At 37.9% G+C, this 72,089-nt stretch overlaps 2 long non-coding RNA genes across 2 annotated transcripts; one reads left to right on the forward strand and one right to left on the reverse strand.

Annotated features, from left to right (window-relative positions):
- Positions 1-6,016: 6,016 nt before the first annotated feature.
- On the reverse strand, positions 6,017-24,880 carry LOC135599090 (uncharacterized). Its single transcript, XR_010481829.1, has 2 exons — positions 24,615-24,880; positions 6,017-6,428 (listed from the first exon to the last, which is right to left on the reverse strand). It is a non-coding gene; the product is annotated as an uncharacterized LOC135599090 (long non-coding RNA).
- A 5,686-nt stretch (positions 24,881-30,566) lies between these two features.
- LOC135599091 (uncharacterized) lies at positions 30,567-34,763 on the forward strand. The gene is made up of 2 exons (XR_010481830.1): positions 30,567-32,602; positions 34,543-34,763. It is a non-coding gene; the product is annotated as an uncharacterized LOC135599091 (long non-coding RNA).
- The last annotated feature ends 37,326 nt before the right edge of the window (positions 34,764-72,089 follow it).

The following is a 72,089-nucleotide window of genomic DNA, read 5'->3' on the forward strand; positions in this document are numbered from 1 at the left end:
ACCCAGTTCAAATTTGGAGCTCAAAACGATCAAATCCCGGAATTCCGGGATCAGGCGGTTGCACCTCCTAACTGGGGCGGTTGCACCGCCTGGCAGAGCTCGAAGACTGAGCCTCTGAGAGGTGCTACCTCTGTCAGGGGCGGTTGCACCACTCTGCCAGAGCTCGAAGACCGAGCTCAGGCGGTTGCACTGCCTGACTGGAGAGGTTGCACCGCCTTGCAGAGCTCGAAACTTGAGCTCTGGCGGTGCTACCTCCTGACAGAGGAGGTTGCACCGCCCAGTCTCGCTCGGAGACTGAGCCCTGGGCGGTTGCACCTCTTGGCTGGGGTGGTTGCACCGCCCAATCTCGCTGGGAGACATAGCCTGGGCGGTGCTACCTCCCTGCCTGGGCGGTTGCACCTCCCACAGCAACCTGGGTCCAAATGGGTTGAACCATTCGACCCAATTTGAGTTCTTCAGGGGCCCAATTGCCCCAGGATTAAGCTAATGGGATCACCTCCTATTTCTAACTTAATCAAAGTGCTAACTACGATTATTTCCTAAGACATATTCTGCAGCTTGCTTCGGTGCGTCACTCGCTTCTTCCGGCGAGTTTCCGGCGAACTTCCGTCGATCATCCGATGAACCCTCGGTGATGCTCCTGCGGACTTCCGGCAAACTCCTGGACTGCGACGATCCACTTGGCAAGTTCCGACGAGCTCCTTTGGCAAGCTTCTGGACTTCTCAGATTTGTTCCCGCAGAACCTCTGACGACTGTCCGAACTTCCATCGAGCTCTCGAACTCCCAACGTGATCATTGTCATGACTCTGGCGCAACTCCTGCTACATGTCTTTCTTCCATCGTAGTTAATCCTGCACACTCAAAACAAAAACTTCGATCGAGACAATTAATCCTAAGCAATTAACCAAGTTGTCCGGCATGTCATTGGTCCCTCGACGCTTCGTCCGATTCTTCGGCGCATCGTCCTTTCCTGCAGCCTATTGCCCAATCGGCCAGTTGACTCCGCAACTCCGATATCCTTGGCACAATACCCGCTCTTCTTGGCCCGATGCCCGAGTCCACGACCCGAAGCCTTCTGTCGATACGTCAACCGATCCACCGGCCCGACGTCCAATCTTCTGACATGTTCCTCCGGCACAACATGATGTTCCTGCTTTAATTGTCTCATCCTAATCGAAGCACCCTACGTCACTCAAAACGCAGATTAAATCATAAACATATATCAAGGAGTTTCATCATCAAAATACGAGATTCAACAGAAACGATTTTATCTTACGAAAGTTTTTAAACCATTATGATTTTACCACTATACTAATTCACCCCCCCCCCCCCCCCCCCTCCCCTCTTAGTGCCGACCCAGATCCTAACAGAACTATACCTTAGTGGCTCTCAATGATAAGGTAAATGACTCACCCGAAACCCCTTTACTTTACTATGAAATTACTTGATGCCTTTCATGAGTTATTTTCAAATTAGTTAGTAAAAAATAAAAAAATACAAAAAAAATTATCATGCTTCTTTTTTAGTTATTTAAAAAAAAAACTTAAAAATTTGAACATGACAATTGCATGTTATGTCCTAGCACTAAGCATAAAAAGTTAGATCCATTTAAAAAGAAAAATATATTATTACGACAAACAAAATGATTTTGATTGAAAATGCTTTATGTTTAATGAAATCATGCTTGATGTTTTAATAATGTAATGATGTAATGAAAATGTTAAAGGGTTTGGTATCATGCTTGATGATTTTATATTATGTATAAGGATTTGAAGTAATGATGATTTGAAATCTTATGTTTTGGAATTTTGTGTTACACTTTTGATTTTGATGATTTTTATGATAAATCTTATTTTTCAAGTTTAAACGATAATGCATGGTTTTGGCATAAAAGACAAATGCATGCTTATATGAAATAAATCACATAAATTGAAACAACTAAAAAGGGAATGCATTTTGAAAATTTCTCTATCTCTATCTTATCGATTTTTTAAAAAGAAATTGATAAATCTATTTATGTCATTTAGAATGCCTTGAAAGTGATTTTGATGATTTGATAAATCGAATTAATTGAAAATAATGATGAATGTTTTGAAAATAAATATTTGTATCATGCTTGATAATTTTACATTTTAAAATTATGAATGATGAGTTGAAGTAATGATAGTTTAAAAAATATTTACTCAAATGCATGAATCGATAATCTTTTTATCACATAAATCATGATTCCTTTGCTTGATAGCTCGATATTTCTTATGCATGAATCAAGTTCTTCTTTCTTCTTGTCGTTTACTAAAGAGGAGATTTTTTTTATGAATCATGATTTTTCTTGTGAATTATAACTTGAAATTTTTTAATATATGAATCATGATCTTGACAACTTGAGATTTTTTTTATAAATCAAAATATTTGATCTCCTAAGGTTTCTTTTTATTATTTACTAAAAGGAAGATTTGTTAACATAAATCATGTCTTTTGGTATTCATGACTTATTCCTTCATAATCTTTGATATTATATCCTTCATGATATGATTCATTTGTATTTATGGCTTGTATGCCTCGTGTAATGATTGAAATATTTTACACTATTATATCGTTCCCTTCTTTTTTATAACAAATGGGGAGAAAGAATTGCTAGCTCTAGAAAAGCAAAACTTGCTAGCTTAATCATTTTAAAAGAAAAGCAAAGATTGCTAGCTTGCACATTGCAAAAGGAAGAAAAATTGTTAGCTTGTACATTGCAAAAGGAAGAAAAATTGCTAGCTTGTAATCTCACGCAAAATGCAATATTTCCCATCTCAAAAAGAAAATCTTACTAGCTTGCGCATCACAAAAATCAACAAAAATGTGCTAGCTTACACATTGTAAAGAGATGCAAAAAATTGCTATCTCAAAAGAAGTAAATATTGCTTACTTTCACAAATTTTCTAGTTTGCATGTTCTAAAGTGATGATATATGCAATGATGTTTCAAAAACTTAAAATTATGCAATGATTTGAAGTTGTGTCTCAAAAGTTGCTAGTTGCACTTCTCTTTTTTATTGATGACAAAGGGGGAGAAGATATGATGATATGATAATCATACATGATAGGATGTAATATACTTTGATATTTTGATACCATGATGATTTGAAATATTTATGATGATTCATACAATACTTATGATAATGATGCATGTAATGCAATGATATGCATATAATGTGTTGCATATAATCATGATTATAATTGCTTTAACTTGAATTCAAGGTTCTATCAATATGTAATATTGATAGGGAGAGTTTTTGTAGGAAAATCTAGGGGGCGACATCACATGCATAGCGAAAGAACATAAAACAAAATCGTTAAATTTCCCAAAGATTTGTTCGTCGTCATGCGAAGATTGGTGCACAAAATCTACGAAACTTAAAAGTCACGTGTGAGATAGATTATGTTACCTAGAAAGATCATATATCTCTGAATCCCTATAGATCTCTAAGAGATGGTGAAGAAGGTCAAGCCTCCTCCTCTCTAGCGGTGATCCATACAGTAGGGCTACGATGATTCTCCTCAAAGCTTCAGGCTAGCTATCTGAGGAGAAGAAGGGGAGGAGAATAGGAGATGGTATTCCCAAAGTTGCTCTAGCCTATGAACCATTGGTTTTCTCCTATTTATAAAGGTCCTCTATCAACTTAACCCTAATAGATCATGCCCTATTGGGTATTGGATCTCCATCCAACTATTTAAGCCTCTTAGATTAGTGGATCTCTATCTAATAATCTCTCATTGGCTCTTATTGGAACTCATCCATAGGATTCAATAATTCATGGGCTTATTATATATCAAATAAGATATATGCTCCAGTAGATATCTCATATCCAAACCTCTACCCATAGTAATGCCTACCATATGTGTATGACCCTCTAGGCCCAATATCGAGCTGGCTATGATATGTGGTTAGGCATAACCTAGCCCAAATGATTAGGTATGGTCTAATTCATATGGTTAAGCATGACTCAACCTATGTTGTCAAATATAACCCAACTCATGTGGTCGGGCATGACTTAGCTCATGTGGCCAAGTATAGCTTAGCACGTAACCCAGCCCATGTGGTTAGGTATGATCCAACACATGGATAAGCATGACCCAACGTATGTGACTAGATACGACACAGCCCATGTAGCTAAGTATGATATAACCCATGTGACAAGCTATAACTAAGCCTATGTAGTCAAGTACAACGTAACCCACATATCAAAAATTTATTATTAATTTTTTGATATATATGTTTTATAATGAATCGATATATTTTATATTAAATTATTGATATTTTTATATATTTCATAAATATTAAATATTATTTTTATAATTTTTCAAAAGTTCCTAATTTTAGTAAAAAAATATTTAGTGTTGTAAAGATAGAATTTGAATTCAAAGTCGATGAGATGTGACACTACTAAACACCCCACACTACCGCCCCCCCGCCCCCCAGCCCTGAGTAAGAATCGAGCTCAAAATGGGACCAGATCAAATAACGATAGACCAAGGTTCTAATGGTTGCTTTCATGTGCTGGTGTACGTGTGCTTGGGATGTGCTGCTGTGGTAGATGTGGGCTCTCAATCAAGTCTTGAAACAATTCATGGTAGAAACTTTCCCAGTGTATCAGTAAATCTGATTGCTTAATGCCGATCAACTTTCCGAAGAACGGCAAATGTACAGTGGCTCAAAGTTTTTGCTCGTTTATAACAGCTTTATGCAAACACATTAACAAGGATGATGTTCATTCTACTATTGAAGTTGTAAATTTTATCGTCACTTTGTATCGCCCAATAGCTTTTTGCATTGTATTACCGGGTTTTTTATACGTTGAACCTCTGTACTTTGATTATGTCCATTTCATAATTACTGGTGTCATTCTCTTCTGTTGGCCATTGTTCGTCTCCCCGATGGCTTCATCTGCTTCTCTTGTTACCTTCATGCGCCATGGGCTCAATAAAGGTGAATGATTCTTTGGCAACTTTGCCAAGCATATGATCGAGAAGTTCCTTCCCTTCACTGCTTTGTTGCACAGTGAACTTGGTCGTCTCTATGATGATAGGCTCGGAGAGGTGCATTGGGCAGTTGATTTACGTCGTTGGTTTGCTGTCTATGAACACCAAACATGTGGATTATTATTATGCACAAGATAAAGAGAGAATAACAACTGACACGGATGTGGAAGATTTTGACTCGCCCTAACTGCTAAAAAAACTCCGCACTCATCATTACACAATAAAGAAAAAGAAGAAATGGTGTCTAACTCTTTATTTATTTATTTCCCTTCTACTATAAAATGTTGAGTAAATCTGTGGATTGCTTTGGACCAAACATGAGAGGAGGATTAGGTCTGTTTCGATTCATGATCGATGCATTGCCAACAATTTTACAAGTTACAATGGCCAGGCTGTCCAGTCCTAGTGCACCATTTGATGATGTGGTACCATGTGATTGGCTAGGTGTAAGAGTAGTGGACCAAATCTATAAATACATTTTGAAGCCATCAAATAATGTACCATATTAGGTATTGCCTCGATAATGAATGTTCACAGGTAGAATGATGGCATCCAAATAGGAATACCATTTGCATCGGAAACCTCGCATTTTGAAACGCTTTACATTTACAGAATAAAAAACCAACAGTAGAATTGTGGATTAACAAGAAGGGTGTACAGTATCTACAGTATACCTGCTGACTCCTTGTCTCTCTCGTCTCATGCTGACACGGAATAAGCCTCGTGTATTTTCCCTGCAATGTCTTTTCATCTGTGCCCCAATTCTAGAGACGCAAGCAGATCTATCGTTTGCCATGACATTTTTCTCGATTAGTACACAGATTGGATTTATTAAGAATGCCATTCAAATCACCAAATATGTACATAATTGCAGAAACTTCTTTTATAGTCAGCTTCCTACTTTGTCTGGTTAATTCACAGACTACAGCAGGTCTTCTTTCTCTACACGAAGCATCACTTTCTTTCTTCCAATACGACAGTTCTCAGGTAAAGGAAAACTACTATGTAAAGTGACACTTTCCATTTTCCTGTCAAATGTTGTGTAATGGACGATTTCCAGATTGAACTGGAGTCACTAAGATACACCTACAGTCTACCACGTAACTCCATACAAAAAAAAGAAGGAAAGAAGCATAGGTCTCTAATAACATAAGTACTACTTTCGTTTCCAGAGAAAATAATACTCACCAGGACATGTGAAATGCACCATTATTGTTATAGCAAGATTCACATACAGGAGAAAGCATCACCTGTGATGAAAACACCAGGGAAAATATTACTACTTCTGATTCATGGCCCAATTCTCTAAGGTCTTGAGAAGCAGATTTCTCCTAAAAAGGCCAAAAGTCTTCACCACCAGGCTTCTTTACAAAGATCTGATTGTACTCAGGTCGTGATGTCTGAAAAGGGTTAAAACTTTTAGAGAGATCAATGATGAATAAAAATTCCACGGACACATACATGCAGTTTACAACTAAGACACACGTTGTATCCATAAATCATATGTTGGGATGTGACATGCTAATGCAACAAACACACACATAACTGTGACATTTCATGAATCAGCAAATATTGCTGATTTTAGAGTCCTTTCAATTCTGACGCACTCTATATCAAGCATGAATCATCTTAATCATTTTAAAAAAAAAAGGCAGAATAACAAATACATGAAATGACTCCAGCCAATAGACCTGGCAAATATAGACAGACTTCTATTTGTGGGCTGTTCCACCATAACCGCAGGTAGGGATGGCTCACCTTTGAACTTCTCGATATGCCAGTCAAGGTGCGTAGTGTAACAAACAAGTCCTTTGTATATGTTTGTCCATCAGCACTATTGCAGAATCAACTTTGCATCACTCAATTTAACATCACAGTTTTTTTTCACACGATGTCTTTGGAAAGACCACCCATCTACCTCGACTATTCAATGGCCTCAACTAAAATGACCACATAAACCTTGGCAAAAAGATAAGCGAAAGTGCAATGCAATGGAACTTTTGTGGTCAGGGTTTATTCCTCATTAGCCTAGTGGCAGATCAAATGATAATTCACATCATTTTCTGATGACTCAGCCAGTACTTAATATGTAAGCCACAAATGTTATCAAATTGTCCATATTTCAAATTATTTTAGTTGCAATAAAAATATAAAATAATGTGGAAGGAGGGTAGACTAATGAACTATGCAACCATGTCTATATTAATGTCAACTTACTTGTCTAACAACAATAGAATCCCATAAGTTAGTTTTCGGCTGAAGCCTCGGAATCTAGATGCACCTCAATGTATCGTCATCTTCTCCTCTTCGATGATGTATGCTCTTATGCACAATATGTAAATGTTGATGCCTCAAAGAGGCACCTCCTTGAATGAGTCTTTCCCTTTATACAAATTTTGTGAGGCTAGCTATTGAACAATTCCTTAAAAATGGCATCTTTACTACCAGAAAATGTTGATGAAAGTTTAAATAGAATTAATTCTAAATTCAAATTAGGGAAACAAATCTTACAAATTAAAAGTTCTATATTAAGACTAAGACTAAATATATAAGATGTACTATTATATATAGTAAGACAAGAACTAAGGATATAGTTAAATCGAATAAACAAGATGTTCCAATAGGTAAAAATTTCAAATATCTTACAATAATTATTCAACAAGATGAAGAATTTGATAAACATATCATTCATATAGTAAAAAATGGATGATTAAAGTGAAAAGAGAAGTTAAGAGTCTTCTGTGACCACCGAGTATCCTTAGATTAAAAGAAAGTTTTTACTAGACACTTGTTAAGCTATTAACTCCTTATGAGTCTGAGTGTTGGACAGCTAAAAAATTATATATATATATATTATTGTTAAGATGATAATACTGAGGTGGATATATAAAATTACTACAACAACAACAAAATCGTAAGTCCTGACTATTTAGGATCGGCTACATGGATCTTTTTTCGACCATTGAGATCCGTAAATATTCATATGTTAAGATTATTTAAATCTTTATTTATAATTTTTATTTATATATTTTTAGGTCTTTTTTCACCTTTCCTCATGTTACTAACAATAATCTTTTCGCCTCTTCTAATTAACACAACTTATGTCTCCTAATCAAATGTTCATATCATATTAAATGATACTCTCTCATTTTATCCTCTATTGAAGTGATAATTAATTATTCATAATTAAAAATATTTGTTTCTATCTTTCCTAGTAATTCCACACGTTCACCTCAACATTCTTATCTCAATAACACAAGCCTTTTTTGTATATGTTGCTTCTTTACTTCCCAATACTCAAATCCATAAATTATTACTAGTCTAACAATTGTTTTATAAAATTTTTTCTTTAGTCTCAAAGACACCAAATGATCACATGATTCTTAATGCCTCTCATCATTTTAACATTATGTTTTCGCTCTACAAATAACATCTTTATTAATCTCTTCATCTTATTGAATAATTGATCCAAAATACCTAAAGCCTTTACTTAAAGGTACTTTTTGCTCATCCAATTTAATTGTATGATACTATTTAATTCAAGTATTACTAAAACTATATCTCATATATTCAGTTTTAGCCCGACTTAATCTAAAGCATTTAGTTTCTACGTATTATCTTTATAGTTTATACCTCAAGCTTAGAATTAATTTCATTTATACTCTCATCAACTAAGATAATATCTGATGGAGAACCATCTAGCTTTATAAAGGATTTCAAAAAAAGTTATTCCAAGCAAAGAAATCAACAAAAAGTCATCAATTAGTTGGCCTAGAATATCTAAAAGTTGTAAGAAAAATTGAAGAGTCTTTTGATCTTTCTAGGTGCTAACCTAGGGATTCCTTTTGTATTAAGTGTACTCTTATATTAAGTGCACACCTTTATTATTAAGGTGTCCTAAAAGCCATATTTTGAAATTCTAAAAGGCATACATATTTCCTAGGAGATTTTCTTAAGAATCATTGCTTACATTGATTGTATCAAGACTCCTAAATCCCTATAAATAGTGGGGCTTGCCAATGGATCAAACATTTCATATTTGAATGAAAAAAGACTTGTATCTTCTCTCTTCTAGTCTCTTACACTCCTCTCTTGCTATCTTGCTCTCTTGCTTTCTCTTTAATTCTCTCTTCTCTCTATTCTGAATAACAACATTTTGGTATCAGGGCCATCAAAAAACCTGCCCTGTACCCTATTGGGTTCCAACTAGCAGCAAAAGTTTTGATCAACACTCAAGGATTCTTGCACCTCTAACGTCAACCCTTGCATGTGGAGTTGGATTTTGGGGTGACTATCCCTACAAAATTGGTGGACCACTTAGTTCTCGGTGCCTGGTAAGTTTTTTTTAAACTTCACTATATTTTTGTCGAAAAGAAAAATTATTTATTTCATTAGAATGTGGTTTTCATCGGTTCTCCCCCATTTTCTCCTTTTTTTCTATTTATCACCCTCTCTCTCCCCTTTAGCTACAATTACAATACCACTAGATTTTAAACCTTAAAAAGTTGTCCTAAAAAAAAATAAAAAATTAAGAAAAAAAGTGAGAGAACCATTTGAAACATTGCATTTCTACCTTGTGCATTGCAACAATTAACAACATTATTACCAAAAGACAAATTGTCGATAGTATGGGAATCATGTCTAAGCAAGAGAAACCAAACCAATCCTGATCAATCGCTAAACCAACAGAGTCAGATAGATACCCTTAGGACCAAACTAGGAGATCATGATACATGTGTTGAACCAATTATACGACTTAATGACCTAAGTCATAAGAGCTCTCCAACACCTTGAAAAACGACCTACGAATGAGGAGGTTGATGAGTTAGTTAGGCAACATGTCCATTCTCCACAATCCACAACTTCAAATCAAGGAATTTTGCTTACTGCCCAAGCTCCACTTCGAACGAATCTTAGGTCTACCTATAAGGCACTTATTCACAATCATGCTCAAACAATTCTTGATGACGAAGCTTTTGACCTTAATGATGAATTCCTAGAACCTACTAAAAATCAACAAACCCAAGTAATGGGCCAACGAATTAGGTTTGCTGACAATCCGGGAGAAATGGCTAAAAGAGTCAAAGTGGATGTGCTAGACTTTGATGGTAGTTTTGACCCAAATATGTTCGTTGACTAGTTAGATAGTATAGAAGACTACTTTGAGTGGCATGGAATAATGATATTAAACATGTATGATTTGCAACAATGAAAATGGTGGGGTTCGCTAGGAAATATTGCCAACATGTCCAACGTAATATTGAACACTGTCGAGAGTCTCTCATCACTCAATGGGAAGTCATGAAACAAAAACTAAAGAAAAAATATTTGCCAACCTACTTTCACAGCCATCTAATTGAACAATTGTTAACCTTAAACAGTTGAATTTTAGTGTGGTAGGTTATTTAGCTTGATTTGAAGAACTTTCACTTAGGTGTGAAATAAAGGACTAAATCATCATTGTCCGAAGATTTGTTAATGGGTTAAGGTTTAACATCCAACGAGAAGTCTCTTTAGTTTCCCTAACACCATGGAGAAAGCTTCCCGACGAGCTCTTGAGATTAAGTATATCAAACTCTATCCAATTCGTCAAGCATCTTCTCAATTTCTCGACAATAGCACTATTTCTCAATCTATCCCAAAAAGTGGTTCTATCAAGTCAAAAAAATCCCCACTACTAGCAATAATCTTGGCCCAACCATGAATCATCCAACTCGTTCAACCACTGATTCTCATTATTGCCATAATAGAGGTCACATTGCCTCTCAATATCCTCAATATACCCTTATCGTAAAACAACCCAGGATCAAATCAAGTAAAACAAGTAGTTGAATACGAAGCCCACTCAGGTGACGAAAATGGACTAAAAATTGAAGATGCCCATGTTAATATTGTATGTATTATTCTCTTTACTAGTAATGATTCAAATTAATGGAGACGAAAAGTATCCTTCATACTTTTATCCGAAATGGGAAAAGAACTTGTAAGTTTGTTATAATGGGGTAGCACTATGAATGTGGCCTCAAAATCTGCTATCAAGAGACTAAACCTTAAGGTAGTCACATTCAACCCCATTTAAAGTAGCCTGGGTTGACAAAACCACTTTACCTATGACTGAGAGATGTTTGGTACCAATCAAAATAAGCAATTACCGGGATGAGAATTACTATGACTTCCTACCAATGCCATGCCCACATTCTTTTAGGTTGGGTTTGGTTATATGACTTTGATGTTATCAACCATGGAATAGAAAACACCTATGCTTTTCGATACAAAGGCAAAAACATCACCTGCGACCAACAAAATCATCATAAAAAGTCAAATTAGGAACTCCCTAGTCTCTTCCATAAGCCCCAACTACCAAGGGACTCTACTTACTGAATCCTAAATCTTTTAAAATAAAGAGTCTAGACAACAAATTTTGTATGGCCATCATTACCAGAGAAATGTTTGGCCCTTGCACTATTCCTGACCTAACTCTTGAGGTTAAATCCTTATTAGATGAATTATTTGATGGCATATCCTCATAATTACCTAGTAAGTTGCCACCATTATAAGGAATCAAATATGTCATTGACTTTGTCCCAGGATCGCTGCTCTTTAATCTCTCATATTATAGGATGAATCATAAGGAGAGAGTCGAGGTAAACAAGCAAGTTAAAGAACTTTTAGATAAAGGATTTGTGTGACACAGCCTCAATCCTTGGCTCCTTGCATTATCTTTGCCTTGTTAACCCCTAAGAAAGATAGGTCTAGGAGGATATGTATCGATAGTTGAGCGATCAACAAAATAACAATCAAATATCACTTCCCGATTCCTCAACTTGAAGATATGCTAGACCTTCTCGTTGGATCTAGTTTGTTTTTGAAACTTGACCTAAGAAGCTGATACCACCAGATTCGTATTAGACTTGGTGATGAATCAAAAACAACATTTAAAACTCAAGATAGCTTATACGAGTAGTTAGTCATGCCCTTTGGTTTATGCAATGCCCTAAGCACTTTCATGCACTTCATAAATCAAGTTTTACAACCCTACAAAGGCAAATTTATTGTAGTCTGCTTTAACAACATCTTGATAAAGATCAAGATACTACCCTTCAAGTTGCTAAGCTTTGTTAATTTGAAAAAGTGGTCGATCATGCAAACCCATGTCCTATTCCTAGGCTTCATCATTTCTACCCAAGGTATTGCCACTGATCCAGAAAAGATCTGCGTCATTTTATAGTGGCCTGAGTCTAAACCTTTTATGAGATTCAAAGTTTCCATAGATTAGTCTCTTTTCATAGGAGATTTATTATAGGGTTTAGTTCTACCATGGCACCTATCATTGATTGCCAAAAGAAGGGTGAGTTTTTTTGGACCCTGGCCACTACTAAAGCTTTTGCTAACATCAAAACGAGAATGACGACCACTCCTATTCTTAGGCATCCTGACTTTAGTAAACCTTTTGAGGTCACTTATGAGGGGTAATTACAGATTACCCCCTATAATTAACTACATTTAGTATCCCAATCCCTGTACTTTCAAAAGTTACATTGAGATTCTTATACTTACGAAAGTGAAATATTTAACCACGTTGCTCCAACAAAACCCCTCTCTATTTCTTGATTTCTAATCTTGTGAAATTACTTTTTTAATCATTTATAAGGATCTCAATGTTTCATTTTCGTAAATATAGAGATCCCAATATAATTTTTGAAAGTGTAGGAACTGGGATACTAAAGATAACTAATTACAGGGAGTAATATGTAATTAGCCCCACTTATGATGTCTTTGGTATTGGCAAAAGAGGAATTCTAAGTCAAGAGGGTTAATTTATCGTCTGTTTCAATAAGAAACTCAATGATGCAAAACAATATTATTCTACCTACGATAAAGAATTATGTGATTGTGCAATGTCTTAGGTATTGACGATATTTTCTTCTATCGCAAGAGTTTGTCTTATTGTCTGACCACTAGATCCTAATGTACTTAAAGGCCCAAAAGAAGTTAAATACTCGATATGCCAAGTTGTCACGGACTTAGCTGGTTTTGCCTAAGTCGTGCGGCACTCTTGTGTGTTCGTCCACAAAGGTCAGCCTCCCCAAAGCCTCCCATGGTCCCTTAGGACCCACAAAAGAGAAAACGGGTTAGAGAAAATGCCTCACTCGGGATCCACAAGCAAACATTCCAGGAAACACTTCATAGACAATGCAAATTATAAACAGACTTTACAAGCTCTGAACAGTTGCACAACAAAGGGTCAAAATGATCCATTACAGACCGAAAATCTCTCACAAGTGTCCACATGACACAACATTTATTTACAAGCCTAAAGCTACCACCAAACCCAACTAAAATGGGACTATTAAGCCTTCGGCCATCCCTCTACATGTTGTGCAAAGCATGAACATACCAAAAGACACGAACATACATAAGCATTAAATCAAACATCCTGTTTCGAAGTTTGTACGTGACATTCTCCCCCACTTATTCCTTCGATGTCCTCGTCGAAGCCTTTGTGAACACTGCAACTCTTCGCCTTTACTGAGTCTTCAATCTTCTGCTCCAGTTGCAATGTGCCTCTTGGCTCCCAGTTGCTCTCCGCTGCTGTTTTTGAGTGGTCGAACCTTTGATCCGCCATGCTGCTTCAACTCACCAATGACTCTGACTCTGGTGTGGGGTTGGCTGAGTTGTGTTGATCCTTGTTGATTCCTGCGGATCCTCCAAATGAAGGAAAAGACCATCCTTACTATGCGTCAGTCTCTCAGATGCCTCATGCTGCTTGAACTGGGTGGATGCTGGTTGGAGCTTTAACGAGCATCGCCTCGCAAACTTTGACCCCCTGCTTCAACACCTCGGTATTCTCCAAGCAGATCCCTTTGGTCGATGGAAAGACAGACTGCAACTCCCATACATGGCCTCTGCCATCACGTTATAGGGTTTGCAACGATTCTGTTCTCCTTAGCTTCCTTGGTAACAACATTCGCTTACTCGACCTTGTCCTCTGACGTGTCGGGCTCCCTTAAGCGAATATGGGCTTTGGAGCAGTCCAACTCTCCAACTGCTTCGATCATACCTCTACATGATTAAGTCCCTCCAATGGGACTTACTGGCACTTGCATTCAAACTTTTTCCTTAGTGAAACACAGCCCCCATATGCTGATGACCAAGACTTACATCCGATGCAAAATTCAATGCACGCACGGAAGAGCCGCCTCTGCCGTACCGTGGCCTTCACTCCTTGAATCCATAGCCCTTCTTGCCGTCGTGTTGTTCACCGAAGTGGAGCTTCCAGTAGCTCTCGATCATACCTCCGTATGATCTAGTCCCTCACGGAACTATGTCGTGTGCATCGCATTGCCACGAACTGTTCCACCACGATCCCCTGCACCATGTCACCTCCTGGTGACATCTCTATTGCATTCTGATCCTTATGGGATGAACTCGAATTGTGATCCCTCTATGTGTGGCCTCTGCCAATACATCGCAGGGTCTCTTCCACCTTCGATTTTGTTCGCTCCTTTGGCACTTCATCCACCCACTCTTGGGTCACACTTAGATGAAGCACCGCTCTAGGACAGTCCATCGCCTAGTAGCTCCCGAAGTCCACCGACTTCGCTGAAAATGGTGCAACATTGTCTCAATCCTGGGCCTCTGCCCCTACCAGCACAATCTATGCTGCGCACCGCTTCCTGCCTAGCAACTTGACTGGTAAATCTGTGGCATATTCTTCAAGAGTACTCGCCTCCGCGTCCTCTTGCCCCGTGCTAAGGCCTTCTAAACCCAACTTCGCCTCCGCAAATTGAGTCACCTTAGTTCCTCCATCAAATGCTTTTTCGAGATAAGGTGCATGTGCCCAGAAGCTCCCTTCGTCTTTGGCACCATGCAAGATGAATCTGCTCCGTCAGAATGAAGGACCCATGGAACAACATGATCCTGCTCTTGCCTCTGCAAGAGTTCATGTCCTTCACCTCCATCCAAGGAAAGCACTGTGCCTCCGCTCCATGTTCCATCTTCTATGTTGTCTCCCTTCATGCGGCTTGGGTACTTCACCAAGTTACACCCAAGTTGCTCCGCTCCTCGTTTTTGCATTGAGTTGATGGTGGCCCTCGCGCCCACCATTCCACGGGTCAGCCCTCCCTTGAGTCTGATCTCCATATCGACTTCAAGTGTGCCTTCGTTTGTGTTGCATTGGGTCGCTCCCCCACTTAATCTCGCAATGCATCCACCAATGCATTCTCTCGAGCGAGATCATGCGATGACTCCTCGCCGCTTGCTCAATCCATTGAGCTTCGTGGAGTTGTTGTTTGTTGAGGTACTCCTCAACATGTGAGGTCTGTCCCACATGATTCTCTCTCTGGAGAGCCGGGACTTATTCCTCCTGGATAACTATCCCGTTGGAGCAACATCTCTCTTCGTTTCGGAGACCACCATCCCCTTGGACTACTCCGATTTGCTGAACAAACTGTGCATTGTTCTGCCTCCTACAAACGCACTTGCTAGATTGCGACTCCACGTCAATACAGCCCCCGCTGCACCACTCAAGGCCTAACAACATGCTGAACTCGTTGCACACTTCAACCTCCTACGGACGTATCCTTCACATGCCGAAGAGAAAGTTTCAATGCTCCATGGCGCCGAGTTTCGGTTGCCTTGGGATGGCCGCGAACATTCCATCGTCCGTATACAAGCCCATGTATGAGTACTGAATTCTTTGAGTTAGCAATTTCCCTCACCTCTGTGAGCTTTGCACAACTCTTTCGGTCGCTGAGCAACTCATTCCACCTTGCATGGTCTCATCCTTTACCAAGCGCCTCGCTTTCCTTGAGCACCATCAAGTATAGTTGTCAACGTTGAGCCGTAGCTCAAACTCAGCCATCCCAACCTTTGTGGGCTCCACATTCTTCCAAGCTTGCCTGTTCTCGTGGTGCCTCTTGCGCGAAGGGTTGGCCATTCCTATAAATGTCAATCTCAGATGCTCGCTCCTCCGAGCGACTCCTTTTCCCTACATCTCCATGCCCGTTTTCCCCCAAACGATCGCGCGTGTGCTAACTGCCCTCAACGCGGCCCCGTTAGGTCCCCCACATTTGCATGCTAAGTGTTTCTATGAGTGCTTGTCCCGCTTTGATACCATCTGTCACGGACTTAACTAGTTTTGCCTAAGTCGTGCGGCACCCTTGCGTGTCCGTCCGCAAAGGTCAACCTCCCCGAAGCCTCCCATGGTCCCTTAGGACCCACAAAAGAGAAAACGGGTTAGAGAAAATGCCTCACTCGGGATCCACAAGCAAACATTCCAGGAAACACTTCATAAACAATGCAAATTACAAACAAACTTTACAAGCTCTGAACAGTTGCACAACAAAGGGTCAAAATGATCCATTACAAACTGAAAATCTCTCACAAGTGTCCACATGACACAACCTTTATTTACAAGCCTAAAACTGCCACCAAACCCAACTAAAATGGGACTATTAAGCCTTCGATCGTCCCTCTACGTGCTGTGCAAAGCATGAACATACCAAGAGACACGAACATACATAAGCATTAAATCAAACATCCTGTTTCGAAGTTTGTCCGTGACAAAGTGGGGTGAGTTTCTTAATGAATACTCTTTTGTAATTAAGCATTATTCTAGCACTCAAAACAAGGTTGTTGATGCCCTTAGTCGAATTTCTACAATCTTGTCTACCATGAGTATCAAGGTAATACGATTTGAGCAATTAAAGAAAGAGTATATACCCAATGTTTAGAATTTAATCACATCTATCAAGAAATCCAAAATAGAAACTATCGTGAGCATATAGACTTCATTCTTAGGCATGGTTACCTTTTTCGATCCACTAGATTATGTGTTCCCCATTCCTCCCTTCGAGATTTATTTGGGAAATACATGCAAGTGGATCAGCAAGTCACCTAGGCCGAGACAAAACCATTGCATTAATCAAGGATAGATTTTACTGATCGTCTTTAAAGTGATAGGTTGCTCGAGTAGTGTTGTAGTGTCACACTTGTCAAATTGTCAAAACTCACAAACGCAATACTGACCTATACACCCCATTACTTATTCTATACTCATCATAGCAAGATGTAAGTTTAGATTTTGCCCTTAGACTTCCCAAAACAGCTCGTGGCCATGACTCTTCTGGTTGTTGTTGATCGATTTTCAAAAAATGACCCACTTTATCCCATGGAATAAGACCAATGATGCCTCACACATTGCTAAATTATTCTTTCGAGAAGTGGTTAAATTACATGATTTGCCCTCAACCATAGTGTCCGATAAGGATGTAAAATTTGTTAGCTATTTTGAAAAACTTTGTGGAAACTATTTAGCACAATATTGAAATTCTCTTCAACCTTTCACCCCAGACTGATAGTCAAATTGAGACTATTAACCGTTCCTTAGGAAATCTTCTTAAATATTTAGTTGGGGAGAAACCGAAAAATTCGAACTTAACCTTACCCACAACAGAGTTTGCATACAATAACCCAATCAACCGCTCCATTGAAAAAAGTCCATTTGAAGTTGTCCTCAACTATACTCCTCGTACACCCATTGACCTTGCACCCCTTCCACTTGACTATCGTGCCTCAAAACTAGTTCACTCCTTCAATCAACATATCCATGATTTATATGTTGAGATTCGATATAAAATTGTCCTAAGTAATGAAAGTTACAAACTTGCTGCTAATGCACATCGTAAGAGTTAAAGAGTTTCAAATTGGTGATTATATCTTGGTTCACATTTGTCCTGAGAAATTTCTTAAAAACTCATTCGAGAACTTGCATGTCCGAGCCATTAGTTCTTTCCCCATTATCCATAAACTAGGATTAAATACATATATGCTCAATTTACCTTCTGACTTAAATATTAGTTCAATTTTCAATATGGAGAATTAAACTCCATATCATGGTATTTTTTAGCCTCCTTTGTCTACTAGTATTCTTACAAGTGACAATCCTCTCAAAGCATAGACTCTCTCACGACACAGGGATGACATAGAAGTCATTCTTGATGACCGCCTTGTTACATCTGCTACTAGCATTACTCAACACTTCCTTGTCAAGTGGCATGATCGTCTAGCTTTTGATGCCACTAGGATTTTATTGGAGGAACTTTATGACTTTGCATCAGAATTATTGGACCAATACTTTACAGATCACTCCCCGGAGTCGAGTTTTTTTCCACCATGGGAGAATGATGGAGCAGTGTCTGCCATACCGAATCGTACCGCCCGGTACGGGCGGTACATACCGGTCCGACAGGCCAACGGTACGCAGACCGCCCGGTACCAGTCCGCACTGTAGCAGTGCTACAGTGCTCGGTACACCTGGGTGTACCGCTCGATACACCGTACCGTACCGGTACCGAGCCCAGGTCGAAATACCGGTACGGTATGATATTGCGAACCTTGTGATGGAGAACCATCTAGCTTTATAAAGAAATTTAGAAATGTTTATTTTAGGTAAAGAAATCAATAAAAAATTATTAATTAGTTGGCATAGAATATCTAAAAGTTGTGTTGAAAATTGAAGTCTTTTGGTTTTTCTAGGTGCCAACCTAGGAACTCCATTTATATTAAGAGCACTCATTTACTATTTGGGTATCCTAAAAGTCATATTTTGGAATTCCAAAAGACATACATGTTTCCTAGGAGATTATTCTTAAAATTCATTACTTACATTGATTGTATCAAGGCTCCTAAACCCCTATAAATAGTGAGGCTTGTCAATGGATCAAACACTTCATATTTGAATGAAAAAAGGCTTGCATCTTCTCTCTTGTAGTCTCTTACACTCCTCTCTTGCTTTCTCTCTATTTCTCTCTTCTCTCTATTCTGTTTTACATTAATATCATTAGCAAATAACATACACAATAATGGTCTATTCTATAAATGACTAATAAGTTCATCTATTATCAATGTGACAAGGTAAGAGACATAAAACAGATCCTTGATGTAATCTTTTACTAATAGGATACTCACTGGATGCACTCCCTATAATCTAACAATAGTAGTATTATTATCATACATAACCTTAATAACATCAATATAATTAATGAATACATGTTTCTTTTCTAAAATCCATAATAATAAATCTCTATTCTCTAAATTAAAAAATCCATATACAAATCTTTTATCTCTATAATTTTCATTAATTGTTTTGATAAATAAATAACTTCTATTGTGCTCTTTCAAGCATTAAATCAAATTGTTTTTCAGAGATATTTGTTTCAAATCTTATCTTACTTCCGATAACTCTTTTCCAAAGTTTCATAATATGTCTCATGATTTTAACCGTCTATAATTAGAATAATTATAAATTATCACCTATATTCTTGTAAATTAGCACTAAGAAACTTTTATTCATCAAACATCTTTTGAACCTTATAATATTGTTAACTAAACTAATTAATCAAGCTACTCCTTAATCTCTTAAACTTTTCTAAACCTCGATAGGGATAACAACAGGTCTCCCCCTTAGTTATTTTCATCTTTTTAAAGTTTTTTTTACTTCAATAACTCTAATTTTTATGAAAAAATCCATGATTATTAAATCTATCACTATTATATATCGTTAAAGTCATTTATGGAATGTTCATTAAATAATTTATAAAAATAATTTCTACATCTTTTCTTAATTTCGTTATCATCAACAAGTATTCTTTCATCTTCATCTTTAATACATCTAATATTATATAAATTCTTACGCTTTCTTTTCCTAGCTTTAGCAATTTGATATATATTTTTTTTTCATTTTTAGTATCTAATTTCTTATAAAAATTATTATAAGCTTTACGCCTTGTCATCCTAACCTCGTTTTTAGATTCCTTATATCTTTTTATTGTTTTCTCCTTTTTACAATTTTATCAATCTGCAAAACATGATCTTTTAGTAATAATTGCTTTTTAAACTTCCTTACACCACCACCAACTCTCTATTAAGGCTACACCTTTACAGTTTCGCCAAAGATATCTTTTGTTAAGCTCTTAATTTTATTGATTATCGTAGTCCAAATAATATTAATATTGTCATATTTTAGGTTCTAAGTCATCTCCCTTTTCATCCTATTATTAAAAATCCTTATACTATCATCTTTAAAACTTCACCATCTATCTTTATCTTCTTCGATTTTCTACAACAAATATCTTATACCATTAATCCATGTTGATTCGTCAAAATTTCGCCGGGTATAACTCTACAATTCTTACATATAACTTTATCAACCTTTTCTAGTAAGAAAAAAGTCAATCTAACTATTTGTAATCACACTTATAAGTAATCAAATGTTTATCTTTTTTACTATTTATTATACCACCACTTTTATTTCACTCCTCATAACCAAAGTCCCTTGCATCCCTTTAAATTCAATGTATGTTTTTTCTACATGATCATTCAAATCTATCATCCAATTATAAGCTTTTCCGTATAGGTATTCCTTAAATGAGATCATCTAAATTTTCCAAAAATTCTCTTTTGATTTGATTATCTAGTCCAACTTAAGGGGCATAAACACTTATGACATTCAAGGCATCTTCTCTTAAGACAAATTTTAGAATTATAATTCTATCTCTAAATATTTTCACATCTACAACATTGTTCTTAAGACTCTTATAAACCATAATTCCTACACCATTTCTGTGTTTAACTTTTCTGATATAGCAAATTTTAAATCAAAGCAATAACTTAGTTTCTCCTACCAACTTGGCAAATTTTAACCATCAATCTAGCTAGAATTCTCTCTTACCAACTTAGTTTCTTGTAAATAAATAATATATATTCTTCTAATCATAGTATCCACAATTCTAATCTTTTTCCTAAAAGTATTCCTATGTTCTATCTTGCTAACATAATCCTTTGTTCTTGAACTAACTTCTTTGCTTGCATAAGCCCAAAGCAATAAGAGAATCCTTGCCTACTTTGCACCACATCTAGGTGCCAATGTGATGGGCCACTTTCGAGCAACTTCCTAGTCCATCGTTTGCAATTCAGGACACCTAAGTAGTGAAGGTACCTTGCATTACTTTCAGTTGACAACCTAATCATAAATTGAAATTTGATTAAGATCCATTTGCATGATATCTGATGTAGTTTTACACTGGCTGTTTATGTGTGAAATTACTAAAAAAAAATGGTGTCATTTGTGAAAAATTAGGTGTATATTTTATGTATAAAATAAGAAAGAAGAAATCAAGATAGTATGGACTTGTGTTTAAGAGGCTTACAGATGCTACAGTTAGAAGTTATGAGATAACTAGTGTTTGATGGCATAAGGAGATATAGAGAAAGACCTAAGACGATGTTAATAAATACTATAAATAAAGATTCAATTTAACTGAAGATATTGCTTTTTCCAGACCTCAATGGCAATAAAAGATCTAGGTAGCCAAACCCAAATAGTTAAAAGTTATAACATTGTAGCTTGTTGTTGTTGTTGTTGTGAAGTTACTAATGTTTGTTTCCTTCTCAATCCATTTAATAAGCTTAGCCTTAGCATCTTTTCACTTCATTTTATAAGCTTAGCCTTAATATCTTCTCATTGCTATAGTTTCCAAAATGTACCAACTATATACTTCCTTTGGCACCATGCAAAAACACTCATAAAGAAGAGTCAAATATAGGTCAACAATGTCATAACTTTTAGGTTATTATCCCATCATAATTAAAAAAAAAAGCTATTATCTTATCTGACTACATATAAAAAAGACCATTTTACAAACAGAGTAGCTTCCATTTTACACCATCACCTTAGCTATGTCTATAATGATAGTGGCTAATGGGCCCATGTTTATACCCTCATCCGTTCTTCTACCGATAAAGTGAGATGAGGGGTGGGTTCAAAACTTGGTAAAGAATTGACCAAATATTAATACTATAAACCATCTATTTCTTATCAATGCTTCACCAATGGCAAGGTCAAGCATAAGCACATCCTCCTAGAGAGTCAAAGAACATACAGAAATCCTCCAACTCAATCCTCCAAAAACTGATTCATGACCACCTTTTGCGGAACTCAAGTCTATAGTTAGCAACATCAGTCACTGCTTGATCAGTATGCTATACAACAATAAGTATCAAATTGAATTTGTCTGATTTTTCATCCTTATAGAAATCTCCAAAGGAATTTGTTTGAGTAAATCAAACCCAATTGGTGTTAGTTGATTTTGTCTAATTCTAGCCAATTGACTACCACAAAAGAAGAAAAAGTGGGGAAGAGCAAAAAGAAGCAAAAGGATAAGACAGAAGTTAAGTTAGAGGGGAAAAAAGAAACATTTGTATATGTTTGTGAAACAGTGAAGAAGATCCTGCTATTATGCATTTGTCACTTACTACAACAACTGCATTTGTCATCTACCAGCATTATGGTAAATTTATTTGAGTAGCACTGTGTAAGATAAAAGAAAGGATATGGGGAGAAAAAATGGGAGGACCTCTTAAGGAAATAGGCATTCTACATCAAGAAAGAAGACATCATGAAATTTGGAATTAATATCAAATTCATAGTCACTCTTGTTTGTCCAAATGATTTTTTTTGTTAATCTCTGTATTAGCCTCGACTTTATCTGCATGGTAATTTGAAAAGCACTAGGGCTACAAATGGGACCCATTGCTAACATCTAAGTTCTCAGTTGACAAATTTTGGATCTTTCTGCATAAATTATAAAACATTTTTTACTACAATAATATATTTGTATGTTGTAATAATTATTTTATTTTCTTGCAAAAATATACATAATTTTTTAATGAATAAATGTTCATTGTTTTTCAAAGGTAAAAGAATCTTTTACACTAACATATAATACTTCTATTTTCAAAACAATATTATACATTCAATAACATTTTACCATTGTTATGATTTTTAAGTTTTTATAATTTTAAAATATTTCTCAAGTGATCCCGATCATATTGATCCGACCCAACCAATTCTACCAATATTGATTATATCATTCGTAGCTCACTTCCATCCTGATCTTGTATTTTGCACTAATAACTTTCAGGATCTTTGTTGATATTTACTAGAATTTTATTTTTGGCCGCCCAAGTAATTCATGTAATGGCTAGGCCTTGTCCCGACAGTAAATTTATAGGTGTCCCTTTCTTTTCTAAGGAAAACTTTGCATCTAATTTTGATAAGATGGGTGCATGAAACGAAAATGAAATAACATAGTTACTTACTCTTACTATTCATGTGTTAAATGATATTGTAAAAATTAACAAATATGGGCATCCTTCTTTATTATTCATATCACTGGAACAAGTTGTATGATGGAAGATGGTATCACAAAGCATGCATTTGGCCTTCATAATATTTAAAATTTTACAGCATTTATGATCAGTAATAGTTTCATAACTAACAAAAAAAAAGGTTCCCTTCTTTTTTCTCATATATTGAATATGTAGGATTATGTTCAGGGATAAAAATTTTAGATTCAGTCTCAAGCAAAACTTTTTTCTTAAAAGGTACTATAGGTTTCATACTCCAACAGGTTCTATGATGGATGATATTATCATATCTTATCTAAACCTAGCATATATAGAGATTGATTTTTTATCTTCAAGGGGATCAAAATTTTATAACAATTATATATGTCATGGATTTAGCTAGTTTTGTCTATGTCATGCGGCACCCTTGCATGTCCATTTGCAAAAGGTCAGTCTCCTCGAAATCTCTTATGGTCCCTTAAAGATTTACAAAAGAGAAGACGGAATAGAGGAAACGTTTAACTCAAGATCCCACAAGCAGATATTTCAGCAAACACTTGATAGACAATACAAATTATAAACATAGACTTAGCAAGCTCTAAACAATCACGTGATAAAGGATCTAAGGTGGTCTGCCATGATAAAAAGTCACCACAAGTGCTCACGTGACACCGTTACATAACAAGACAGCGAACTAGCCCTTTCATTGGTACAATTTAAATTCTGACTACAACTATGACATCACTAATAATTTCTTATTATTGTGGCTTCCAATTTTTACAGTTCCATATATTTATCTTTAGAGCAAACTTCCTAACTTAATTTTAGCGAAGACATAAATACAATATTAGTATTCATTTTTTTACATAATGATGATATCGATTCTTTTCTATTACTCTTGGAGCCCCCTGATAAATCCTGGTTTCAACTCTGGGCCTTAAATTTCAGATATATATATAGTAAATCAATAAAACTATAAATAAAGAGCAGAATTTTTTCATCAAGTTGAGTGGACTAAGAAAAATAAATATAAGCCTACCACGCTTTCCTTCCATCCACCTTCATAGCGAGAAATATGTGACACATCCGGTCAATTAAGAGAAGAAAATAGATCAAGCCGACTGGGGAACGAAGGCGCATGCTTGAAAAAGTAATCGATCTCATTTTCTTTCTAATAAACCGAGCTTAATTAAAAACCATTTCTGCATAAACTTGCAATCAGTGTAAAGATTTAACCAATTTACAATCTTAAAAGTGTGAATTAGGGATTTTCTACTCGATAAAGGGTGAATTCCCCGACCCCGAGCCTAATTCGAATAGCAAAGCTATTATCATTCGAACGATGTCGAAGAAAAGAACAATTATGTGAAGATAATCTTGTGGCAAAATGTACTCACCAGATCTTTGAATATGATGAAAGCGACGAAGAAGAAGAGGAAGAAGAGGATCTCAAACTCAGCGAGATGGACGAAGGCGAACACCGAGCTCACCGCCCTCGTCAGCAACGACTCCCGCAGGACGGGAGGTCTGCCACGCCGCTGCATCGCCGACCTGTTGGATCTGCTCTGATCGGAGGACGCGAAGCCGCCGTCGGAAGGAAGCACACACACAAACCTCAGCGAAGAAGAATCGTGCAGAAACTAGCTAGTTCTTTTCTTTGCTCACGCGAAATCCACGTGAGTGCAATGGGGGAGGTTTTTTTATTAGGTAATTTATAAAAAAATAATAATGAGATTTTACGATGACCCTATATTTATTTTTTACCACGGATAACTCCTTTGTTTAAAATACCAAAAATACCTTTAAAATTGGGTTGATCCTTTTTATTGAATTGGGTAGCTTGATTCAAACTCGATTGATCCGTTGGTTCAGGCCAATTGTGATCATAGTATGGGTCGAATGGATTTTGATCGAATTCTACAAAGTAAATCGGGTTAGATTTTGGGTAGTAGAGACCAATGCTTCTTTCCATGCTCTACTCCTCTATAGCGCTGAACGACAACAATATCCTCCTCTCTCAAGCGATAGTAAAATCCTCTATTCCTCTTTGGCCATGAAGAACAATGATATCCTCGCTTCTTTGGTGGCAACGAATTCCTCTGCTCCTCTCCGATAACAACAAAGTCCTTTGCTCCTTTATGGTATTTGCAAACGGCAATGGCATCCTCCCCTCTCCGGTAGTGATGAACTCCTTTGCTCCTCTCTAGTATTTGCATCGACGACAACCTCATCTTCTCTCCAACTATAAATGGTAGTGTCTTCATTATCGATAATATCCTCCCCTCTCCAATGACAAACTTCTCCCTTTTTTTAAAAAGAAAAAGTGATAATTTTATTTGAAACTCTTTTTTTTTGTTGATTCATTATGTGTGCTAATCCTATTAACATTGTGAGAGTCCTTGGAGGTTTCGTTTTTGTATTATGAAAATGATTGACTATTCACTAATTATTGATATTTATATTTTTGACATAATATAAGGATTTTATTAGCTTTTGATGAAATGATGGGAGATTGATGATCTAAACTAAAAGAGAGTCTTTGTTGGTGAAATTGTTATTGTTGAGATGTCAAGATCTTGGGTCTAGATCAGTAAGCTTAGTGGAGGTATTTAGAAGTGTGATTATATTTGCAACACCTTCTAGGATTATTATTGATAGTATTCTATGTTCATAATGAGGTTTGAGCTAATTAATTCTTTTTTTTAGTTATAATCATGTGTGAAATTATAAATATAACTTTCTCTTGAAAGAAGTAATATTTTTCAAATCTTATTTTAGTGTGTGTATAATTATCTTAGAGGATTTATATTTCTTATCTTAATTGATGAAATTGGAGAAACACCAACTACATGTTTTGCATAGTGAAAATAATTTATAAATATCAAACGTTTAGAATAGTCGCTTTCTATGACTTTTTACTTTTATATATTTAAACTTTAGATACAATGTCTCTTATTTATAATATTTAATTTTGTATATAAATAGAATAGCACCAGGATGTAGATTTCTTTGACTTAGGGGTAAGAAAGTAGATCAAGTAGCTACTACAAGTAATATATATCATAACTTAATAAATTATATTAATCATTATTAAGTTATATATAACTATTTTTTTAAGGTGTAAAGTTGAATATGCCTAAATCAACCATTCCTACATCTTCATCCTCACTTGTGTCACCCCCTCATTCACCACCACATGCTTCCTCAGCTTCCATGTCACTCCCTCCATAATATATAGTTAATTATCATTGTTATATCAATCATTTTATACATTTTATTTGTAAATTGAGTGGTAGGAGTTTAGTCGCATGATATCTATTTTTACTAGGCTATGTCATCTTCCTTAGGAGAACACCTCCTTCTAATATAATAGATATTCCTAACATTCCTACGTATTAGTCTGCTCTGTATAGTATTTTGTAACATTGTACAAAGGGATCCATTTTTCACTTTTGGTGGTGTCCTAGTTGTGTTTAGCCCAAGCAATGTTGCTTTGATTTTGAGAGTTCCTAACCATAGATCATAGATATTAAACCAATGGGTTTGAGTTATATGTTTACGAAATACTATAAAGATCAACCCTCTAGTAAACAAAATATAGAATAGTTAATGTGTAGGCTGTGTTGAATCTCATATTTTGATGATGAAACTACTTGATATATGTTTATGATTTAATCTGCGTTTTAAGTGACGCAGGATGCTTCGATCAGGATGAGACAATTAAAGCAGGAAAATCATGTTGTGCCGGAGGAACATGTCAGAAGATTGGACGTCGGGCCGGTGGATCGTTCGACGTATCAACAGAAGGCTTCGGGCCGTGGACTCGGGCATCGGGCCAAGAAGAGCGGGTATTGTGCCAAGGATATCGGAGTTGCGAAGTCAACTGACCGATTGGGCAATAGGCTGCAAGAGAGGACGATGCGCCGAAGAATCGGACGAAGCATCGAGGGACCAATGACATGCCGGACAACTTGGTTAATTGCTTAGGATTAATTATCTCGATCGAAGTTTTGTTTTAAGTGTGCAGGATTAACTACGATGGAAGAAAGACATGCAGCAGGAGTTGCGCCGGAGTCAAGACAATGATCACGTTGGGAGTTCGAGAGTTCAACGGAAGTTCGGACAGTCGTCGGAGGTTCTGCGAGAACAAATCCGAGAAGTCCATGAGCTTGCCAAAGAAGCTCGTCGGAACTCGCCAAGTGGATCGTCGCAAGTCCAGGAGTTTGCCGGAAGTCCGCAGGAGCATCACCGAGGGTTTATTGGATGATCGACGGAAGTTCGCCGGAAGCTCGCCGGAAGAAGCGATTGACGCACCGGAGCAAGTTGCAGTAAATGTCTTAGGAAAAATCATAGTTAGCACAATGATTAAGTTGGAAATGGGAGGTGATCCCATTAACTTAATCTTGGGGCAATTGGGCCCTTGAAAAACCCAAATTGGGCCGAATGGATCAACCCATTTGGACCCTGATTTCTGGCGGGAGGTGCAACCGCCCAAGCCAGGAGGTAGCACCGCCTGGGCTAAGTCTCCGAGCAAGACTGGGCAGTGCAACCGCCCCAGCCAGGAGGTGGCACCGCCTGGGCTCAGTCTCCGAGCGAGACTGGGCGGTGCAACTTCCCCTGACAGGAGGTGGCACCGCTTGGGTTCGGTCTTCGAGCACTGGCTGAGCGGTGCAACCACCTCAGTCAGGAGGTTGCACCGCCTGAGCTCGGTCTTCGAGCTCTGGCAGGAGGTGCAACCACCCCTGACAGGAGGTGGCACCGCCCAGAGGCTCAGTCTTCGAGCTCTGCCAGGCGGTGCAACCGCTCCAGTCAGGAGGTGCAACTGCCTGATCCTAGAATTTCGGGAATTGACAGTTTTGAGCTCCAAATTTGAACTGGGTTAGGGCCTATAAATACCCCACCCATTCAGCACTGAAAGGGCAACGAACTAACACCGAAATCTTGATCTTGTTCTGTGATTTTTAGAGCTCAAAATTGTTGTAAAGGCCAAAAGTTCTTCTCCCTCTTTTCTTCCAAGTTCTGAGCTGTAAAGAGAGGAGAAAAAATTCTGTAATTGTTGTCTCCTAAGCCCGTCAAAAGAAGTGAAACTGTAAAAGGGTGGTTGGCCTTCGCCTATTGAAGGAAGGCATCTAGTTGACGTTGGTGACCTCGTTGGTGGAGGAAGCCAAAAGTGGAGTAGGTCAAGATTGACCGAACCACTCTAAATCTCGGTTTGCATTTACTTTGAGCATTTTATCTTTATTGCAAACCTCCTCTAAAGCTTACTGCTTTCTGCGCATATACGATCGGGTTTCAGCTTTGCACTTTCCGAATTAACGTTTAGACGTAAATCTGTTTTTTCGTACGATCATCATATTTCAGTTTGCGTTTACATTTTGATTTCTATCTTAACTGCAAACTGCCTTAATATCCTTGCTTAAGCTGCATCTCGCCTAATCAAGTGATTTATGAATCAGCATTTAGACGTAAATCAATTTCTTCGTACGAACGTCATATTTCAGTTTGCGCTCGTATGCTAGTTTTCATCATAACTGCAAACTGCCTTCATAGATTGATTTTAATGTCATCTCGCTTGATCTTAAGTTAAAGTAATCTTAAAATCGGCTTTCACACCGAAATCGTTTTTATCATTCGAACGTTTTTTTCGTCGAAAGATTTCCGCTGCACTAATTCACCCCCCCCCTCTTAGTGCTCTTGATCCTAACAGGCTGGTGTCTAATGATGATGACGTTGACATTGTCGACTTTTGTCGATTGTATGCATATTTTGTATATTTTAGTTTATATTTTATTTTGTTAAATAAATTATACTTTACCTCTCAACAATTAATATTCATTGACAAACTACAAATGGGCAATGAGTATCCATTCTTACGTTACCATTAAGATTTCCATTGTTGGTGTTCATATAAAGAACTTGAAACTTGATGGTCGCACCAAGATGTTTTGAGAGGTTATGTACCACTTTTAATGGTAAGTCAAATCTTATTTTTCTATGTATATATAAAAAGTCCAATGCAAATTAAGTTTGATTCTTAATTTTGCTAATTTTTTGACAGGTATGGTTATACAAGCATATTGATATATTTAAGCCATCCTATTATCCTAATCATTTATGATTGTTGAGAAGGGGTTAGGTGAGCGTTAGCAACTGAACTGTTATCTACTTAAGGTTGTAGTCAATAAATGAAAATAAGGTAATTAATGACTTAGGAGTTTATTTGGAGATATGTTCTCATCTACTACCGGTTGAGAATACTAAAGTATAATAATTTAGTATTTTTATTTATATATTTAAAATATATTATTTATTTGATATATTAAATTATTTGTAAGACACATCCGGGTGAGAATCAAGAGTATGTCAAGTGTAAAAACAAAGAAGATAAAATTATAAAATTATAAAAGATACTCAAAGATCATTGACCTAGTCATCTTGTGACCCTAATCATAGAGGATCGTTCATTTGGATCCATTGTTGATATACATTAAAAATATATCGAGCCTTAAAATATAACTTATATTTCTTTAAGAAAAGAAAGTTACATAAAGGGTTTTGGAACATTGGAGTTAAGTAATGGAAAGTCTAATAATGGCCTATATTGTTATACAAATTCTTTGACAATATAATATCGTCTTAGTAGTCTGATTAACATTGTTGTGAATTGCTTTCATGTGTTTGTTTTGTGATTATTGAATATGTGTTTCTATTGTGATTATATGTGGTTGTGATAGTTTTACTTGTGTAAATTTAGGATACTTTGGATTGAATATTTGATTGAGTGTAACTCCAGTATAACTCAAGTAATTTTTCTTAAACTCATTCAAATTTCTCTATAACTATCATAATATAACTCTAATAAGTTTAGTATTACTTTTCATAATTATTTTTAAATTTATGGTGACTAATTATCTGAATAGGGTGCTTTTGGTTGAATTTGTGATTGAGTGTAACCCGAGTGTATCTAAAAAAATTTTCATTAAACCTATCAAAACTTCTCTATAACTATCATAATATGATTATAGTATGTTTAGTATCACTTTTGTTAGTTTCTTTTGATTTTAGGATGATTAATTATTCAAATAGGATATTTATGTTTTAAATCTATGATTGAGTGTAACCCAAGCGTAGCGTAAGTATTAACACATAGAGACTGTTGACTAGTGAGTTGACCCGATTGGTTCATTGTTGAAAGTGCAAGTCCCTTCTAATGAGTCCTCCTAGCTGATATGGAGAGCAAGCATTGCAGGAAAGATGAAGGAATCGATAGGGAGAAGTGGTTTGTTGGGAGTAGCTTCGTCTTTGAGTGGTGAAGAAGCTTAGTTTGGGAGTTGGGTGATTCCCTTTGTTGGGTAGCCTCCTAACTGTGCCTCTAGGCTATGCCGACAACCCTACATAATAGGCTTATGTCGAAGGTATCCCGGCTCGATCTCTAATGCTTAAGTCAGGAAAACAGAGAGGGAGGAAGACAACAATATTAATAGTGTAAACGAGAGAGTAAAAAGTCTTTTTTACTTACTTATCCCGACATAGCCTATGTAATATCCCTCACTTTTAAAAATTTATTAATAAGGATTTATATGTAAATTAGAGGATCTATATGTAAATATAGAAATTTTAAGGACTAAACTGTAAGTTACAAAAAGAAAAAAAATAAAGAAAACCGAAAATTAAAAATAAAGAGAGAGGAGCGGTGGGGCGTGGGGAGAAGAAAAAGAGAAGTAGAGGGAGAAGATAAGAAGAGGGAAAAGAAGAGGAGGAAGAAGAGGGAGAAGAGAAGAAAAGAAGAAGAAGAAGAAGAAGAAGAGAGGGAAGATGGAGAGGAGAGAGAGAGAGGCAGCAGCTGCAGCTAGGGCTGCAGCACCTCTGTTTCCTGCAGGTGGAAATAGAGGAGAGGATGTGTGGGGGCGTTGGGGAGGAGAAGGGAAGAGGAAGAAGAAGAAGAAGAAGAAGAAGAGAGGAGGATAACTGTGGCAAGGCTGCAGCGAGGAGGGGTGTGGCGTTGGGGAGGAAAAGGGAAGAGGAGAAGAAGAGAAGGAGAAGAAGAGGGAAAAGAGAGGGAACAGGGAGAGGAGCGAGAGGCGGCAGCAGCTAGGGCTGCAGCACCTCTGTTTCCTGCAGGTGGAAACAGAGGAGAGGTGTGGGGCGTTCGAAGAGGAGAAGAAGAAGAAGAGGAAGAGAAGAGGAAGAGGAAGCAGAAGAAGAGGTTGTGATACCTCTGTTTCCTGCAGAGGAAACAGAGGAGAGGGTGTGTGTGACGTCGGAGGGGAGGAAGGAGAAGAAGAGAAGAAGAAGAAAGGAAGGAGAAGGAAGATGAGAAGAGAAAGAAGTAGCTGCGGCTGCGGCTGTGGCAGCTGCAGCTGTGGCAGGGAAAGAGGAAGAGAAAGGAAGAAGGGAAGAAGAGAGGAAGAGAAGAAGTAGAAGCGGATGAAGAGGTGGCACCTCTGTTTCCTACAGGAGGAAACAGAGGAAAGGAGGTGCTGTTCATCGGGGAGAAGAAGGGGAGGAAGGAGAAGAAGAGAAGAAGAAGAAAGAAAGGAGAAAGAAGAGGAGAAGGGAAAGAAGTAGCTGCGGCTGCGGCTGTGGCAGCTGCAGCTGTGGCAGCTGCATCTGTGGCAGGGAAAGAGGAAGAGGAAGGAAGAAGGGAAGGAGAGGAAGAAGAGAAGGGGAAGAAGGGGCTGCGGCTGCGGCGATGGCAGCTGCAGTTGGAAGAGAAGAAGGAGAGGAAGATGAGCAGGGGAGGAAGAAGAGGCTGCAGCCATGGCTGAGGCTGCGACTGCAGCAGTGCAGCTGGGAAAGAAGAGAAGGAAAGGAAGAAGAAGAGAAAGGAAAAGGGAAGAAGAGAGGAAGAGGAGAAGGGGAGGCAGCTGCGGCAGTGGCAGCCGCAGCTAGAAGAGAAGGAGAGGAAATAGAGCAGGGAGGAAGAAGAGGCTGCGGCTGTGGTGGCTGCGGCCGTGGCTGCGACTGCGACTGCGGCAGTTGCAGTTGGGAAAGAAAAGAAAGGAAAGGGGAAAAAAAGGGGCTGTGGCCGTGATTGCGGCTGCATCTGCGGCAGCTGTGTTTGGGAAAGAAAAAGTAAGAACGAGAGAATGGGGGAAGGAAGTAGTGCACTGGAAGGGGCTGCGGTTGTGACAGCAGCTACGGTCATGGCTATGACTGTAGTAGTGGCAGAGACGATGGCTGCGACAACTACGTTTGAAAAAGAAACCGAAGGAATGAGAGTAAGAGAGAGCAGGTGACTATGCCTCTATGTTCTGCATGAGCTGCAGTTGTGGAGGAAAAAGAAAAGACATGTAGAAAACGAAACAGAGAGAGGACACGGAGGAAAAGTAGAAGGATTTGGGCTGGCACCTTCTTTGGATCTTCGGATCGAAATCTTTGAAAGGCAAGTTTCCCGATCGTTTCTCCTATAATTGCTCTAATTTTTCTTATTGCAAGTGTTCTGATCCTTCATATTGCAAGTGTTTCGATCCTTTCTATTGCAAATATTTTGATCCTTTCTATTGCAAGTTTTCCGATCGTTTCTCCTGTTATTGTTCTAATCTTTCCTATTGCAAGTGTCCTGATCTTCCTTACTATAATTTTATCTCTACATTTGCTTTGAATATGAGGAACATTGAATTGTTCTAGCCTTGTATTTGATATATCTCCTGTTTAGACGTAACGATTCGAATCTGTGCAACTCATGAGATTCTGACCTTTCTACCTTTGTATGGTTATAACTTCACGTATTGACCTCTGATTTGGATAAAACTTATTTGATCAGAATATAGACTCATAAACCTTTCTTTTGATAGCTTATTTTAAGAATTCAGAGTAAGTTTATCTGCCCAAACTTCTGTTTCAAATGAGCCTACAGATTCTGCAAAACAGGGATCGTAATTTCTGACCTTTTGATACTGATCTGCCTATAAGTCGATGTTGGAAACTCTGATTTGTTCAAAACTGATTTCATTAGAAACTAGACTCGTAGATCTTTCTTTTGATATATGGATTGAAAGAATTGGATTCCAAACACCTACCCAGTTATCTATTGAATCTGACCTTATGAATTCTGCCAAACAGAGATTTTGTTCTCCGACCCTTGTTTACCAAATTATTTGTAACTCTTTCTATTGGACAGTTCAATTCATATGAAGGTTGTCTTATCTGAAAGTATAATCCACTGATATATTTCTGAGTAAAATTGGAGCACGATTGATAGTTTGATTCATTTGTTCAATGTGCCTCTTGTATTCTGCTAGAAATCGAGCTTTGGTCGATTTCTCATATTCTGGTTTCATTCCTTTGAAAATTGATATCCTTTAGCTTTCTTATTCAATTGAGCTTTATATTACTGCTTTGAATTCTTGTATGCTCTTGTCCTACATGTTTTTGGATACCTAAATCTGTTATGTAAACTTCATGTTTGTATCGTAATGTTTCATAAAGGCACATGTACATTTCGTTGTTCCACATGTGCTTCCGATATGTCCCAATTTATTGTTCACAATACCCTTTTGTACTCTGGTGTTTGTGGAATTATTTGGACCTTTGCCAGAAATGGTAAAGGGCATGTGCTTAGAGCCCGCGATGCTCTAGATTATGTTTGGTGGTCATTCAGAAATAGATGGACCATATTATGTTTGGAATCCCACTTCACCATCTATCTGTTTGATATGAAATTCAGAGCCGACCTAGCACTTGGGTAGGGTGAGAGGGCTCGAGTAGGAAAGGGCTACCCGTGGATGGAGTCGAGAACTTATCACGGCGTGGAGCCACCACTGAGTTAAACCTCACATGCACTATGCTAGGGTACGACGTCTGAGCTTCTATTTCGTATTCGTTCTTTGATATGTTTCGAAATGGTCCATATGCCATTGATATGTTCCGAAATGTTTCATTTGTCATTGATATGCTTCGAAACATTTCATACGCCTTTGATATGCTCCGAAATGTTTCATTTGTTATTGTTACGCTTCGAAATGTTCCATTTGTCATTGATATGCTCCGAAACATTTCATACGCCTTTGATATGCTCCGAAATGTTTCATTTGCTATTGTTATGCTTCGAAATGTTCCATATGTATTTGATATGCTCCGGAACATTTCATACGCTATTGATATGCTCCAATTACTCTATGCTCCATCTGTTATGAACCAAATATGTTTTGAATGACATGACACATAATTTTGTATCTAATGAGATGGTATATTTGAGAATTCTTGTATTATGCCTTGCATTATGACATCTTACTTGTTTGAAATCGTTCCTTTTGTTCTGAATATGCTTTGTCACTTGCTGAGCTGTTTTTAGCTCACTCCGTTGTTATATAAATCTTTCAGGTCAGCTTATCACTCTTTGAGATGTTTGAATCGGGATGAGGCAGTGGAGAGCTATTCTGAATTATGGGCAAGTCTTGTTGGTTATTATGTTATTGTTGTATAAGCATATTTTGTATGTAATGAAATGTTGTCGATGAACCGAAATGGATATACCTTGTAAAAGTGTTAGAAGATCTCTCTTATTTGAAATTTCGGAATGTTAAGTCTAGTTTATGATGATATGAACTTGTGGTAAATGGTTGGAGTTATGATTGTATAAATTACTTAGCTTGTGGATTTATAAATGTTGTTCATGTTTGTTAAGTTGACTTGGGTTGTCATAAATGTGAATTATCGAGTGATGTGATATATGATTATAAACAATACAGGTTTTATAGATATGAATTTGATAGAATGTTTTTCAGTGTCCTCAAATGTTAGTTTGGATCCTGGATTGATCTGTAATGAAAATTTTAATATCATGGATATTTTGAGGGGCGTGATAGCCTAGGGCTTAGCTTTTATACCTGGGCATTAGGTGGAGCATACGGGTCTCCGTCAAGGCCGCCCTTACCTTATGTGGCAGAGGCAATTAATGCGGGCAACTTGTCGATATTTGCCCCCAAGAACAGCGATTGGAGACTACTAGTCATAGGTAACCCCTATAAGCCAATCACGTGAGTGATAGCACGTGTGACATGAAATATACTCTTCTTATTTATTATTTATTCGGTATTTTTCTCACTTTATATTGCCCGTTGTATATATTATAATGTCCATGAATCTGTGCAATATAAATCAAATCATGATAAGAACATGATAATGAGACTGATTCACCTCTAAACACAAACCCTAAAGAATCCTAATCATACTCGAGAGGGACATTGAGATAACTAGATAGATTGATATGTTGTATACCCGCCCATATGATGGAGGTAGCTAGTATCATAGTTGCTTATGTGGGGACACTAGGGATACAGTGCAAATGCTTATTAGAGAATAAATTCACTGATCGATCCGCTCACAAAATGCTGGATAGTTGATGATACCTCATTGTCAAACAACGATTTCGTTGTCCTAGTGGTGTATCTGGTCTTTAGACTTGAAACACCAAAGATGTCTTGTATGAGTACTTTACTATTTGAAACCGGAGTTATAGGCTTAGAAGTTTCAAATCTAGCACAATCGGTCAACGGGAGTGACAGCCAACCTTACGAGAGCTATTGAGTGTCGTAGAGGATCATCCATTCTCGGTGTTATGAGAGGAATATCCTATATGTTATTACTCAAGAAAATCCCTAGCTAGGGTCATTTGAATTAAGATAGAAAGAGTTCTTTGGGAGAATCCGATTAGAGTGATACTCGAGCAGATTCCATATCAGTTTGATAACATCATGCCCAATATACAGTCTTTGAGAATATGGATGAGGACTATAGATACTATTGGGAATTCTTAAGGGTAACATCATATGCACAGCGGAAGAACAAAAAATAAAATCCCCAATTCTTAAAGATATGTTCGTCGTCGTGCGAAGATTGGTGCATAAAAAGTTACAAAACATAAAACTACGTATAGAATAAATTGTGTTACATAGGGAGATCGTATATCCTTAATTCTTTGCAGATCTCTAGGAGAGGGTGGTGAAGGAGGTTAAGCACTCTCCTCTTTAGCGGTGATCCACACAACAGGGCTGCGACAATGCTCCTCAAAACTCCAGGTCTATACTGAGGTAGAGAGGGGGGAGGAGAATATGAGAGGCAAGCAAAAGCTCTAGCCTATGAACCACTGAATCCCTCCTATTTATAGGGGTCCCCTATCAACTTAACCCTAATGGATCCTCCCTTATTGGGTTTTGGATCTTCATCCAACTACTTAAGCCTCTCAGATTAATGGATCTCTATCCAATAATTTCTCATGGGCTTTTATTAGATCTCATCCATAGGATCCAATAATTCAAGGGCTTATTGGATATCCAATAAGATAGGGGCTCCGTACCTCTATTCATCACAATGTCATACCATATGTATGTGACCCTCTAGGCCCAATATCGAGCTGGTCTTGAGTCATAACTATCAGAACTCCTTTTGGCTTAGTCAATTATTATCTCTATAATAATTCACTCGACTCATCGATTACGGACATATTATGCCACTACGCCGTAGTCCCCAAATGATATAAGGGAATCCAATCTATTAGACCTATCTATCCTCAGTTACCATGTACCTATAGTCCCTCATCCATCTAATATCCCAAAGACCGTATACCAGACATTGTGCTGTAAGACCCATACGGTTTCTACTCGATGTTAGGATCGAGAGCACTAAGAGGGGGGGGGGGGGTGAATTAGTGCAGCGGAAATCTTACAGCGATTTAAAACCAAAAGCTGCGTTCGTTCAATAAAAACTATTATGATGCAAAAACTAATTCTCAGTTTGTATCTAAGTGCAGTTTGCGTCTAAGCGCAAATTGCGTCTAAGCGCAGTTTGCGTCTAAACACAGTTTGCGTCTAAGCGTAGTTTGCGTCTAAGCGCAGTTTGCGTCTAAACGCAGTTTTACGTCTAAACGCAGATTTACGTCTAAACGCAGTTTTACGTCTAAACGCAGTTTTACGTCTAAACTCAGTTTACATCTAAAACGTCTAAACACAGTTTGGACAGTTTTACGTCTAAACGCAATTTTACGTCTAAACGTAGATTTATGTCTAAATGCAGTTTTACGTCTAAACGCAGATTTACGTCCAAACTCAGTTTACGTCTAAAACGTCTAAACACAGTTTGAGCAGTTTTACGTCTAAATGCAATTTTACGTCTAGATGCAGTTTCAAAGGGAGCTGAACTTTAGAAACTGGTTCGTAAGAGCGCAGAAGACATTTTTGCAGAATCAAGGCGTAAACGTAAACTGCAATGTAAATATCGTACGAAAACACTGGTTTACGTCTGAAAACAGATTCGGACAGATCAGCACTTAAAGACTTGTTCGTGAAGGCGTAGAAGACAGTTTTGCAGAATTAAAACGTAAGCGTAAACTGTAATGTACGAAAACACCGATTTACGTCTGAATGCAGATTCGGAAAGAACAGCACTTAGAACTTGTTCGTAAAAACGCAGAGAGCAGTAGTAATGAAGGAGGTTTGCAGTAAGGATAAAGTGCTCAAAAATAAACGCAAACCAGAGATTTAGAGTGGTTCGGTCAGTCTTGACCTACTCCACTTTTGGCTTCCTCCACCGACGAGGTCACCGACGTCAACTAGGGGCCTTCCTTCAATAGGCGAAGGCCAAACTGCCCTTTTACAGTTTCTCTCCTTTTTACAGGCTCAGGAGACAACCTTTACAGACCTTTCTCTCCTCACTTTACAACTGAAAACTTGAAGAACAGAAGGAGGAGACTTAAAGGCTTTACAACACTTTTGAGCTCTTAGAATCACAGAAAAGATCAAGATTTCGGTGTAGGTCTGTATCTTTTCAGTGCTGAATGGGTGGGGAATTTATAGGCCCCAACCCACTTCAAATTTGGAGCTCAAAACAATCAAATCCCGAAATTCTGAGATCAAGCGGTTGCACCTCTTGACTGGAGAGGTTGCACCGCCTGGCAGAGCTCGAAGACCGAGCTCAGGCGGTGCCACCTCTCTGCCAGGGAGGTTGCACCGCCCAGTCTTGCTCGAAGACTGAGCTCAGGCGGTGCCACCTCTCTGTCAGGGAGGTTGCACCGCCCAGTCTAGCTCGAAGACTGAGCTCAGGCGGTGCCACCTCCCGGCTAGGGAGGTTGCACCGCCCAGTCTCGCTGGAAGGCCTAGCCCAGGCGGTGCCACCTCCTGGCCTGGGCGGTTGCACCTCCTGGTGCAATCAGGGTCCGAATGGTTCATTCCATTCGGCCCAATTTCAGTCTTTCAGGGGCCCAATTGCCCCAAGATTAAGCCAATGGGATCACCTCCCATTTTCCAATTTAATCAACGTGCTAACTTCGATTAAATCTAAGACAATTTCTGCAGCTTTGCTTCGGTGCGTCAATCGCTCCTTCCGGCGAGTTTCCGGTGAACTTCCGTCGATCATCCGATGAACCCTCGGTGATGCTCCTGCGGACTTCCGGCAAACTCCTGGACTTTGCGACGATCCACTTGGCAAGTTCCGACGAGCTTCGCTTGGCAAGCTTCTGGACTTCTCGGATCTGTTCTCGCAGAACCTCCGACGACCGTCCGAACTTCCGTCGAACTCTCGAACTCCCAACGTGATCATGAACTTGACTCCGGCGCAACTCCTGCTGCTTGTCTATCTTTCATCGTAGTTAATCCTGCACACTTATCTCAACACATAGATTAGACAACAAATGACAATTGACTTCATCATCAAAATCCGAGATTCAACAATCTCCCCCTTTTTGATGATGACAATCAATTGATAATGGAGTTATCCTTAACTCCCCCTGTCTATATGCCATCGTTGAGATAAGTCAACCTTGAATTCAAGACTTAAGAATTCAAGTGACGTATTGATAAGTTAGATCAGTTAAACTTATCAATACTCCCATCATGATACTCATCATGATATATCTCTTCAAAGATGATGTCAGGGCTTGACATACATCATCAAGTTTATATGATTGTGTTTGTAACTATTCATCATGTAGTTTGAACATTATCATATAAAGCTGTGAAACACTATTACATGATGCACACATTTGAAATATTCTAGCAAGTTTTGCATTTTCTTCACATGATAAGATATCAACTTAGGGCATAATGCAAACTTTAGCACATGTTCATATATCTCTTGGTGATGCAAGGATGGCATAATCATAGCAGTGTTTATATCATCATTCATAGTATTTCTAATCATGGCAGTGTTTATCAATTCATATATATCTCCCCCTTTGTCATCAACAAAAAGCATAGTAATCATGATACCAGAAAATAATAATAGCAAGCTTATAGAGGAATTTTACATAGATTGCTTTAAATACTTCTTCCCCTTCGTGTTATAATCCATTGTCTATGTAAAGATTTTGCAGGATGGAATACATACACATGAATCACTTCATCAAATCTATTTCAGAAACTCATTTTTTATGAAAGTGTACGAGAAAATCTGTTTCATAAATAAGATGCATTCGGACAAGATTTTGTTGCAGATTTTCACATATAATCATGGAAATCAAGTGATTTGATCATACAATATAGTCCGAAAAAAAAATGATTTTAACAAATTTATCTGTTCGGACACATCAACATTCCTAGTTCTCTTCTTATAAAATCAAATTGTTCTTCACTTAGAGATTTTATAAAAATATCAGCTATTTGATGTTTCGTATCAATGAACTCTATGATTATATCATGATTCGCAACATGATCTCGTATAAAGTGATGTCTAATATCAATATGTTTTGTTCTTGAGTGTTGTATAGGATTCTTTGTTAAGCATATTGCACTTGTGTTATCACATTTAATTGGAATATTTTTGAGATGAACTTTATAATCTTCTAAGGTATTTTTCATCCATACAACTTGTGCACAGCATGCACTTGCTGCAATATATTCAGCTTCGGTTGTTGATAGTGCAACCGAGTTTTGTTTCTTAGATGACCAGGAAACAAGGGCATGTCCTAAAAATTGACATGATCCTAATGTGCTTTTTCTATCTAGTCTACAGCCAGCGAAGTCCGCATCAGCATAAGCTGTTAACTCAAAATTTTCTGATTTTGGGTACCATAATCCTAGATTTGTGGTTCCATTAAGATATCTAAGTATTTTTTTAACTGCTTTGAGATGAGATATCTTAGGGTTTGATTGAAATCTAGCACAAAGTCCTATACTGAACATGATGTCTGGTCTGGTGGCAGTGAGGTAAAGTAAACTTCCTATCATACCCCTATAAGTTTTTTGATCAAAGCTTTCTCCACTTTCATCAATTTCTAACTTAGTGGAGGTGCTCATAGGAGTGTTACTAGCCTTTGAGTTGTTCATATTAAACCTTTTTCATAAATTCATGGCATATTTAGTTTGACTAATAAAGATGCCATTGCTTAGTTGTTTGATTTGTAAACCTAAGAAGAATGTTAATTCTCCCATTAAGCTCATTTCGAATTCAAGACTCATAGTTTTAGCAAAAGATTCACAAAGAGATTCATTTGTAGAGCCAAAGATGATATCATCAACATAAATCTGAACAATGAGAAAATTATTTTCAAAATTCTTGATAAACAATGTAGTATCAACCTTGCCTTTTATGAAATTATTTTCAATGAGAAAAGAACTAAGTCTCTCATACCAAGCCCTTGGGGCTTGTTTTAAACCATAGAGAGCTTTAGTTAATCTAAACACATGATTAGGGAGGCTATTATTCTCAAATCCAGGAGGTTGTTCAACATAAACTTCTTCGGAAATAAAACCATTTAGAAAAGCGCTTTTAACATCCATTTGAAATAACTTAAAATTATTACAACTAGCGTAGGCAAGGAGCATCCTTATGGCTTCCAATCGAGCCACAGGTGCGAAGGTTTCTTCGTAATCGATACCTTCTTCTTGGTTGAAACCTTTGGCCACTAATCTAGCCTTGTTTCTAACCACGATACCATTTTCATCTTGCTTGTTTCTAAAGACCCATTTAGTACCAATAACTAAATGGTCATTTGGCCTAGGAACAAGTGTCCACACCTCATTTCTCTCAAATTGATTCAATTCATCTTGCATTGCGATAATCCATGAATCATCTTTCATGGCTTCATCAACACATTTGGGTTCAATTTGCGAGAGAAAGGCGGCGTTGGCACAAAAATTTTTAAAAGAAGATCGTGTTTGAACCCCCTTTGATGTGTCTCCTAGGATTAGCTCCTTAGGATGAGCATCTACATACTTCCAATCCTTGGGTAAGGAAATCTGGGAAGTGGATGCATCTAAGTTGCTAGTTGGAGACGGGGTTTCGTTTAAATTCAAGGAATCAAAATTAACATCATCATCAAGATCATTTTTCTTAATTTCTGAAATCTCATTGAAAACAACATGGATGGATTCTTCAATAATTAAGGTTCTTTTATTGAAAATACGAAAAGCTTTAGAAACCGAAGAATAACCAAGAAAGATTCCTTCATCAGATTTAGCATCGAATTTTCCTAAGTTATCCTTTTCATTCAAGATAAAACACTTACACCCAAAGACTTTAAAATATGAGACATTGGGTTTTTTGTTATTCCATAACTCATAAGGAGTTTTGGTGAGTAAGGGTCTTACTAGAACTCTATTCAAAATATAGCATGCAATGTTTACAGCTTCGGCCCAAAAATATTTGGGTAGGCTATGTTCATTCAACATGGTTCTTGCCATTTCTTGCAAATTTCGATTTTTTCTTTCTACTACCCCATTTTGTTGAGGATTTGTTACCTATGGTTCCTTTGCCAATGATTTTACCCTTGTTGTTGTCTCCGAAGGTGACATAGCCTTCGTCTATGCTAGTAAGCTTAGAGAATTGAGATGGATCTCCGGTCATATGCCTTGAGCATCCACTATCAAGGTACCATCTCTTGCTCCTAGCTTGCGATGGTTTAGTTTTCTACAAGAAAGGATGATGTTTAGGTACCCATTTGCTTTTGGGTGCCTCATAAATAGATCTATATTTTCTATCATGTTGCATAGAGTTTGTCATGGTTCCTTTAGGAACCCAAATCAATTTGTTTGGACTTATTTTCTTGAATGGACAACAATGTGTCTTGTGTCCAGATTTGCAACAAAAGTTGCACTTGGTTTGGTGTTGAACATGCAAGATGGGGCCTTTTATGAAGGTGGTTGGATTTTGGTGAGGACTTCTCACAAATCCAATTCCACTCCTTTTTGGAACGTGACCCTTGTTTGTAAGGATCATGTTCAATGACTTGCTACCAACCTCGAATTTCTTCAAGGTGTCCTTAAGTAGCAAGTTTTCTTTTTGGAGAGTTTCTAGATCATGGCTTTTTATGCATGGGCTTAACTTATCATGATGTTCAGCATTTAACTTATCGAAATTACAAATAAGACTATCATGCTCCTTTTTTAGCAATTTGTATTTACTACTAATAGTCTTACACTCATCAAACAGTTCATGGAAAGCATTTAATAATTCATCGAAGGATAAATCTGCATCTATTGAATTTGTTACCTCATCTTCGATGGCCATTAAGGCGTAATGAGCAACTTGCTCGGTGTTGGACTCCTCTTCCTCAGATGCGCTCGAATCATCCCATGTTGCTTGGAGCGCCTTCTTCTTTGTTGTTCTTTTCTTGACTTGGGGACAATCACTCTTGTAGTGTCCCGGCTTTTTGCATTCATAGCAGATTACTTGGTCCTTTTTGGGTTCAAGTTTATTTTTTGCATCATTCTTAAACTTGTTTCTTTTAAAGAACTTTTTAAACTTTCTTGTTAGAAGTGCCAAGTCATCATCACAGTCCTCATCACTTGAGTTTTCTCTCAAGTGGCATTCTGAAGTTTTGAGTGCCATATCCTTCCTGTTCTTTAGAAGGATGTCTTCTTGCTCTTCATGAGCTTTACAAGTCATTTCGTAGGTCATTAATGACCCGATTAGTTCTTCAAGAGGGAAATTTCACAGATCTTTTGCCTCTTGAATAGCGGTGACTTTAGGATCCCAACTCTTAGGAAGGGATCTTAGTATCTTATTAATAAGCTCAAAATCCGAAAAGCTCTTTCCGAGTCCTTTTAGACCGTTGACGACATCCGTGAAACGGGTAAACATGTCGCCAATGGTTTCACTCGGTTTCATCCGAAAAAGTTCGAAAGAATGTAACAGCAAATTGATTTTTGACTCTTTTACTCTACTTGTGCCCTCATGGGTCACTTCGAGCGTGTGCCAAATATCAAACGCAGTTTCACAAGTTGAAACATGGTTAAACTCGTTTTTATCAAGTGCACAAAATAAGGCATTCATAGCCTTTGCATTAAGAGCGAAAGCCTTCTTCTCCAAATCATTCCAATCGATCATTGGAAGAGAAGACTTTGAAAAACCATTCTCGACAAGATTCCAAAGATCAATGTCCATAGAAATAAGAAAGATTCTCATTCGGGTCTTCCAATAGGTGTAGTCCGTCCCATTAAACATGGGTGGACGTGTAATGGAATGGCCCTCTTGGTTTCCGGCGTAAGCCATCTCTCTTGGGTTTTAATCCTTTTGAGAGTTAACCGGGCTCTGATACCAATTGTTAGGATCGAGAGCACTAAGAGGGGGGGGGTGAATTAGTGCAGCGGAAATCTTACAGCGATTTAAAACCAAAAGCTGCGTTCGTTCAATAAAAACTATTATGATGCAAAAACTAATTCTCAGTTTGTATCTAAGTGCAGTTTGCGTCTAAGTGCAGATTGCGTCTAAGCGCAGTTTGCGTCTAAACACAGTTTGCGTCTAAGCGCAGTTTGCGTCTAAACGCAGTTTTACGTCTAAACGCAGATTTACGTCTAAACGCAGTTTTACGTCTAAACGCAGTTTTACGTCTAAACTCAGTTTACATCTAAAACGTCTAAACACAGTTTGGACAGTTTTACGTCTAAACGCAATTTTATGTCTAAACGTAGATTTACGTCTAAACGCAGTTTTACGTCTAAACGCAGATTTACGTCCAAACTCAGTTTACGTCTAAAACGTCTAAACACAGTTTGAGTAGTTTTACGTCTAAATGCAATTTTACGTCTAGATGCAGTTTCAAAGGGAGCTGAACTTTAGAAACTGGTTCGTAAGAGCGCAGAAGACAGTTTTGCAGAATCAAGGCGTAAACGTAAACTACAATGTAAATATCGTACGAAAACACTAGTTTACGTCTGAAAACAGATTCGAACAGATCAGCACTTAAAGACTTGTTCGTGAAGGCGTAGAAGACAGTTTTGCAGAATTAAAACGTAAGCGTAAACTGTAATGTACGAAAACACCGATTTACGTCTGAATGCAGATTCGGAAAGAACAGCACTTAGAACTTGTTCGTAAAAACGCAGAGAGCAGTAGTAATGAAGGAGGTTTGCAGTAAGGATAAAGTGCTCAAAAATAAACGCAAACCAGAGATTTAGAGTGGTTCGGTCAGTCTTGACCTACTCCACTTTTGGCTTCCTCCACCGACGAGGTCACCGACGTCAACTAGGGGCCTTCCTTCAATAGGCGAAGGCCAAACTGCCCTTTTACAGTTTCTCTCCTTTTGACAGGCTCAGGAGACAACCTTTACAGACCTTTCTCTCCTCACTTTACAACTGAAAACTTGAAGAACAGAAGGAGGAGACTTAAAGGCTTTACAACACTTTTGAGCTCTTAGAATCACAGAAAAGATCAAGATTTCGGTGTAGGTCTGTATCTTTTCAGTGCTAAATGGGTGGGGAATTTATAGGCCCCAACCCACTTCAAATTTGGAGCTCAAAACAATCAAATCCCGGAATTCTGGGATCAGGCGGTTGCACCTCTTGACTGGAGAGGTTGCACCGCCTGGCAGAGCTCGAAGACCGAGCTCAGGCGGTGCCACCTCTCTGCCAGGGAGGTTGCACCGCCCAGTCTTGCTCGAAGACTGAGCTCAGGCGGTGCCACCTCTCTGTCAGGGAGGTTGCACCGCCCAGTCTAGCTCGAAGACTGAGCTCAGGCGGTGCCACCTCTTTGTCAGGGAGGTTGCACCGCCCAGTCTAGCTCGAAGACGGAGCTCAGGCGGTGCCACCTCCCGGCTGGGGAGGTTGCACCGCCCAGTCTCGCTGGAAGGCCTAGCCCAGGCGGTGCCACCTCCTGGCCTGGGCGGTTGCACCTCCTGGTGCAATCAGGGTCCGAATGGTTCATTCCATTCGGCCCAATTTCAGTCTTTCAGGGGCCCAATTGCCCCAAGATTAAGCCAATGGGATCACCTCCCATTTTCCAATTTAATCAACGTGCTAACTACGATTAAATCTAAGACAATTTCTGCAGCTTTGCTTCGGTGCGTCAATCGCTCCTTCCGGCGAGTTTCCGGCGAACTTCCGTCGATCATCCGATGAACCCTCGGTGATGCTCCTGCGGACTTCCGGCAAACTCCTGGACTTTGCGACGATCCACTTGGCAAGTTCCGACGAGCTTCGCTTGGCAAGCTTCTGGACTTCTCGGATCTGTTCTCGCAGAACCTCCGACGACCGTCCGAACTTCCGTCGAACTCTCGAACTCCCAACGTGATCATGAACTTGACTCCGGCGCAACTCCTGCTGCTTGTCTATCTTTCATCGTAGTTAATCCTGCACACTTATCTCAACACATAGATTAGACAACAAATGACAATTGACTTCATCATCAAAATCCGAGATTTAACACTCGAGTCTCGCTCTAATCGGATGCTTCTAGAGAACTCTTTCTCTCTCATAACATCGAGAGTGGATGATCTTCTTTCGACACTCAATAGCCCTCGTAAGGTTGACTACAACTCCCAATGACCGGTTGTACAAGATCTGGGACATCCAAACCTATAAGTCCGATATCAAAGAATGGAGCACTCATATAGGACATCCTTGGTGTCTCAAGTCTAAGGACCAGATACACCACTAGGACTACGGAATCGCTATCTGACAATAAGGTATCATCAACCATCCAACATTCTGTAAGTGGATCAATTAGTGAACTCATCGAGAGTGTATTGTATCCCTAGTGTCCCCACATGAGCAGCTATGAGACCAGCTGCATCCATCATATGAATGGGTATACAACACACCAGTCTGTCCGGGTATCTCGATGTCCCTCTCGAGTAACCTATGACCAGGATTATATAGGATTTGTGTTTAAAGGCGGATCGGTCTCATTTGTTGAATCTCGGATTTTGATGATGAAACTAATTGATTGTGTTTAGATGTTTAATTGCATTTTGAGTGATGCAGGTCTACTCGATCAGGATTAGACAGTTGACGCAGGAGGAATTGACGTTGTGCCGGAGGAGATCACGTTAGGATATTGGACGGCAAAAGGCTTCGGACGTCGGGCATCGAGCCAAGGAGAGCGGAATTGCGCCAAGGATATCGGGGTTGCGGAGGTCAACCACCGATTGGGCAACAAGCCGCAAGAGAGGACGATGCGCTGAAGAATCGGACGAAGTGCCAACCAATGACGTGCCGAGCAACAGAATGTCGATTCGCATTGTAATAATTGTCTAGATCGGAGTAGAGTTTTAGTTTGTGTGTGCAGGAATAACTATGATAACGATGAAGACATAAAGCGAAACAAAGTGCTGGAGTCAAGCGCGAAGGATTCATTGGGAGTTCGAGAGTTCGACGGAAGTCCGAAGGTTCGTCGGGAATGCTGCCGGAACTAGCCGAGAATGAGTAGGGAGCTTGCCGAAGGGTTTTTCGGAAGCTCGCCGGAAGGTTCGTTGGAAGTTCGCGGAGCTCACCGAGAAAGATCGGAGCGTACCGAAGAAGCTCGTTGGAACTCACCAAGATCAAATCGTGAAGTCTAAGAGCTTGCCGGGAGTCCGCAGAATGGTTTCCGAGAGTTTATCGGAAGACCGTCGGAAGTTCGCCGGAAGCTCGCCGGAAGAAGTCTTGACTTACGGACTTTGTAATAGCTTAGAAAATGTCTTTAAATTCATAGTTAGTATGTTAATTAGGGTTAGGATTAGGTGTTAATCCTATAACCCAAGTAGGGGCCAATTGCGCCCAAGTTCGGACTAGTTTGGGGCAAGATTGAAGCCCAACTAGTGGGCTGAAAACACTGTAGGCGGTGGCACCGCCTGGGCTGGGCGGTGGCACCGCCCAGTGTCCGAGAGCTAGGCAGTAGCACCGCCTGAGCTGGGCGGTGGCACCGCCCAGTGCCCGAGAGCTGGGCGGTAGCACCGCTTGGGCTGGGCGGTGGCACCGCCAAGCACTGTCAGCGCCTAACACGGACAGGCGGTGGCACCGCCACTGACAGGCGGTGGCACCGCCACTGACAGGCGGTGGCACCACCAGCATCGGGAACTCCACGAGAATTCAAATTTGGAGCCCAAATTTGAATCCTCTTGAGGCCTATAAATATCCCTCAAATCTCAGCTGAGAGAACAACCTTTAAAAAAGCAATAGCTTGAGTTAAGAGCCTTAGAATAGTCTTTGCAAGCCTTGTTTTTCATATTGCTTAAGTGTTCACCTCCTCCCATCTTGTTGAAAAGAATTGTAAGAGTGTGAACCACTTGTAAAGGTTGTAAAAGGGGTATTAGTCCTTCCCCTACAAGAAATTTGCTAGTGGAAGTTAGAAGCCTCTTCAAAGAAGGCTTCGCAAGTGGATGTAGGTCATTTTGACCGAACCACTTTAAAAACTGCTATGTTATCTGATTTGCATCCTACTCTTGCCATTTACATACTGCAAACTTCTCTACTTAGTTACTACGCTTCCATACGTTTCTAAGTTATCAAGCTTCTAAAATCGGTTTCCATTGATATTGCTTTTCATCGTACGAAAGATTTATCAAAACCGAAGTTTTAATCCGCTGCACTAATTCACCCCCCCCTCTTAGTGCCGCTCAGATCCTAACAATTGGTATCAGAGCCCAGTATTTCTCATTTCGGATTTACACCCGAGAGAAATGGCTCTTTATGCTTTCAAGAGGGTTTATCGGTTTTTCGTCCACCGTTATTTAACGGATTGGACTACACTTATTGGAAAACTCGAATGAGAGTTTTCTTGATTTCTATGAATTTGGATTTATGGAATATCGTTGAAAATGGTTTTCAACTTCCCTTTAAACCGATGAACGAATGGTCGGATTTGGAGAAGAAGTATTTTTCTTTAAACGCAAAGGCTATGAATGCCTTATTTTGCGCTTTGGACAAAAATGAATTCAATCGGATTTCTATGTGCGAAACGGCTTTTGATATTTGGCGTACACTTGAAATCACGCACGAGGGAACTAGTAGAGTCAAAGACTCTAAAGTTAACATTTTAATGCATGATTTCGAGCTTTTTCGAATGAAACCAAGTGAAACCATTGTTGACATGTACACCCGTTTTACGGATGTCATCAAGGATTTACAAGCTCTTGGCAAATGTTTCTCGAATTTTGAACTTGTTAGTAAAGTTTTACGATCACTTTCTAAAGCTTGAGAATCAAAAGTAATGGCAATACAAGAAACAAAAGATTTAAAAAATTTTCCACTTGAAGAACTTATCGGCTCATTAATGACATATGAAATGGTGTGTAATGCACATGATGAACACAATGAACACTTGAACCACCTTCCAAAGAACAGGAAGGATTTGGAACTCCGGACAAATGAATACCACTTGAGTGATGACTCAAGTGATGAGGACATTGATGAACTTGAACTTCGAACATTAACTCTTAATAAGTTCATTAAACAAAAATCTAAAACAAATAATGAACTTGAACGGAGGAGGAGGCCAAAGAAGAGGAAGGCAACCAAGGATGAATCAAAAACTTCCAAAGGTGAAACGGCGAATTGGGCTTTGACGAGCTTCGACTACAAGGTAAATAACTCAACTCTCTTGAATTATTTTGAAATTACATGAGTGCTTAACTTAGTTAGTAGGATTTTTTTTATGCTTTTCTTTCTAGTATTTTTGAAAAATTAAAAATTATGAATGATGATTGCTTAATTTGTGATAATACAAAATTCCATGAATGTTTATGATTTTCGTATTGGATTTTGATGTATGGTTTTGACATAAAATTAATTTGCATGATTATGTTTAATAGGATTAATCTATGATTGTGTATTTTGATATTATGCATGAGAATTTAAAATGATGATACCCTATGTTTTGGAATGATGCCTTGATGGTGATGATGCTTTCGGTTCTAAACATGATGCTCAACACTTTCATAAACATTTTCTTTTACTCAATCCAAAATGAAACACAAATAAAAAATAAATATATATGTATGATCGTGATAAATTCATGTTGATTTTAGTTTCAAAACAAGATGCATTGTTTGCTACAAATTAAACATAATGATAATGGCATGTTTTATGATAATGCTTACACACCAAATGTGATTAATAGATAGAAGCAAACATAACGATGATTTTGCTCTCAACATGATGCATAGTTTTTACATGAAAATTTTAAATATGCTCATATGAAATCAATTGCATGACATGAAAATGGATTCTCTATCCTATTGAAATTAATGAACTCATTTCATGAATTATGTGAATATCTTGAATCAAATCTTTTGGAAAATGCCACATGCTTAATGCGATTCGACTTGATAAATCTTTATGACAAAATTTGCCTTTCTATCTTGAATGTTGACATTTCTTTTTAAAGCAAAGGCATGCTTATAAGAAGCAAAACACATGAATAGAAATTTATAAAAATGAAATACAATCCTCTATGTTATTGATTTTTCAATAAATCTATGCTTGTCATATATAAATTTATTGAATGTAATTTTGAAGATGATTTCAAATTTGACAAATGCTTGATTCGTATTTACGACATTAGATACATTTTAAATATGAATCATGCTTCAATCTTGATAAATGCTTCAATCATTTTCTATCTCTAAAGTTCTCGATTTTTGATGAAATACAAGTGATAAATTCATTTATGATATCTTGTAAATCACTTGAATTATGAATGAGATTTTGATGATGTGTTAAAGAATCACTTAAAAAAAAAAATGTTTTTCCCATCTTAGCGAGATTAATGATTTCATGATATTGTGTGAATCTCGAAATTGATTTTGATGAAATGGTAATAACGTTATTCATGTTATGAATCTCAAAAATGATAATTTGATTATGATTTTTTTTGAGTTAATGAATTAACTTGAATAAAACTTTGTTTCAACCGAATCATGAACTTGTTAAGAACAATTTTAATGAATCATGAATCGTATCTTTGGTATTCATGAATTGATCCTTATTGATATCTTTCATGAATTCTTTGTATATTTGGCTTGTCGAACGGTTGAAATATTTAGCCATTGAGTCCTCCCTTTCTTTTTTACTTTGATAAAGGGGGAGAAGGTTTTGCTAGCTTGCAAATCTCAAGAGAAGCAATGTGTGCTAAGTTACATATTTTGAGAAGAAATTACTATATTGAAACATTAATGTAGTTATGAATAATGATTTGATATTATGCATGCAATACTTCAACTTATGATAATGATGCATGCAATGATAAAATATTCATGATGAAAAATTGTCTTGACATTCATAACTTGATTATTCATCCTTTGTCATTATTTGGAAATCGTTGTAAAAGGAAAAAGAACTACAAAACTATATTCTTCTTTTCTTTTTGACAATGACAAAGGGGGAGAAATATTGCTAGCTCAAGATGCAAAATTTGGAAACTTGCACATTGCAAAAGAAGCAAACTTGCTAACTCGCTCATATCGAAAGAGAAGCAAAAAGTGCTAACTTGCATATTTCAAGAAGCAAGAGTTGCTTTTTGAACATATTAAAACTGCTATCTTGCATGTTCTAAAATATTGTAAAATGTTATGAAGAAGGATATGCTATCTTACTATCTTACATATCTAAAACTTGATACCTTGCATATTCTAATGTGATATAGCAATTGCTAAATTTTTGCTAGCTTGCATGATGTAGCATTTGCTAAATTTTTAAACTTCCAAAATTGCATGATGATAAAACCTGATATTATACTTTTCATGCAATGAGTTGAACTTATATCACAAACACAAGAATAGTAGTACTTCTCCTTTTTGTTGATGACAAAGGGGGAGAAGTATGTTGGCATAAGTTTATGATGGCATGTTGCTTGGATGTTTGAATCCAAGAGTTTCTATCAATATGGCATATTGATAGGGGGAGTTTGGTTAAACTCCGGGGAGTTAAGGTTAACTCCGTTAGTTATCAATTAATTGTCATCATCAAAAAGGGGGAGATTGTTGAATCTCGAATTTTGATGATGAAACTAATTGATTGTGTTTAGATGTTTAATTGCATTTTGAGTGATGCAGGTCTACTCGATCAGGATTAGACAGTTGACGCAGGAGGAATTGACGTTGTGTCGGAGGAGATCACGTCAGGATATTGGACGGCAAAAGGCTTCGGACGTCGGGCATCGAGCCAAGGAGAGCGGAATTGCGCCAAGGATATCGGGGTTGCAGAGGTCAACCACCGATTGGGCAACAAGCCGCAAGAGAGGACGATGCGTTGAAGAATCGGACGAAGTGCCAACCAATGACGTGCCGAGCAACAGAATGTCGATTCGCGTTGTAATAATTGTCTAGATCGGAGTAGAGTTTTAGTTTGTGTGTGCAAGAATAACTATGATAACGATGAAGACATAAAGCGAAACAAAGTGCTGGAGTCAAGCACGAAGGATTCATTGGGAGTTCGAGAGTTCGACGGAAGTCCGAAGGTTCGTCGGGAATGCTGCCGGAACTAGCCGAGAATGAGTAGGGAGCTTGCCGAAGGGTTTTTCGGAAGCTCGCCGGAAGGTTCGTTGGAAGTTCGCGGAGCTCACCGAGAAAGATCGGAGCTTACCGAAGAAGCTCGTTGGAACTCACCAAGATCAAATCGTGAAGTCTAGGAGCTTGCCGGGAGTCCGCAGAATGGTTTCCGAGAGTTTATCGGAAGACCGTCAGAAGTTCGCCGGAAGCTCGTCGGAAGAAGTCTTGACTTACAGACTTTGTAATAGCTTAGAAAATGTCTTTAAATTCATAGTTAGTATGTTAATTAGGGTTAGGATTAGGTGTTAATCCTATAACCCAAGTAGGGGCCAATTGGGCCCAAGTTCGGACTAGTTTGGGGCAAGATTGAAGCCCAACTAGTGGGCTGAAAACACTGTAGGAGGTGGCACCGCCTGGGCTGGGCGGTGGCACCGCCCAGTGCCCGAGAGCTGGGCGGTAGCACCGCTTGGGCTGGGCGGTGGCACCGCCAAGCACTGTCAGCGCCTGACACGGACAGGCGGTGGCACCGCCACTGACAGGCGGTGGCACCACCAGCATCGGGAACTCCACGAGAATTCAAATTTGGAGCCCAAATTTGAATCCTCTTGAGGCCTATAAATACCCCTCAAATCTCAGCTGAGAGAACAACCTTTAAAAAAGCAATAGCTTGAGTTAAGAGCCTTAGAATAGTCTTTGCAAGCCTTGTTTTTCATATTGCTTAAGTGTTCACCTCCTCCCATCTTGTTGAAAAGAATTATAAGAGTGTGAACCACTTGTAAAGGTTGTAAAAGGGGTATTAGTCCTTCCCCTACAAGAAATTTGCTAGTGGAAGTTGGAAGCCTCTTCAAAGAAGGCTTCGCAAGTGGATGTAGGTCATTTTGACCGAACCACTTTAAAAACTGCTGTGTTATCTGGTTTGCATCCTACTCTTGCCATTTACATACTGCAAACTTCTCTACTTAGTTACTACGCTTCCATACGTTTCTAAGTTATCAAGCTTCTAAAATCGGTTTCCATTGATATTGCTTTTCATCGTACGAAAGATTTATCAAAACCGAAGTTTTAATCCGCTGCACTAATTCACCCCCCCTCTTAGTGCCGCTCAGATCCTAACATCATTATCATGATCTCATCACGATTTGATTCCAATTATACAGATCCAAGGACATCACAATATATATATATATATATATATATGTAATAGTCAATATAAAGTTATAAAATACTAAAATATAATAAGCAAAAAGACTGCGTGTCAAGTCACATGTGCCATCACTCACGTGATTAGCTTGCTGGGCATATATGACTAGCAATCTCCCACTTGACCTAAAACCAATCACTTGTATGTTTGATCCCCATCAGACTCCTGGGACACTCAAAGACAATCTGAGACAATGACTTTTTCAATGGATCTGCAATGTAATATTCAGATGGAACTCTTTCTACTCTTACATCTCCTCGGGTCATGATCTCTCTTATTAGGAGGAACCTCCTCAGAACATTTTTGATGAGACCTGAGTTCATTCACTTGAGCAATCGCCCCATTGTTGTCGTAATATAAGGAAATATGCTCCTCGCTACCTAGCATGATGTTAGAACCCTTGCAGATTCTAAACTTAGGGTTGATCTCTTTAGGGGATCAGCCTCCTTGGAACTCTATAGGGGTTCCTCCCTCCAAGTTGCTGCTCAAAGGCTGCAGAAAAGATTCATCTATTGCTTAAGAAAAGAGAAGAAATACATGGCTATTTATAGGGCTTCTAAACCCTAACTCCTAATAGGACTCCTACTTAAGACTCTTACTTCTAACCAACTCCTAATAGGACTCCTACTCAAGACTCCTATTCCTTTACAACTCCTAATTCTTCTCTAAGAAAAAACCTCCTACATAAATGCCTCTCTCAATTAGGACTCTCCTAGCTAGAGTCCTAACAATTTTACATGAATGTCCCTCTCAATTAGGACTCTCCAAGCTAGAGTCCTAATAGACCCGCCCTCTTCAAATCAGCCTTGTCCTCGAGGCTGATGATTCGTGAATTTTGGGAATTTGATCTTCAAGTCGTTATAGTTCTCCCAAGTGGCATCTTCTATTGGTAGGTTCACCCATTGTATTAGCACTTCATTAGTGGGTCGTCGTTGTCGAGTCACGATCCGTCGATCAATAATGGCACTTGGTTGGGTCTGGAGTTCTCTTTGGGTAGTCATATTTGGTGGGTGGCTTTGGGCTGTCTCCAAGCACCTATTTAAAACTTCCGTCTGGCTGTTAGTTTATGGGTGATATGTCGTACTCCTTTTCAATTTAGTACCCTGCATATGGAATAACTTTGTCCAAAATCTGCTCTTGAAGATGCAAGTAGAATTTGTCACAAGCACAATGCGTCCCTTATAGCATAATTCTTTTGAGTCCCGATTGTAATGAGCCACGGAGCTTGGTGCTTCCTCTAATTTTTTTTGTATCTTACTAGTCTCTGAATCTTCCTGCCATTCCATCTTAATATCCTCAAGGAAGTCGCTGGTTGGAAGTAAAACGACCGAAAATTCAGCTTGCTCAAGTAGCTACGAAAGCGCATATGCAACAACACTCTCTTTCCATCTTAATCTCCCGGTCTCGCTCGGAGACTGAGCCCAGGCGGTGCAACCTCCTGCCTTGGGCGGTTCAACCGCTTGGCAGAAATCAGGGTCCGAATGGGTTGATCCATTCGGCCCAATTTGGATTTTTCAAGGGCCCAATTGCCCCAAGATTAAGTTAATAGGATCACCTCCCATTTCCAACTTAATCATTGTGCTAACTATGATATTTCCTAAGACATTTACTGTAACTTGCTCCGGTGCGTCATTCGCTTCTTCCGGCGAGCTTCCGGCGAACTTTCGTCGATCATCCGATGAACCCTCGGTGATGCTCCTGCGGACTTCCGGCAAACTCCTGGACTTGCGACGATTCACTTGGTGAGTTCCGATGAGCTTCTTTGGCAAGCTTATGGACTTCTCGGATTTGTTCCCGCAGAACCTCCGACGACTGTCCGAACTTCCGTCGAACTCTCGAACTCCCAACGTGATCATTGTCTTGACTCCGGCGCAACTCCTGCTGCATGTCTTACTTTCATCGTAGTTAATCCTGCACACTTATCTCAACATATAGATTAGATAACAAATGACAATTGACTTCATCATCAAAATCCGAGATTCAATAAATAGGACTCCTACTCAAGACTCCTATTCCCTTACAACTCCTAATTCTTCTCTAAGAAAAAACCTCCTACATAAATGCCCCTCTCAATTAGGACTCTCCTAGCTAGAGTCCTAACAGAATGTCCCTCTCAATTAGGACTCTCCTAGCTAGAGTCCTAATAGTTTTACATGAATATCCCTCTCAATTAGGACTCTCCAAGCTAGAGTCCTAACACATGACTCCTAGATCTGTGATGAACTTCTTCATCCAGACTCCCTCTTTTGCTGCCTTCCTCGAGCATAATTATCACTATATCGAGTGATCAATCTCATCCTCGCTTGCCGCTTCCTCAGGCGTAGGCATCACTGTATCAAGGACGTATGTGATTTTCTCCATCGTGAGAATAATTTTCAAGTTACAGAGCCAATCCGTATTATTTGGACCAGTGAGGCGGTTGACATCAAGTATACCACGTAAGGGATTTGAAAGCGATATTTTCTGATAATAAAGATGCAGCAAAAAAAAAATAACATATAGATTTTGTAGAAAATAAATAATCAAGATATGGACTTCTATCTTAATATGCTCCCACCATTTTATTGGCAAGTCAGGCGACACCCTCAGCATGTGAAACGAAAGTCTCCAGCATATTTTTAGTAGGGATCATGATCCAATCGGTGTCTTAGTGTAACCTTGAGGGACTCGACCAATCACATTAAGGCCAAAAAGTAGGCAACTCTTGTCGATCATAACTCCTTGTGATTTTCGTCATGTTCAGCCTCCGAATCACCATGGTCTCGAGGGACTCGACCAACCATATGCTAGTCATATATGCTTGGCAAGCCAATCACATGAGTGATGGCACGTGTGACTTGACATATAGTCTTTTTGCTTATTATATTTTGGCATTTATCACTTTATATTGACTATTGCATATATGCATGTATATATTGAAGATATGGACTCCGACAGATATCTCATATCCGAATCTCTACTCATCGTAACACTTACCATATGTGTGCGACCCTCTAGGCCCAATATCGAGCTAACCATGAGTCATACTTGTCAGAACTCCTTCTGGCTCAATGAATTTATATCACTATAATAATTCACTCGACTCATCGACTACGGATGTACTAAGCTATGATGCCACAGTCCCTAGATGATACAAGGGAATCCAATCCATTGGACATGTCTGTCCTCAGTTACCGTATACTTATAGTCCCTCATCCATCTACTATCCTAGAGATTCTATAACGGGCACGGTGTTAGACCTATACGGTTTCTACTTGAGTCTTGCTCTAATCTGATTCTTCCGGATAACTCTTTCTTTCTCAATCCGAATGACCCTATCCAAGAATTTGTTTGAGCAAGAACACATGGGACATTCCTCTCATGACACGGAGAGTGGATGATCCTCTTTCGACACTGAATAGCCCTCGTAAGTTTGAGTACCACTCCCGAAGACCGGCTATGCTAGATTTGGGACATCCAAACCTATAAGTCCGGTATCGAAGAGTGGAGCACTCGTATAGGACATCCTTGGTGTCTCAAGTCTAAGGACCAGATACACCACTAGGACTATGGAATCGCTATCTGATAATAAGAGGTAATCAACCATCTAGCATTCCGTAAGCGGATCAATTATTGAACTCATTCTCCAATAAGCACCTGTATTATATCCCTAGTGTCCCCACACGAGCATCTATTAGACCAACTACATCCATCATATGGAGGGGTACACAGCACATCAATATGTCCAGTTATCTCGATGTCCCTCTCAAGTAACCTATGACCGAGATTATTTATGATATGTGTTTAAAGGCGAATCGGTCTCATTATCATGATCTCATCATGATCCGACTCCGATTACACAGATTCAAGGACATTACAATATATATATATACATATATATATATATATATATATATATATATATGTATATGTATATACATATGTATATATATATACATATGTATGTATATATATATACATATGTATATACATATACATATATATACATATACATATATATATACATATATATACATATAGTCAATATATATATATATATATATATATATACATATATATACATATAGTCAATATATATATATATATATATATATATATATATATATATATATACATGTATATATATATACATGTATATATATATACATGTATATATATATACATGAATATATATATACATGTATATATATATATATATATGAATATATATATACATGTATATATATACATGAATATATATATACATGAATATATATATACATGTATATATATATACATGTATATATATATACATATATATATATATTGACTATATATGTATATATATATATACATGTATATATATACATATGTATATATATATATATATACATGTATATATATATACATATGTATATATATATACATGTATATATATACATATATATATACATATATATATATATATATATATGTATATATATATATATATATGTATATATATATATATATATATATTTATGTATATATATATATATACATATATATATATATATATATATATATATATATATATATTTATGTATATATATATATATATTGTCAATATAAAGTGATAAAATATTAAAATATAATAAGTAAAAAGACTGTATGTCAAGTCACACATGCCATCACTCATATGATTAGTTTGTAGGGCACATATGACTAGTAGAGTCTAGGCGGTACTATCGCCTGACATAGTCTCGGAGACTATGCTATGACGGTGCCACCTGTTGGGTCACTGTTTGGGCCTAGCCTAACACAACCTAACCTTGGGCCTAATTGGCCTCTAATTGAGTTGGCCTAATTCCAACCCAATTATGTGCTAACTATGAAATTTAAGGCATACACAAAGCTAAATAAGTCTAGTTTCTTTCGGCGAGCTTCCGGTGATCTTCTGACGAACTTACGACGATCTCTCGGCAATGTTCCAGTGGACTTCTAGCAAGCTCTTGGACTTCATGACGATCTTCTTGGCAAGTTCCGACGAGCTTCTCTAGCAAGCTCCTAGACTTCTCGGTCAATTCCGACAGAACATTTGACGAACATCCAGACTTTCGACGAACATCCGGATTTCCGATGAACTTTCGAACTCCCAATGAAATCTCATTCTTGACTCCGGGACTTTATCTTGCTTTATGCCTTGATCACTATCGTAGTTAATCCTATACAAATAAAACCTACTTCAATCCAAATAATTTTTACAAAGCTTGAATCATATTATCCGGCGTGTCATTGGTCCATCGACGCTTCGTCCGTTTCTTCGGTGCATTATCCTCTCTTGCGGCCTATTGCCCAATCAGCCAATTGACCTACGCAACTCTGATTTCCTTAGCGTAATTTTTGCTCTTCTTGGCTCAATGCTCGAACCCATATTCCGAAGCCTTCTGTCGATACATCGATCGATCCTTTGACTCAACGTCCAATCTTCTGACATGTTTTTCTCCTGCCCAACTTGATTTTTCCTACTTTAATTGTCTCTTCTTGATCGAAGCTTCCTGTGTCACTTAAAACATAGATCAAATCATAAACACTATTAATTGGTTTCATCATCAAAATATGAGATTCAACAATCTCTCCCTTTTTTACGATGACAATCAAGTGATGACGAAGTTTAAAGAAACTCCCCCTATCAATATGCTATATTGATAGAACCTTGAATTCAAGTTGAATTCAAGTCAAAGCAAATTTAATTAAGAAATCATTATGAGTCCAAGCAACATAAAATCATGCATAATCAAATTTTTCATACATCATTCGATGCATGATCATCATTATAACTTCTCCCCCTTTGTCATCAACAAAAAGGAGAAGTGCAACTATACAAGCTTTTGATATCAATTTTCAAATCATTGCATAATTTCAAGTTTTATCATTATGCAAGCTCGCAAGTTTTTTTTACAAAATTTTTACACCTTTTGATATATGTAAGATAGCAAGTTTTTGCATCTACTTGAAACATGCGAGCTAGCATTTTTGCATTTCTAGCAATTCTTTCTCCATGCAATTTGCAAGCTAGTAAATTTAGTAAGTTTTATATAATTTTGAAACATGCAAGCTAGCAAATTTTATACATATGAAAGTTGGTAAAATTTTTGCATCTCTTGAGATGAGCAAGCTTTTTGCTTCTCTTTATAATGTGGAAACTAGCAACTTTTTCCTTCTTCTTGAAGTATGCAAGCTAGCTAGCAAGCTAGTAAACTTCCATTAAATGTGCAAGATAGCATGCTTTTCTCTTTTGAGAAGTGCAACTTTTTACTTCCTTTGCAAAGCGCAATCTAGCAAAATTTTACATCATTTTACAACATGCAAGCTAGCAATTTGGCAAGTGTTACTTCTTTTTGAAGTACGAAGGCTAGTAAGAATACAAGATAGCAAGCTAGCAAGATTTGCTCCCCTATGTCATTGTCAAATAGAAGGGAAGAATATAATTTTGTAATTCTTTTTTCCTTTATAATAATTTTTAAATTCTGATAAAGGTAAAGTATCAATCTTATTTCAATAAGTTTGTGCATCATTATAGTTTCAAATTAAAACATATACAATTTTAAAACCTTAAATTTCATATTTACTTTATGTATGATACAAATAAGTCAATCATTACTATGGGTATATCATACATGATACTAAAGCATTCATGATACCAAACATTAAATCAATATTTTTTAGGCATTTATCACTTCATGATTGTTGGTACCAAACACTCATCATTTATTTTCTCTCCCCTTGTCATCAACAAAAAGGAGAATCATTCAACAATGCAAGTGTTTGAAAGCATGTCAAGTATGTTTTACACCAATTTATCCAAGCTAGCAAAAATGAGAAGTTAAACAAGAACTTTGCATGAAAAATGAGAAGCTAGCATTTTTGCTTAAGAGCTTTTTGGTTATTCTTAGCAAGTTTCTTTCTTCCTTTGTCATTAAAAGATAAGAAGAAGAGGAAGAAGAGTAATGGAGAAATTCATTCTCCAAAAAAAGAAATCAAGAACCAAATTCATGAAAAGATTTAAACCAAGTCAAATCCATAATAAATGAGTTTCATTGAATCAAAGTTCTATTTTAGCAAAGAGAAAGGATTCATTAAAAAGGATTAAGATGTCCATACAAAATCAAATCCCTTTTCTTGTAAATAGAAGGAAGAAGGATTCAAAAGAATTAATTAAGTCATTAATCTAAAAATCCATAAATCAAGGCTCTTCTTTTGCAAATAGAAAGATGATCTTGATTTAAAAAGAAAATCCAAGTTATGAAGAATTGAGAAATCTGAAAAAGGAATTCATACATTTGGAATATTTAGCATGCCTAATTCTCTTCTAATTAAATCAAACTATTCCTCATTCAATTTCAAATCATCAAATCATCAAAATCACTTTTCAAGATATTCACTAAAAGTAACATAAATAGATTCATTAATCTCTTTTTGAAAAATCGATAAAGTAGAGAAAAAGAAAATTTTCAAGGAGAAAGCTTTCATCTTTTTTGGTATTTCAATTCATGTGATTGATTTCATATAAGTATGCTCAAGTTTTTCATATGAAAACCATCCATCTTGTCCTTTTTGTCAAATCAAAACATATATCATCGCTTAAAATGAAAGTGCAAGATTTATCAAAAAAATCATCAAGATCAATAAATCACAAAAATCATTATGTATAACTTCAAAATCTCATGCATAGAATAAAGTCATCAAGCATTGTACCAAAACTTTCATTAAAACAATACGCATGATTTCATTGAGCATTTTTCAATTAAAATCAAAAAGTAATTTAGAAATCATCAAGAGACACATTCATGCTTCTTAAACACATACATAAGATTAATCTTACTAGGTCTACAAGCATTATATTAACATTTTGTTGTATTTTCATAAAACATACAATTGTCATGATTATTTTTTCAAAATAGCTAGACAAAGAAAAGCATGATCCCCTTTTATTTATTTATTTATTTTTTATATTTTATAAACTAATTTAAAACAACATATTAAATGCATCAAGTAATTTCAAAATAAAGCAAAGGGGTTTCATTTGAGTTGTTTACCTCGTTGATGAAAGTCGTTAAAGCGCAGTTCGCTATCTCGCCTTTGTTGGTTTGCTCATCGTCTTCGAATGAGCTCGATTCGTCCTAAGTGCCTCATTCTTCTTGTGTTCATAGCAAGTAGTTCTATTCTTTTTATGTTTAATTTTGTTCTTTGATTCTTGTTTTAAGAATTTTTTAAGCTTTATTTTGAGGAGTTTAAGGTTATCATCATCATCACTTGAGTTATCACTCAAGTGGTATTCTAGTGTTTGAGGTGCTAAATCCTTCCTGTTCTTTGGAATGTTGTTCTCATGTTCATTTTGTTGAATCTCGTATTTTGATGATGAAACTACTTGATATATGTTTATGATTTAATCTGCGTTTTGAGTGACGCAGGATACTTCAATCAGGATGAGACAATTAAAGCAGGAAAATCATGTTGTGCCGGAGGAACATGTTAGAAGATTGGACGTCGAGCTGGTGGATCGGTCGATATATCGACAGAAGGCTTCGGGCCGTGGACTCGGGCATCGGGCCAAGAAGAGCGGGTATTGTGCCAAGGATATCGGAGTTGCGGAGTCAACTAGCCGATTGGGCAATAGGCTGCAGGAGAGGACGATGCGCCGAAGAATTGGACGAAGTGTCGAGGGACCAATGACATGCCGAACAACATGGTTAATTGCTTAGGATTAATTGTCTCGATCGAAGTTTTGTTTTAAGTGTGCAGGATTAACTATGATAGAAGAAAGACATGTAGCAAGAGTTGCGCCGGAGTCAAGACAATGATCACGTTGGGAGTTCGAGAGTTCGACGGAAGTTTGGACAATCGTCGGAGGTTCTGCGGGAGCAAATCCGAGAAGTCCATGAGCTTGCCAAAGAAGCTCGTCGAAACTCGCCAAGTGGATCGTCGCAAGTCCAGGAGTTTGCCGGAAGTCCGCAGGAGCATCACCGAGGGTTCATCGGATGATCGACGAAAGTTCGCCGGAAGCTCGCCGGAAGAAGCGATTGACGCACCGGAGCAAATTGCAGTAAATGTCTTAGGAAATATCATAGTTAGCACAATGATTAAGTCGGAAATGGGAGGTGATCCTATTAACTTAATCTTGGGGCAATTGGGCCCTTGAAAAATCCAAATTGGGCCGAATGGATCAACCCATTCGGACCCTGATTTCTGCCAAGCGGTTGAACCGCCCAAGGCAGGAGGTTGCACCGCCTGGGCTCAGTCTCCGAGCGAGACCGGGAGGTGCAATCGTTCCAGCCAGGCGGTGGCACCGCTTGGGCTCAGTCTCCGAGCGAGACTGGGCGGTGCAACCTCCCCTGACAGGAGGTGGCACCGCTTGGGCTCGGTCTCCGAGCATTGGCTGAGCGGTGCAACCACCTCAGTCAGGAGGTTGCACCTCCTGAGCTCAGTCTTCGAGCTCTGGCAGGAGGTGCAACCATCCCTGACAGGAGGTGGCACCGCCTAGAGGCTCAGTCTTCGAGCTCTGCCAAGCGGTGCAACCGCTCCAGTCAGGAGGTGCAACCGCCTGATCCCGGAATTCCGGGAATTGATAGTTTTGAGCTCCAAATTTGAACTGGGTTGGGGCCTATAAATACCCCACCCATTCAGCACTGAAAGAGCACTGAACATACACCGAAATCTTGATCTTGTTCTGTGATTTTTAGAGCTCAAAATTGTTGTAAAGGCCAAAAGTTCTTCTCCCTCTTTTCTTCCAAGTTCTGAGCTTTAAAGAGAGGAGAGAAAATTCTTTAAGGGTTGTCTCCTAAGCCCGTCAAAAGGAGTGAAACTGTAAAAGGGTGGTTGGCCTTCGCCTATTGAAGGAAGGCCTCTAGTTGACGTCGGTGACCTCGTCGGTGGAGGAAGCCAAAAGTGGAGTAGGTCAAGATTGACCGAACCACTCTAAATCTCGGTTTGCATTTACTTTGAGCATATTATCTTTACTGCAAACCTCCTCTAAAGTTTACTGCTTTCCGCGCATATACGATCGGGTTTCAAGCTTGGCACTTTCCGAATCAGCGTTTAGACGTAAATCTATTTTTTCGTACGATCATCATATTTCAGTTTGCCTTTACATTTTGATTTCTATCATAACTACAAACTGCCTTTATATCCTTGCTTAGACTGCATCTCACCTAATCAAGTGATTTACGGATCAGCATTTAGACGTAAATCAGTTTCTTCGTGCGAATATCATATTTCAGTTTGCGCCTACTATCGGATTTGAATCATAACTGCAAACTGCATTTATATCTTTGCTACATCTCGCTTAAACAAAAGTTAAAGTGATTTACGAATCGGCTTTCTTACCGAAATCACTTTTAACGAACGAACGCAGTTTTTTATCGTAAAAGGTTTTTCGCTGCACTAATTCACCCCCACCCCTCTTAGTGCTCTTGATCCTAACAATTAGTATCAGAGCGGGGTTAACTCTCAAACGGATGAAAACCCAAGAGAGATGGCATACGCCGGAAACCAAGAGGGCCATTCTATTACACGTCCACCCATGTTCAATGGGACGGACTACACTTATTGAAAAACTCGAATGAGAGTTTTCTTGATTTCTATAAATTTGGATTTATGGAATATCATTGAAAACGGTTTTCAACTTCCCTCTAAACCGATGAACGAATGGTCGGATTTAGAGAAGAAGTATTTTTCTTTAAACGCAAAGGCTTTGAATGCCTTATTTTGCGCTTTGGACAAAAATGAGTTCAATCGGATTTCTACGTGCGAAACGACTTTTGACATTTGGCGAACCTTTGAAATCACGCACGAGGGAACTAGTAGAGTCAAAGACTCGAAAGTTAACATTTTATTGCATGATTTTGAGCTTTTTCGAATGCTCTTGGAAAATGTACACCCGTTTCACGGATGTCGTTTGAGCCAGACTATAGGTGACATATACACCCGTTTCACGGATGTCGTCAATAGTTTAAGAGCTCTTGGAAAATGTTTTTCGGATTTTGAACTCGTAAACAAGATTTTGCATTCTCTTTCTAAGAAGTGGGATTCAAAAGTAACTGCAATACAAGAAGCTAAAAACCTAAACAACTTACCACTTGAAGAACTAATTGGTTCATTGATGACATATGAAATGGTGCATAATGCACATGATGAACATGATGAACAAAATCACCTTCCAAAGAGTAGGAAGGATTTGGAACTCTGGACAAATGAATACCACTTGAGCGATGACAAGTGATGAGGACAATGATGAACTGGAACTTCGAACACTAAATCTTAATAAGTTTATTAAACAAAAATCTAAAATAAACAATAAACTTGAACGAAGGAAGAGGCCAAAGAAGAAGAATACAAAGTGGGATGAATCGAGCTCCTCCGAAGATGAGGAGAAAATCAAGAAAGGCGAGGTGGCAAACTACGCCTTAATCGTTTTCAATGATGAGGTAATCGAAATCCCCCTAATTTATTTCGAAATTACTTGATACTTTCATGATGTATTTTCTTTTTTAGTTTAGAATTAATTTTCTTAAAAATTACATGTTTAAAAAAAAAAATTATGATCATGCTAAGTAATTTCGAAAATGATAATATTGCATATTTTATGATAAACAAATAAAATGATCTTGATTGAAAATATGAAATCATGGTTAAGAAGTAATAATGTGTATTACGTTGATTTCCATTGTTATTTCTCGATTTTGGTTAAAAAAAATCATGTTTGATTTGAAGAAATGTATAATGATATTTTGATTAACAATTTTATGCATGAGATTTTAAGCTATACATGATGATAAGCATGTGTTATTTTCATGAGTGTATTTGAAAAACTATGACAAAAATGTGCTCGAATACATGAACTTGTTAAGATTATTTTTCGGACTTTCTTGATTCAATGTTCAAATCACTTAATTGCCATGATGATTTTACACTATTACATGCCTTAATAACATGTTGGAAATTATGTGTTTTGGATACAAATTTTTATGATCATGAGCATGTTTTATCTTCATTATTGAACTTGAAAATCTATAGCAAAATCTTGTCCGAATGCATGAAAGTGTTAATTTCATTTTCAGATTCGCTTAACAATTGGTATCATAACAATCGGATTTTCTCATACATTTATTATAAAATATTTTTCTGAAATGGATTTGATATAATGATTCCTGCTTATAAATTCTATCTTGAAATATGGATGATAGTGTTTTTACTTGCAAAGATTTGTTTCACATACATATCTTGATCCTAACAATACAATGAGATTTCTTATGCAAAAATAAAGTGCTTTTGTGATTCTTTGCTAAAGAAAATAATTATTAAAATCATGATCTTGATAATTATAACATGAAGTTCTTTATAAATCAAGATCGTTCATTTTGCTCCCTACATTTATCAAAAAAGAATTCTTCAAATGAAGTGTAACTTGTCTTTTGATTTCTCAGAATCCAATGAAGTGTCATATTGATATCTTGATACTTGGAATATTTTAAAATGTGATCTTGATGAGAATGTTTCAAGTTGCTCTTTGTGCTATATCTTTTCAAATGAATCATGAGCCTTAATATCATATATTTCATAATATAGAAATAACAAGATTTCTTTGCCTTGTATGTCTTGTGTGATGATTGTACATCAATTTGCTTTATTATGAATTATATAAATCTTGATCGTGAACTTGTTAAGAAGAATTTTAATGAACCATGAATCATGTCTTTGGTATTCACAAATTAATCCTAATAATTGATCCTCATTGATATCTTTCATTGATATGATAAATTATCATCTCATGATATATCGCATAATTATATCATGCTTTACGATTGTATCATGTGATCTTTGCTGAATTTTCACATTGATATTCTTCATGACATGATTTCTTTGCATTGTTGTCTTGTATGCTTCATGTGATAATATGAATACATGAAACACTTATGATATGATTTTTATGCAATTTCTTGTATTCATGAAATGTTAATCTCATCACCTAATAATTCTTCTTGATATTCCTTATGTGATGATAAGAATACATGAAATATTCATTAATTTGTTTTGATGTATACAAATAAGAAGTTTCGATCATGTATGATAGGATGTAATGAATTTTGACATTTAGATACCATCATTTGAATAGCTATGATCATGTTGCCAAAATGATATATCATGAATGCTTGAATATTATGTTTGATATGCTCATAATGATGATTGTTTTTCGGTATCGTGCATAAAAAATGAAATGTTAATGAATTTGTGCATTAAAACTATAATGATGCACAAATAAGAATGATTACTTACCTTTGTCATGATTTAGAAATTGATGTAAAGGGTTTTTCCCTTCTTTTTGACAATGACAAAGGGGGAGATAGATTGCTAGCACAATTCAAGAAAAAGGCAAAAATTACAAAAGAGAAGAAATTGCTATCTTGAACATCACCGATAATTGCTAGCTTGAAATGTCAAGAAAATGTAAAAACTTGTTTATTTTCTTGCACATCTAAAGAGAAGATGCAAATGTAACACTTGCCAAATTGTTTGCTTGCCTCATGTAAAACATTATCTCTTGCTAGTTTGGCATTTTGCTAGCTTGCACTTTGCAAAGAAAGCAAAAATGACACTTCTCAAAAGAGAAGAAAGAGCTTGTTATCTTGAACATCACAAGCTTGCCAAACAAAAATTGCAAAAGTGCTATCTTGCCTATCTCAAGAAGCAAAACTTGCATATCGTAAAAATTGCTAGCTTGTAGTATAAAGAGAAGCAAATAGTTGCTATCTCAAGAAAATTAAACATGCTAAACTTACACCTTGCAATGGAAGCAAAATTGCGAGCTCAAACATTGCAAAGGAAGCAAAAATTTGCTAGCTTGCAACTTTCATATTTCAAGAAGCGAGAGTTGCCTTCTTGAACATCTCTAAATTGCTAGCCTACAAGTTCTAAAATGTTGTAACATTGCTTGCTTGCATGTTCTAAAAGTGCTATCTTGTATGCTGTAAAACTTGCATATCTAAAACTTGATAGCTTGAATGTTCTAAGCATGATGTAACATTTGCTGAATTTTCTGGCTTCAAAACTGCATGATGATAAAAATTGATATTATATTTTTTATGCAATAAGTTAAACTAATATTCCAAACACAAGAATAGTTGGACTTCTCCTTTTTGTTGATGACAAAGGGGGAGAAGTATTATGTTATGCATAAATTTTTGCATAAGTTCATGCTGACGTGTTGCAAGTATTCATGATGAATATTGCAATGACTTGAATTCAGTTTGAATTCAAGATTTTATCAATATGGCATATTGATAGGGGGAGTTTGTTTAAACTCCAGGAGTTAAGTTTAACTCCGTCATCAAGTGGTTGTCATCATCAAAAAGGGGGAGATTGTTGAATCTCGTATTTTGATGATGAAACTACTTGATATATATTTATGATTTAATCTACGTTTTGAGTGACGCAGGATGCTTCAATCAGGATGAGACAAATAAAGTAGGAAAATCATGTTGTGCCGGAGGAACATGTCAGAAGATTGGACGTCGGGCCGGTGGATCGGTCGACATATCGACAGATGGCTTCGGGCCGTGGACTCGGGCATCGGGCCAAGAAGAGCAGGTATTGTGCCAAGGATATCGGAGTTGTGGAGTCAACTAGCCGATTGGGCAATAGGCTACAGGAGAGGACGATGCGCTGAAGAATCAGATGAAGTGTCGAGGGACCAATGACATGCCGGACAACTTGGTTAATTGCTTAGGATTAATTGTCTCGATCGAACTTTTGTTTTAAGTGTGTAGGATTAACTACGATAGAAGAAAGACATGCAACAAGAGTTGTGCCGGAGTCAAGACAATGATCACGTTGGGAGTTCGAGAGTTCGACGGAAGTTCGGACAGTCGTCGGAGGTTCTACGGGAACAAATCCGAGAAGTCCATGAGCTTGCCAAAGAAGCTCATCGAAACTCGCCAAGTGGATCGTCGCAAGTCCAGGAGTTTGCTGGAAGTCCGCAGGAGCATCACCGAGGGTTCATCGGATGATCGATGGAAGTTCGCCGGAAGCTCACCGGAAGAAGCGATTGACGCACCGGAGCAAGTTGCAGTAAATGTCTTAGGAAATATCGTAGTTAGCATAATGATTAAGTTGGAAATGAGAGGTAATCCCATTAACTTAATCTTGGGGCAATTGGGCCCCTGAAAAACCCAAATTGGGCCGAATGGATCAACCCATTCGGACCCTGATTTCTGCCAGGCGGTTGAACCGCCTGGGCTCAGTCTCCGAGCGAGACTAGGAGGTGCAACCGTTCCAGCCAGGCGGTGGCACCGCCTGGGCTCCGTCTTCGAGAGAGACTGGGCGGTGCAACCTCCCCTGATAGGAGGTGGCACCGCTTGGGCTCGGTCTCCGAGCACTGGCTGAGTGGTGCAACCGCCTAAGTCAGGAGGTTGCACCGCCTTAGCTCGGTCTTCGAGCTCTGGTAGGAGGTGCAACCGCCCCTGACAGGAGGTGGCACCGCCCAGAGGCTCAGTATTCGAGCTCTGCCAGGCGGTGCAACCGCTCCAGTCAGGAGGTGCAACCGCCTGATCCGGAATTCCGGGAATTGATAGTTTTGAGCTCCAAATTTGAACTGGGTTGGGGCCTATCTTTCTCTCAATCAATTGCTTCTTAAAAAGTTGTAATCTCAGCTAAGATTTGAATGGTATTTATAGGCCTCAAGAGGATTCAAATTTGGGCTCCAAAATTTGAATTCTCTTTGGTTCCCGATGCTGGCGGTGCCAATGCCTGTCAGTGGCGGTGCCACTGCTTGTCAGTGTCTGACACTGATAGTGGACTGGCGGTGCCACCACCCAGCCAAGCGGTGCGACCGCCTGGCTCTCGGGTGCTGGGCGGTGCAACCACCCAGTCTGGCGGTGCCACCGCCAGACCCTTCGGTTCACTGTTTGTGCTTTAAATTTAGCCCAAACTAAGTCTAATTTTGGCCCTAGTTGGCCCCTAACTAGGATATAGGATTATCCCTTAATCCTAATCCTAATTACATGCGAACTACATAACTAAAAATATCCTAAGCAAGTTTTCAACCGCGAACGTCGAGTCTCGTTCCGGCGAGCTTTCCGACGAACTTCTTCCGACGGACACCCATCAAGCTCCCGATCTTGTGATGACTTTAACGAGTAGCCAAGCCTTCTCGGTGATCTCCGTGAACCTCCGACGATCTCTTCGGCGAACTTCCAAAAATTCTGACAGGTTCCCGATTTCTTCTCGGTTGGTTCCTGCAGCATCTCCGACGATTCTTCGGTCTCTTAAACGTCCATCGAACTTGACTCCGGTATTCTTGCTTTATATTTTTTAGTTATCATAGTTAATCCTGCACACTTAACTCAATAATATGGATTAGATCAATTAACCCATCAATTGATTTTATCATCAAAATCTGAGATTCAACAATCTCCCCCTTTTTTATGATGACAATCAATTTATGACGGAGTTAAACGTAACTCCCCCTATCTATATGCCATATTATGAGAAGATAAAAATGCTTGAATTCCATCCTATTGAATTCAAGTATAAACCGATAAGTTCTAACCGTAGAGCTTATCATTATTCTCATTAAGCAATAGTAAATACGAAACTTCGATGAAAATCATTTTAAAGTCAAATGATAAGGGATGATTTTTTCTATGACAGGAGATAAAGATTTTCAACATGAATTTCATGATATAGATGTAAGGCATGCTTTCAATATGATCAATCAATCTTGCGATATTCTCAAAGATTTTGCAAGGCATATGAGATATTTGTATTATACAAGCTCTTGTAATTCATATAAGTCATGCTATCAAAATGGTATAAGTCATCACTTAGTCATCATTTCTCCCCCTTTGTCATCAACAAAAAGGGTATGAGACTTGAAGCACATAATTTGTGATTATAACATCAGCAATTTAGCATTGATCATACAAAAATTCATCATTCAAAATTAAGTATGCTAAAATATATACGCAGAGTAAATCTTAAAGGAAAATTTAGCATTTATCAAATCTCTTCTTTCTATAAATACCAATAATTGTAGGTGTACAAAGAAGAGATTGTGATAAAAAAAATTTTCAAGTAGTAACTCCAATAAGTCAAGATCATAATTCGAATACAAACTCATTCAAATTCAAATCGTCAACTTGAAACTCATAATCAAGCCATCAAAATTAATTTCGAGATTCATAAAATATCATAAAATCATTAATCTTGATCAGATGGGAGCGGGGTTTGACTCAAGATAGGATAAGATAATTTAATGTGTCATTTTGAATCGAAAGAGAAGGATCAAATTCACCGAGGAATGGAGAGAGAGGATGAAAAACTTTATGGAAATTTCATTCAAACAAGTTTATTCTTAGGGACAATTTAACATACCTAATTCCCTTCTAATGAATTCAAATTGGTCTTCATTCAAAGCTTTTGTAAATATATCTGCTAATTGATGCTTTGTGTCAATGAATTCTAGAACAACATTTTTGTTAAGGACATGATCGCGTATGAAATGATGCCTAACGTCGATGTGCTTAGTTCTAGAGTGTTGAATTGGATTTTTAGTAAGACATATGGCACTAGTATTATCACATTTTATGGGAATGTTTTTGAAGTGAATTCCATAGTCTTCTAATGTATTTTTCATCTAAACAACTTGTGCACAACATGCACTTACAGCAATGTATTCGTCTTCCGTCGTAGATATTGCAACAAAATTTTGTTTCTTGGAAGTCCAAGAAACAAGTGCATGTCCTAAAAATTGGCATGTTCCGGATGTTCTTTTTCTATCTATCCTGCATCCGCCAAAATCGGCATCTGCATAAGCTATTTAATCAAATTTTTTAGATTTTGGATACCATAATCCTAAATTTGGAGTTCCTTTAAGATACCAAAATATTCTTTTAACACTCTTAAGATGTGAAAATTTAGGATTAGATTGAAACCTAGCGCAAAGTCCTACACTAAACATAATATCCGGTCTAGTCGCGGTGAGGTATCGTAGACTATTTATCATTCCCCTATATATTTTTTGATCGAAATTTTCACTATTTTCATCCATATCTAACTTAGTCGAAGTACTCATGGGGGTGTTTGTTGCTTTTGAATTATCCATATTAAATCATTTTAACAATTCTAATTTATATTTAGATTGGTTAAGAAATATACCATCACTAAGTTGTTTGATTTGTAATCCCAAAAAGAAAGTTAATTCACCCATTAAACTCATTTCAAATTCATGACTCATACATTTGGCAAATGATTCACATAGTGATTCATCCGAAGAGCCAAAAATAATATCGTCAACATAAATTTACACAATAAGAAAATTATTTTCAAAATGTTTGATAAACAATGTAGTATCAACCTTGCCTTTGGTAAAATTATTTAAAATAAGAAAGGAACTGAGCCTTTCATACCAAGCTCTAGGAGCTTGTTTCAAGCCATAAAGAGCCTTAGTCAATTTGAATACATGATTAGGAAAAAGAGAATTTTCAAATCCGGGAGGTTGTTCGACATATACTTCTTCGGAAATAAAACCATTCAAGAAAGCACTTTTGACATCCATTTAAAACGGTTTAAAATTATTACTACTAGCATAGGCAAGGAGCATCCTTATGGCTTCTAATCGAGCCACGGGAGCGAAGGTTTCTTCATAATCGATACATTCTTCTTGGTTGAAACCTTTGGCCACTAATCTAGCCTTGTTTCTAACCACGTTACCATTTTCGTCTTGCTTATTTCTAAAGACCCATTTAGTACCAATGACTAAATGGTCACTAGGTCTAGGAACATGCTTCCATACCTTATTCCTCTCAAATTGATTTAATTCCTCTTGCATTGCAAGAACTCAAAAATCATCTTTTAAGGCCTCGTCAATGCATTTACGTTCGATTTGAGAGAGGAAGGCGGTGTTAGCACAAAAATTCTTGAAAGAGGAACGAGTTTGAACCCCTTTTGATGTATCTCCAATAATTAGCTCCTTTGGATGAGCATCATTCCTTGGGTAAGGAAATTTCGGAAGAAGGTGCATCCAAGTTGCTATTTTGA

This window comes from Musa acuminata, chromosome BXJ2-1 (assembly GCF_036884655.1).
Source record: "Musa acuminata AAA Group cultivar baxijiao chromosome BXJ2-1, Cavendish_Baxijiao_AAA, whole genome shotgun sequence".
Taxonomy (NCBI): domain Eukaryota; kingdom Viridiplantae; phylum Streptophyta; class Magnoliopsida; order Zingiberales; family Musaceae; genus Musa; species Musa acuminata.